Source organism: Castanea sativa, chromosome 9 (assembly GCF_040712315.1).
Source record: "Castanea sativa cultivar Marrone di Chiusa Pesio chromosome 9, ASM4071231v1".
Lineage (NCBI taxonomy): Eukaryota > Viridiplantae > Streptophyta > Magnoliopsida > Fagales > Fagaceae > Castanea > Castanea sativa.
In genome coordinates this window covers 17,449,118-17,521,206 of record NC_134021.1, presented here as the reverse complement: position 1 = coordinate 17,521,206, position 72,089 = coordinate 17,449,118, and the positions used below count along the sequence as shown (strand labels likewise).

Genomic DNA, 72,089 nt, shown 5'->3' with positions numbered 1-72,089 from the left:
CCAAACCTTTTGCTTGGAGACCTTCTTTTACGATGAGTTTGGGGGGCCCGGTTATGGATGATGCCAACTTAAGAGGCCACCAGAAGGGCAGGTCAGGCCTTGTGGCAGAGTGTCTGGAGAAAGCTCTTTGCCTGCCTAAGGACATACAAGAGCTCAAATCCTTCAGGAAATGTGAGGTCTTCTTATCTTTGAAGAGAGACCTTGCCAAGGTATATTATTACTTCCCTTTTTCCATAAACAAAAATAACACATATATGAACACTAACTTGTATCAACCTTACAGTTTGTACAAGCCTTCGTGGCCGAAGAATGGGTGGACCACGTTTTAGACCAGGCTCGTAAGATTGAAGGCAAGCTGGACGTAGTTGAAAAGGTCCATGCCGAGGCTGATCAAAAGCTCAAAGAGACCCTCGCCCAACTGACAGAGGTAGAGAAGTCTTGGAAAAAAGCTGAAGCTGCCTTGTCCAGTTTCAAAAAACAAGCTATAGAGTCTCCAGAGGCTTAAAAGAAGGCTGAAAACAAGTTGGCCTTAACCATGGTGGAGCTTAAACAATTGCAAAAGCAGCTGGTGGCCAAGGATGCTGAGATGACTAAGGCCAAGCAGGCGGCCTATGACGCGGGCATGACTAAGACTACCCAAAGTCTACCTGCCCAACTCAGGGACATAGCTCAGGCCTTTTGCCTCGAGGTATGGGGTCAGGCCCTCATCGCAGCTGGGGTTGATACTGAATCGGAGCTTAGGGCTCCTGACAGAGTATATTACCCCCTAACCTTGTGCTTGGCCCCCAGCCCCCCTCAACCTTCAATGGACTCTGGCTCTACCCCCACCTCTTCCTTGGCTCAGCTTGCCATTACTTCGTCTACTACACTAGATACTGAGAAAGGGCAAAAATAGCCAGACCCCGTGGATGTGGAGACAGAAGAGGCAGATGACACGGCTCAGCTGAAGAGGAAGTAGAAGGAGGAAAAGCCAGAAAAGAAAATAGAGAAGGAGAAAGAGACATCAACGTAACTTAGCTCTAGGCTTAGAGGCAACTACCCAACCATGTAAATGGGCTTAAGTTTAGTTGATGCCCCCTTTTCCTTCTAATGTAATCCAACTCTCAAAATTCAATGAAAACGATAAGACTTTACTTTTTAATCTTTCATTTATCTAAGCTTTACTGGTCTGATTGTATTAACATTTACAATATTTTAACTTTTGATTAACTAAATCAACTCCCTTTACTTTATTATCTACTCTAGCACGAAGTTTAAGAAAGTTACCTGATCGACTCTTAAGGCAACGTTTTGGCACTTAGTAAAAATCTCTAACAACACTTACCTTTATGTTAGACTTGGAATCCCAAAAGGCCCATTTGCATTATGCCTGTAACTTGAGAAGGCAAGCAAGTTCCATAACTTTACTCACTACTTAGACAACTTCACATACAGGTTAATATACCCAAGGTTTGTGACCCGAGGAGTCGAACAAGTCTGAGGTTCTGTTTAACACTTAGGAACATTTCATACAAAGGTTAATTTACCCAAGGTTTATGACTTGAGGAGTCAAACAAGACCGAAGTTCTGTTTAACAATTAGAAAAATTTAGTACAAAGGTTAATTTACCCAAGGTTTGTGACCCGAGGAGTTGAAAAGATCGAGGTTCTGTGATTATCCCACAAATTGTAACCATGGTAAAACACAAATGAGCTGGACAGGAATAAAAAGAAGTTCATATCATTAATAACAATAACGTCGCAAATTAGTTACATTCCAGGGTCGTGGGATTACATTTTCATCCAAGTTGTTAAGGACATTATTTTATGTAGTTGGCTAATTCTTTGACAAAACGCACTTTACTTGTATTTGGGTAGATCTAGGATGTGTTTAATACTCATAGAACATGTTGTTCAAGTTTAGTATTAAAGCCATGAAGATTGGACCAAGAAACAAGTGAAGAAAAGTTGTTTACTAAAGCTGGACACTTGGTGGACAGCTGCTCGACAGATAGCTATCTATCGAGGTTTAATGAGGCCCGACAGATGCTATCTATTGAGGCTATCTATCGAGGTTACGAAAATCAGAATTTTCAGATTTGATTTTTGGGCCAAGCTTTTGTATTTGTGTAGGGTTTCTTTTCTCACAACCCTAGACATATATAAGGCATATTTTAGAGGCCGTCACATAAGGGAATAAAAAGAGAACATATGAAAAAGGTGACCGAAGCCTTATTCTCTCAAAAAGAAGCTACTACGTCTTTGCGCCTTAGGGTTTTGTAACCAAGTGCTTCTTGATCTTCATTGTTGATGAAGTGAAGAACTTTGCAGCCAACATTCTTCTTCTCTAGTTGGTGATTGAAGTCGCATACTGGGATCCGCGCTATTGGTTAGTCACGTACTGGGGTTCGTGCATTAAAGGGTGGCGTTCATATATTGAAAAGTTCAGAGGTTCTGAAGCAGTAGAAGGTTTCTGCTGTGAGTTCATCTACATGGATTGTAGAGTCTAGGGACAAATGTTTTGTACTAGATCTGAAACTTCTCTTTACTATAGTGGATTTTTTTTCGGGAAGGTTTCCCCTCAGGTTTTTTATTGTGAAACTGGTTGGTTTCATTGGTTTTCCTAGGTCATCATATCTTGTCTTATTTATTTTCCCGCTGCATATTATTTGTGACATGATATTGATGTTTGTTTGCTGTAACAAGTTTATGCATAATAAATCTAATTAACAACTTGGATTTAAAATTTGTTATTTCTATCAATCGGGGTCTAAATTTTCCAACAAATGGTATCAGAGCGGGTACACTCTGATTGGATTAATTTTATGAGTGTGATCCTTGACCCCTGTTGTCATGGATCGTGGACAATCTTTTTTGATTTCTCCTTTATTTGATGGCACTAACTATGCGTACTGAAAAGTTCGTATGAAAGTGTTTTTGCAGGCTCTAGGTGAACAGGTATGGCAAGCTGTTGAAGTTGGCTGGATTAAGCCAAAGGAATCGCCGGTGGATTGGGATGATACAACAATCATAGCGGCCAATTTCAACAGTAGAGCCTTGAATGCTTTGTTTTGTGGGGTGACCAATGAGGAATTCAAGAAAATATCTTTCACAGAAGTTGCCAAGGAAGCATGAACCATTCTTGAGACCACCTATGAAGGTACCAAGGCAGTGAAGACTGTGAAGCTTCAAAGACTCACTAGTAGTTTTGAAGAAATAAGGACGGAGGAGGATGAGATCTTTGATGAGTTCTATGCTAAACTCATGTATTGTGAATTCTACCTTTAATCTTGGAGAATCTATTATGGAATCCAAAATTGTTAGGAAAATCTTTAGGTCCTTACCTAAAAGATTTCATGCCAAGATCACTGCCATTGAAGAAGCAAAGGACATTGATCAAATTCCTTTGACTGAGCTTGTAGGGAACCTTCAAACCTATGAGGTGGGATTAGGCTCAATGGGAAAATGTGGAAAGAGTATAAACTTGGCTCTTAAGGGTATAGAGGAAGAGATTGAGGACTCTGAAGATGAAGATGATGATGAGGATGAGGATGAGGATCTAACCTTCATAACTGATGAGATTATCAAGCTTTTTCAATTTAGGAAGAAGGATAAGGGCAAACCTCCTAGGAAATGTAAATCCTTTAGGAAGGGTAAGAATGAGAAGCCTCCCATCCAATGCCATGAGTGCAAGGGTTTTGGTCATATGAGGATAGAGTGCCCAAACTACCTTATGGGGGAAAAGGCCAATAAGTCAGAAGATAAAGGGTTGGTTGCTACTTGGAGTGACACCTAGAATAGCTCTTCTGATGAGTATGTGGATAAATGTAGGCATGTTATGGCCTTTGCTGCCTCAACTGATAAGGTGATTGTGGAGAGTGCTAGTGACAGTGATGATTCTTCTGATGATGAAGTATCCAAGAAGTTGACCATTTAGGAAGCCTATGATAAGCTATGCACTGAATTCATAAAATCTGAAAAGATTTCTCATCTTTGTAGAAAAGAGCTTAATGAGGTAAAAACTGAAAAGGCTGATATGTTAGTCAAACTGGATGAGACTACAAGGTTAATTGAGACTCTCATTGTGGAGAACACCTCATTAGAAGAGAAGGTCAAGAATCTTGAGGTTGAGCTTAGTCAAGCTAGAACTTAAATAGAGAGGATGTCTAGTGCAAAGCTTGAAGAGGTCTTGAGTGCTCAAAAGCCTAGTTCTGATAAGACTGGCTTACAATATGCTGTCTCCTTCGGCTCCTCCTCTTCCACGGCTTCTGGATCAAGGACTGTCATTGTGCCTCAATCCGAGAAAGGTAGTAAAGGTATGAAATCCAAAACTGTTTTGGCTAATTCTAAATCCTTTGTTAGACCTCATGTTTGTCACCACTGCGGTGTTTCTGGACACATTCGTCCTAATTGCTTCAAGTTGTATTCTCATAAGCAATTGTCCAAACGGTCACAGGTTTCCTCTCAAGGACCTACACCTTTGTTTGGAGAGTTATTAAAAGTCTTGAGCTTTTTAACTCAATTTCAAGAGAATTTTAATTCTTCTATGTCCTTTAATAATCATACTAGGATACGTGCCTTTTCATCTTCACGGCCAAAGACTCGTGCTGTGTGGGTGAGAAAGGAGCCTAAGACTTAATTGTCTTTTCTATTTATCCTCTGCTTTAATCCTTTCTATCTAAAGTAGGACTCTCTTTGCTTGATTTCTTATCTGCTTTTGGAATCCTGCTTTTGGAATCATGCTTTCATGCATCTGCATCTTTCTATCATGCCTTCATGCATTTGCATTTTTTTTCATGCTTTCATGATTGTTTATCTGTTTTTGTTTGATTGTTTAGTTTTTGTTTTGTTTTGTTTTCAAAATAAAAAAAAGGAGAAAAATCACAAAAATACAAAAACAGTGTGTGTTTGTGTACATCGATTTTTGTGAACCTTAAAATGACATTTGAAACAAAGTTCTCTAAACTTTGTATTTCTTGTAGCTTAGATGAGCATTCTTATGCACAACTAAACAAGTGAGCTTTGTGGCTCTTTGTTTATGATGAGTAAGGTTAAGTGATCTCTTATACTTAACACTCATATCACTCTTTTTGACAGGTAGGACTAGAAAATCCTAAAAGAAAAACATAAATAATCATCTCACCACTGTTACCCGCCAATCATGATATGACATTTGTATGCTTTGGCATAGTAAAAACTTAATGTCAAAAGCTTAACATAATTGGGTATGTCTTTTCTCTCTTTTATATACCCATGCATGGTTTGCTTAATAAAAAGAAAATATGCAAAGAAAATAAAAGCAAAAAGATAAAAAATGCTTTAAACATGATTGCAAGCGTGTTTTCTAGGAGATGTGGGAGTTATAGGATGTACCTTAAAGGTGATAGTCCCCATCAAACAGTTATGATTGTGTGTGAGTTAAAGTGATTTTCTCATATCTCAAATCGTCATAACTTTGAGACACATATGCAATCTTGCGATGTTTTCACACACAACACGCAATATTCTTTACTACTTTTGATACATGTGTAGGTACAATGCGATTTGGCCATCACAAGGTTTACATGTGTTGATGTATGCTCACTAAACTGTCTTAACTTGTTTTTGAAATATAAAATTGGTTAGACTTGTTTAGTGTGTGTGTGTTTATGGGAGCTAATTGCTTAACTCTTTATTGATTGAGAGATGTTTTGAGAGGTTAAAATGTTGGTTGGGTCATTGGTTGAGTTGCATGTTTAATTGCATTCATATATGTGTTTTTCCCTTCTTGAAAAACTGTTTTTAAGCCATCTCGACACCTCCTCGACACCTCTCGATATTTGGCTTATCTGTCGAGTTCTTTTGTTGCATCTTATCACAATCTTGACACCTCTCGATAGCTAGGTGGATTGATCGAGAAAGTTTCTGTCCCCTCAATAGCTTCTCGATAGCTGTTCGATCCATCGAGGTTTGCTTGATAGCTCCTCGATACCTCTCGATCTATCGAGATTTTCTTGCATGCATTATATTTCACATGTTTTGCATGTTTCTTTTATCTTGTCATCCATAGCATCTTGTTTCATTACATTCATGCATTTTTATGGATTCTTTGTGCCCCCTTGATCATCCTTGATTATCTTTACGTTTCTCGGGTAAAGTTTTATAGTTTCCTGTACCTTTTGTCAATCGTGACAAAAAAGGGGAGAAATTGTGATTTCTTTTTAAAGATTCTACAAGTTAGGGGGAGAAATACATGCCTTTGTAAGGGGGAGTTGTGTTTCATCTTGTTAGGGGGAGTGTTTACCTCCTTGTTGTTGCAGGAGCTACTTTTAGCTTCTTCTTCTTGTACCTTAGGTCTTGTGACCATGTTTACATACATTATGCGTATCTTTGATATATATGTGATGATGTATGTTTTCTTCACCTATCTCTACATCTGTTGTTTCTTTTCTATCTTTATACACATGTTTCTTTATTTGTATGCAATCTATTATTTCTGTTTCACACTAAGATGCCTTGATGAGTTTTGTTTAAAGTGTTTTAGAAATACAGGTTGTCAAAGTTTACTTGTCATAAACTCTCTTCTTGCAAAATTTTTCAAGAGTTTGTGTTAGGATAGATTTTATTGTATTCAACAAGTGAGTATGAGTTGAGTGATTTATGACTTCTCTCATATGTTCATTTTTTTGTTGTGGTTTTGTTACGGATTGCCAAAGCGGGAGATTGTTAAGGACATTATTTTATGTAGTTGGCTAAGCCTTTGACAAAACACATTTTACTTGTATTTGGGTAGATCTAGGATGTGTTTAATACTCAAAGAAAATGTTGTTTAAGTTTAGTATTAAAGCCATGAAGATTGGATCAAGAAACAAGTGAAGAAAATGTGTTTACTAAAGCTGGACACTTACTGGACACCTAGTGGACAGCTGCTCGACAGATAGCTATCTATCGAGGTTTAATGAGGCTCGATAGATGCTATCTATCGAGGTTACGGAAATTAGAATTTTCAGATCTGATTTTTGGGCCAGGCTTTTGTATTTGTGTAGTGTTTCTTTTCTCACAACCCTAGACATATATAAGGCATATTTTAGATGCCGTCACATAAGAGAATGAAAAAAGAACATATGAAAAAGGTGACCGAAGCCTTATTCTATAAAAAAGAAGTTACTGCGTCTTTGCACCCTTGGTTTTGTAACCAAAAGCTTCTTGATCTTCATTGTTGATGAAGTGAAGAACTTTGCAGCCAACATTATTCTTCTCTAGTTGGTGATTGAAGTCGCGTACTGGGATTCGCGCTATTGGTCAGTCACGTACTGAGATTCGTGCATTAAAGGGTGGCATTCATATATTGAAGAGTTCAGAGGTTCTAAAGCGGTAGAAGGTTTCTGCTGTGAGTTCATCTACGAGGATTGTAGAGTCTAGGGACAAAGGTTTTGTACTAGATTTAAAACTTCTCTTTACTATGGTGGATTACTTTTCGAGAAGGTTTCCCTCCCAAGTTTTTTACAGTGAAACTAGTTGGTTTCATTGGTTTTCCAAGGTCATCATATCTTGTCTTATTTACTTTTCCGCTGCATATTATTTGTGACATGATATTGATATTTGTTTGCTTTAACAAGTTTATGCATAATAAATCTAATTAACAACTTGGATTTAAAACTTGTTAATTCTATCAACCGGGGTCTAAATTTCCCAACACAAGTCTTCCAGGTTATAGGCTCTAATGTCGGCCACTGACGTTATTCTATACGGGTTTTCCTAGTTGGGTCCTAACTTTCCCCAGGCATGGTTCTTTGTGGCCCCCACCACCTTTCTCAAAACTAAATCTCCTGAAGCCAGTGACCTCAACTTCACTCCCTTATCATATCCTTGCTTAAGCTTCTGCTAGTAATGTGCCATCTTTACTGCAACCACCTCTCTTCTTTCCTCAGCCACATCCAAGCTGTCTGAGAGCAAACAATTATTTTCATCAATGCTGAACTGATCAGTTCCTAGGGTCGGGAACCTTGACTCTTGAGGGATTACTGCTTTTGCCCCATAGGTCATTGAAAAGGAGTCTCTCCAGTTGATCTTCGGAGCGTGGTATGATAAATCCACAACACATAGGGCAGCTCAACCACCTACTTTCCCTTTGCATCATCCAACCTTATCTTCAATCTAGACAGTATGACCTTAATAGTAGCCTCAGCTTGACCATTTCCTTGAGGATAATCAGGAGTTGAGTACCTGTTTCAGATCCCCAATTCCCCACAATATCTTCGAGAAGCTTTGCCATTAAACTGAAGTCCATTGTCCTAAATCAATGTGTGGGACTCCCAGTCTAGTGAGGATGTTCCTTCATATAAACCTCTTAGCATCTACATCCTTGATGTTAGCTAATGGCTCAGCTTCTACCCACTTGATAAAATAGTCTGTCCCAACAAGGAGCCACATTCAGTTTCCTATAGCTCAGGGAAAAGGCCCACTATGTCCAAGCCCTATTGAGCAAATGACCAAGGGTTGGAAAGTGGATTCAGGACTCCCCTAGGTTGATGAATATTTGGGGCATATCTTTGACACTGGTCACACTTCCTCACATAATCCTGAGAAGCTCTCTACATGCTTGGTCACCAATATCCTTGGGTGGCGGCCCTATGGGCTAAAGACCTCCCTCCTGTATGACTCTCACATATCCCCTCATGCAATTCTTCCAACAAGGGCTCTACTGCCTTAGGATGCACACACACAATAAATAAGGTCCTGTATAAGAACGTTTGTACAACTTTCGTTCTTCGGATAACTAATAACGGGGAGCCTTCCTTCGTACCTTCTCTGCCTCACCCTTGTCCTCGGGTAACAAACCTCTCTTCAAAAAAGTCACTAAGGGGTCCATCCAGCTCGGCCTAACTTGGATGCTATGTATCTCGACTAAGGGCTTATTTGTAAGACTGGAACTAGCCATATCTTCAACCATAGCAACCCTAGGTAAATTTGGTCCTAGAGAAGTTGCCAGCATAGCCAAAGAATTTGCATGAGAGTTCTGTCCTCTCAGGATCTACTTCAGAATAAAGCTCTTGAAATGGACCTGAGCTAATCTAACTTTAGAAAGATACCCTTGCATTCGCTCATCCTGAGTTTCAAACTCCCCATTGACATGGCCCACCACCAACCGAGAATTTGAGTACAGCTCTACAACTTTGCCTCTCAATTGTGTAACCATTGCCATCCCGGCTAGCAAAGCCTCATATTTAGCCTCATTGTTAGTAGCCGAAAAACCCAACCGCTGCGACTTCTCCATTAGTAGCTTCTTAAAGGTTATCAGCATAATCCCTACTCTTGCTCATTTTCGGTTAGCCTCCCCATCAGTGTACACTTCCCAGGGGGAATGTTAGAGGCCGAAGTGGTCATAACACCAAACGCTCCTTCCCCCTCACCCTCTACCCCATCAGTGAACTCTGCTACAAAATTTGCTAATACTTGCCCCTTTACAGCAGTGCGAGGCATATACTTGATATCATCAGCACTTAGCATGGTTCCCTACTTAGCAATTTTGCCCGTGTAGTCTGATTTTCATAAGAGGGCTTGCAAGGGATGCTGAGTGAGCACCACCACAATGTGTGCCTGGAAATAATGAGGAAGTTTCCTGGTGGCATGCACAATGGCCAATACTGCCTTCTCTAGGGGTATGTAATATGTCTCAACTTTCTACAAGGACTTGCTAACATGGTATATAGGTCGTTGTACCCTACTGTCGTTCCTAACCAGAACTAGACTAACGACATAATCCGTGACTGCCAAGTACGCATATAGCACCTCCTCTTTCTCGGGTCTAGAAAGGACTGGGGGGCACGAAAAATATTGTTTGAGCTCCTCAAAGGCCAATACATACTCCTCGGTCCATTGAAAGTCCTTCCATTTGTGAAGAAGCTAAAAAAATGGACGACATCTATTTGCTGATCGAGAGATAAACCTAGTGAGAGCTGCTGCCATTCCTGTTAACTTTTGTACCACCTTAGGGTTCTGAGGAGGATGCAAGCTATTAATGACCTTAATTTGATCGGGATTGACTTCAATTCCTCGATGGGATATCATGTAACCTAGAAACTTTCCCGAACTGACCCCAAAAGAACACGTAGATGCATTTAAGTGCAAGCCATGCTGGCCACTGACGTTATTCTGTACGGGCCTTCCCCGTTGGGTCCTAGATTTCCCACAGATGGTGCCAATTGTAAGAGCACGAAATTTAGCAGTCCAAGCCACCGAAAATAGTGAGATTGGAATTCCTTAACCCGACCCAAATCAACAGATATTTGTATGTGGGATGAACAAGTTTGGGCTTTACCCGAGGATACAGATAGGGAAAGAAAGACAAGAGGCCTAAGGTTTAAATATATGAATGGATCTTTACAAGCTTGCCCGATGACAATGTTCTTGATTGTTACAAATACTGTTCACACTCTCTCAGCTATTATTCTATCTGTGATCTCCCTTTCTCAATTCTCGTTGGATCCCTTTATTTGACAGTCTCTTTCCTTTATATACTCCATGACATCTTGCATCCTAGCCCTCCATCTTTAATTTTCCTAAATCTCCTTAGGACACTTGTCCCATTAGACTTCTGGTGAAGGTGGTGGAAGGAGTTGCTGAGCTGTGGATCTATTGTTTAGGTCACTTCCTCATTAATTCAATTTATAAAGCTATTGCTAACCATTTAATGCAAATGAACATGTGAGACTTTTACAAGAAAATTCCCACAAAGATCCCATTCAACCCCTGAGGCACCCACCTGCACCCATTATATCCCCCAAGGACGCTCCGTCACTTCCCATTCTATTCTCAGACCAACTCACTCCTCGGGCCGTGGATGCTCCTTCTAAAGGAACAATTGAAGGATACAACGATGCTTCCCATCTTTGGTCCTTGGGTCCCCACAATATATATATATATATATATATATATATATATATATATATATATATATATATATATATATATATATATATATATTTATATAGATGAGCTTAACTTTAGTTAGGAGCTGGCGTAAAAGTCATGCTTTATGCCACCAATGAATAAAAGCCATGCCATAATTTTAATCGAAAATCAATACACTCTAGCACACACAATCATAACTCAATTAAACCTATAATCCTTAAACACGAATACATGATATTCTCTCAGACCTAAAGAACTAAATGCTTAAACCCCAAATCCATTTCCTCTCCTCACCAGAGCTCGACCCTGCTACATACGCTGCCGCACACTCCATTTCTGGAGCTAGCGCTGCCGCACCCAACCTCAAGGTTTGTTTTATGATTTGTTATTTCCCCAAATTTTGGATTTCGAAATTTTGATGGGTTTGGGTTATTTTTTAGATATCAATTTGTTCATATTTGTATGGGTTTTGTTGATTTGTTATGGATTTTGCTATTTTTTGGTATTTTCTTGGGTTTCGATTGGATTCTTAAGTGGTAGGTTCAAACCCTAAAAGAAAAAACTGATTGTGGTTTTTTTTTTTCATTAGCCTGGGTTCTTATGAATTTTTTTTGGCTTTGAGTCATGATTCTTGTGTGCTTCCTTTTTAGTTATGAATTTTTTTTGAGGTTTTCTATGTATTTGGATCCCTTGTATTGCTTTGCCCATTGTTAGATGAATCATGCACAGTTTTAGTGGAAAGTGGTAATCATTTAAGGCTTAGAAATTGGAGAAAATTCTTCATGAAGTGATTAGCTGGAAAAAAAAGAAAAGAAAACCTTCACATTCTTTAGTCATGGTTTACCCCTTTAATTAGTCGATTGTGGAAAATCATTTGTTTACTTAAAGATATAAAGAACATACGCATTCTAATAAAGTTCTAAGCTAACCCTGAAATTTTTTCCTCCTTACTTAGTCAATAGGTAAAACCTAAATTCATCCCATGAATACAAATCAACTTGGTAAATGGAACGTGGGTTATTTCCCCAATGTTTTCTCATCATTGTTCTTAAATGGTCCTACCTAAAACTCAAGTAGTTGAAAGTAATGTAATTGAAACTGTGTTAAAATATGGACTATTCTAAGGTTGGACTTGGCTCATAGGAGCTGATTGTTTTTCAAAGAGTGTGTAGAGAAGAAATTTGTAGCTATCCCAAGTTCACTGGACACTGTAGAATTCTTATATGAAATGATATGGATAGTTTAATTGGGTTTGCAAATTTTAGCTGGTCCTAGAACTGCAGATCCAAAATTGTCCCCATAAATGCCAACCAAAAACAAAGAGACAAAGAAACGTCCAGGAGCTCAAAGGGGTCTAAGGACTGCATATCACATCTTCAGGAAGGAGGAATTTTTTGTTAATTTATATGACTTATGAGTGTTAGTATTGTGTCTATGTATGTCCCCTACTCTCACTATCTTTTCCATATTCTTGCAGCCATATAATGAGGAAAGAAAGAAAGGGAAAGAGTGAAAGAAATGGATGCCTTCAAAGAAAGGGAAAAAAAGAGAAAGAAATGGCTACCTTCAAAGAAAGGCAAAAAAATGAAAGAAATGGCTACCTTCAAGGATTCCCAGAACCTGCAAAATACAAATACTCATGAAACTTGGTTGGATGGTGACTACCATGTGACTTTGGAAGCAGAGTTAGAGGACTTCCTTGAGCCTGATGAATCAATTGTCAACTTGGCCATTACAATGATGAATGACCCTATTGATAGGCCAAGAATGTATTGACCCATTGTGATGAATTAATTGATTAATTAGCTAAGTTTATTAATTAATCAAATTAACATGTAAACGCATGGTAGCACAAACAAATCACCAATTAACTAAAGTATGCAGCGGAAAATAAATTGACATGGTGATTTGTTTACGAATGGGGAAAACTTACACGGCAAAAACCCCACCGGGTGATTTTAAGGTCACCATTTCCAAGAATTCACTATTATCACAACAAGTGGTTACGAGTAAAGGAATCCTGGTACCTTATACCAACCTACAGTTGAACTCTTACCCCAATACTCAATTGGACTTGTTCTGTATTGACAATCTCTCCTTTCAATGCACGGCTCCCAGTACGTGACTAACCAATTGTGCGGATCCCAGTACGCGACTTCAATCACCAACTAGAGAAGATTGTTGGTTGCAAAGTTCTTCAGTTCATCACACGATGAAGATCGAGAAGCTCCTTGGTCACAAAACCCTACAGTGCACAAATACAGCAGCTTCTTCATAAGAAATATGAACTAGGGCAAATTCTGTCTTCGGTCACAATTTGCATGAACAAACTTTGCTCGCTCAACACTTGTACAACTTGTGTCACCTTTGACAGCCCTTAAAATAATCCTTTTATATGTCTAGGGTTGTGAGAAAAGAAAGCCTAAGTATATAATCACGGATTGGATGAAAAACAGACTAGAAATTATGAGTTGTATAAACCTTGACAGATACCTTAGCTGTCGAGCCACGGGCTAAAACAGCTCTTCAAGTCTCGATAGATGCTAGCTGTTGAGATAGCTGTCGAGTTTTAATGAACAACGCTTTTCACACTTGAATCTTGGACAGACTTGCATGGTTTTAACACTTGAACTTAAAACAAGGTTTCTTGAAGCATTAAACACATCATAGATCTACCAAATTACAAGTAAAGTGTTTTTTGTCAAAGGATTAGCCAATTACATAAAATAGTGACATATGTTCCTAACAATGAATCACATATGTCCTAACACCTATGCTTCAAATTGACTGCTTTGGGTCTCTCGACATACCGGCTAAAGGATCCAAGTTGCTCTAGAGCTTCAGTTAGTGGAGTTGCTTTTGTGACGGGGGAAGGTGCCTATATAATCAGAAGATGGATACTTGTACTGTTGTACATGCATCCTTCTTTGGTCAGTCTTTTGCATAGAGTAGTGTTTTCTTTTGGAGCTTTTGTATATGTGTACATGTTTCCCATTGGCCATATAAGCTAGCATTATCTTTTTTAGTTTTGGCAGCAACTAATAGAGTAGAAGTACATTACAAACCCTTCAATTGTATAAATTTTGTATCAGCAAAAGGTGCTTTTGTTGTACCTAAATTCATGTTCACTTTCTTAAGCTGAAATCATGCTGGCAAAGACGCAGTGGTAGTATTGGAAAAATTATGGACTTAATTGAGCCCTCCAGGCTTGTTTATCCTCTTTACAGCTTTTGGGGAGCTATGGCCAATCTCTATTTCAACGCTTTTGACATCTTTCTTCTCTACCTTCCCAAACTTGATAAAATTGTGCTTTTCTATCTAGCAAAATTGTCATAAAGTATCTAAAAGTAGTGTTTTGTTGATTATTTTTTCTCCAATTTTAATTGGTGTAAGGTGATTAAACAACAATCTTTTCTTAAACATTTTTTGCCTTTGAATTGTCTGAACATAAACTCTGTGACAGAAAACTATCACAAACATAATGTGAAAATAGTATGTTTATCCCAAATTTTGATTGACATAGATGAGAAGGAAACTTCACTCAACACTTTAGTGAGAAGCTTCCAATTACATTTGGACTACTTAGCACATCGGAAACAACCATCCATGTTGTGATTAATTGAGGATGTGTGAGGAATGCCATTCAATCATAAAGCTCATTTCTAAAGTTTACAACCGAGAGAGGATTGTGAGGGACTGTGTGTACTATCATCCTTTCAAAAATGGAAGATGTTCATACAAGGATTTTTGGTAAGGTCTCCTTAAGAAAGTTGGGGGTGCCAATTTGGTGAGGAAGCAGAAACAACAGAGGTTAGTAATGGAAAATTTGATCCAAACCACCAATGAACAGAACAGAACCAATGATTTCAAATGGACTATGATATACTTTAAGATTGAAAAAAGAAGATTTTGTTGAAATCTAAATTCCTGCCCAACTTGATGACATGCTGATAGAGAAGAAACCAACTAAAAAATGACTTTATAGTTTTAAGTTCCTGCCATACTTGGTGGCATGTTAATAATGATTGAGAAGACACCAACTTCTAAAACATGAAAACTATACTAGCGATGATTTTATTTCATTACAGTGATTTACACACAGGTACTGGGCCAGGAGGCTATAAAACCATGACAAACTATTGATAGAGGTTAAAAAATTGCATATGGCATGCCTTACTTATATGCTAAACAGCACAGAAGAAAACATCAAAGATGTGATACAAACCTATTGTGACATATTTTGCCACACTATCTCTATTTTATACCAGTATACATATTAATTCACACCTTCTTCTCACAATCTGGTCTTGTAGGCGGGCATGTGGTTATATAAAGATGGTGTCTCTCAGTTGATGATCTTGAAGGATTACCATTACTTTTATAACACTCATTCTTATCATCCTTACTGTGGTTATCTTCGTCAGAAGTGTTGCTTTCATTGTTCTTATTATTGGCATAAACTGTTGGCACTGAACCTAATATTGGATTTCCCGTTGAGCTTGACTTCTCAAGTTGATTATTTGGCTTTATATCAGTTTCACCATTGGTCACCTCTTCTAAGAGAAACCTTTTGGCATCACCTTGGATACAAATCAAGACTAATCCAAAGCTACTAGAACCACAAGTACTGTCTACATGATTAACCTGCACTTAAAAACCAATAAGTGAATTTTATGAGCAGTTTAAGCAACCAAACCAAGATTAACATATGATTTAACTATGCAATTACAACTCAAATGAACCAGACAATGTTGAACATCTTGGAGCAATATATCTTCTTTCTTTGTTTCTATTAGATGCATATGATGAATATCGAACTCAAGGACAAGAATTTATAGAAGAAATGTCTTTGCTTAATCATGATTAGTAGGAAATTAAAATTTTGAATGCAGGCACTAAGTGTTGAAAACTTTAGTGGAGCAAACACAATTATCGCCCTTATTGGGAAGACCCGTGCATGTGTGCTCAAAAGTTGGCAGCCGAAGTACTAACTATGAAAATGTGTATATAATCAATGGAGATTTTCAGTAATGGTCTGAGAATTACATGGTGTTATTACTGTAAATAATCTAACAGAACTCTAACAATAATAGATTCACATTCTGTGTCTCTTACATGTTGTACAGTTTTCTCAATAAAGTTACTATTACCTATTAAAATAAAAAAAACAACGGGCAGGGCAATAAAAAGGAAGCACAAGAATCATGATTTGGAGCAGAAAAAAAAATTCATAAGAACCCAAGCTAATGTAAAAAAAAAAAAAACCACAATCAGATTTTTTTTTAGGGTTTGAACCTACCGCTTAAGAATCCAATCAAAACCCATGAAAATACCAAAAGACAACAAAATCCACAACAAATCAACAAAAACCATACCAATATGAACAGATTGAAATCCAAAAAATAACCCAAACCCATCAAAATTTCAAAATCCAAAATTTGAGGAAATAACAAATCATAAAACAAACCTTTAGGTTGGGTGCGGCGGCACTAGCTCCAGAAACGGAGTGTGCGGCGGCGTATGTGGCGGGGTGTAGCTCCGATGAGAAGAGGAGGAGATGGATTTGGGGTTTAGGCGTATGTTTCTAAGGCACCTTTCCAATGCGGTAGAGGGTAAGAACCTATCATATAGCAATAAATGCAAATAACAGTAGGTGAGCCACAATAAATGTGGACATGATGGCTAATAATCTTTTGTGAACACTCCTGTTTAGGTAGAGATGGCAGGTCGTCGACCTTTACATAGGCTCTTTCAATCCTAACTCGAAATAGGTTGACTTAAGCCTATAATTCGATCGTTCTAGGGATGTTATTCGGCCATGCTTGGGAGCTTTTCGATATGCTAATCTTTAGCTTGACACAACGTCTTTTGGTCGTTCAAGGTCCACAATTTAGGACCAAGTTCAATTAGGTTGAGCTTACTTGAATTGGGCCTTCTAGACCTACTCAGGAGTTTGTTTATCTTGGCTATTGAAGATTTATGTTTATGCAAATATATAATGAAAAAACTAAAAGAAAAAAAAAAATCAACACAGATTTACGTAATTTAATAACGTGCCTATATACAAGAGCAAGCGAAGAACATTCCACTATCTAAAAAAATTGAGAATTCAGAACATATTTGTATTGTCTTAACAAAAATCCTAACTTAGTACATTGAATTTCTCAATATTACCATACCATGGGATCAAATTCCCTCAACCCCCCACACCCACCCCACCCCCTTGCGCTTTCACCGCTCATCCTATTATTTGCTCCCACATGAGCTCCATTCCATCCATGGTATTCTAAACAAAAAAGATGTGGTTTTTTTTTAATTTTTTTTTATTTTTTATATTCAAAATATGAGTCACTATCTCTAACACGAGTTACAAGATTTCCCTTCCACGTACACGGGATTATATGTGTTTTTTAACTTTTTGCAAGAGACTTGAAGCGCAGCTAGCACAGTATTCTCTACTTAACACGGAAGCCATCATACATGATCTCTGACCATTCAACTATTTGAGTCCCTCTCCATAGGTTTTGAATTTTAAACTTGTTTATTTTGGCATGGGCTAAGCTCAGCGCCAAATAAACATAGCGGCAACTGGTAGGGCTTGGTCTTTTCAGAGCCCAAATTCTCGTGAAGACCATTGCTCATAATAATCAAAATGTATGCGAAGTCCGAAATAAGAAGCATGCATGGAATAGTACCACTGCGCCTAGCTAAGCTAACTTCCAAAAATCCTTGTACTTTATTGGTTTTGACCAAGGCTGAAACTCTATAGAAAATTGTAGAGCTTTTTCATAGTGATGATGTTGTAACTCGGGCAAGGCAAGACAAAGATGCATCCCTATTTTCCACGGCAACTCCATTACTCTTACCTACCAGTGATAGCAGATCCATTTTGACTTTGTGGCTATGGCCTCACATACTGATTGAGCTTTATAACCGCACAATTTGCAATGACTAAGTAACAATTTCTAGAGAATAATGATAACAATGATACTAATAAAACAGAAACTTGAAGTCCCATACGGTTGTCTATTTGTGTTCAATTTTACAGTTTCTCCAATATATATGAGTTGTGACAAATCTGCTAGTGTGATGTCACAGGTTCTTCAAATTTGTCTGACATTCATTCAGATCAAAACAAGCACATATCCGAGCTCTGCCTTCTGTGATTTTTAATTTTAACGTACTCTTTTATCATCCAAGAAAAAGTATCCACTATAGAATCAAATTTTGAATAAATATGCATGAATCACTGGCTTTTTTGGATTCCTTTCTTGTCTTGCCACAGGGATATTTCTTCTACAATGCATATTCTGAAGCATTTTTCATGACTTTGCACTGTTAGTGATATCTCGGATTGTCTGGATTTGTATTGGATTTTGCATGTGTGTGTGCTAAATCGTACATCGAAAGTCTACTAGATCGATTTGGACTATATAAGTGATTACAAGAAGATTTAATTGTAACTTAATTAATCAATTCTCTTTTGATATAAGTTAGAAGTACTAATTGTTTCTTTGATTTCCCTACATCGAATGGTCATAAAATGAATTTGGGCTACATGGGGAAGATTGGGATTTTATCTTGACGAAGTTGATGATAACAATAGATATATATTTTTTTGTGTTCACAATATTTAATTATTGGTCATTACGTTAATAAAAAGACATAAAGTATATATATAAACTCTCTTAGAACGAATCTGAAACTGTGATAAGCCAATAATATATTGACCCCTTGTGATGAATTAACCAATTAATTAGCCAAGTTGATTAATTAATTAGATTAACATACAATATGCGTGGAAGCACAAACAAATCACCAACTAAATTAAAATGCAGCGGAAAATAAAGTTGACACGGTGATTTGTTTACGAATGGGGAAAACCTTCAAGGCAAAAACCCCACCGGGTGATTTTAAGGTCACCACTTTTGAGAATTCACTATTATCACAACAAACGATTACAAGTAAAGGAATCCCAGTACCTTATACCAACCTACAGTTGAACCTACCCCAATACAAAATTGGACTTGTTCTGTAGTGACAATCTCTCCTTTTAATGCACGACTCCCAGTACGTGACTAACCAATAGATGCGCGGATCCTCATACGCGACTTAATCACCAACTTGAGAAGGATGTTGGCTGCAAAGTTCTTCAGTTCATCAACACGATGGAGATCATGAAGTTGCTTGGTCACAAAACCCAACGGCGTACAAACACAGTAGCTTCTTCAAGAGAAAGATGAACTAGGGCATATGTCTCCGGTTCACTATATGCTTGTGAAGAACTTTTGCATTGATGTGCATCAGCTGTGACGACCCTTAAAACAATCCTTATATATGTTTAGGGTTGTGATAAAAGAAAGCCTAAACATCTATTTATAGATTGGATGAAAATCAGAACTGAAAATCTATTTTTCATAAATCTTGATAGATAGCTTATCTATTGAGCAGCTATCGAGCATTGGGCTAAAATAGCTTTTTAAACCTCGATAGATACTAACTGTCGAGATTTAAAAATCAGCACTTCATCACTTGTTTCTTAGACAAATTTGCATGTCTTTAACACTTGATCTTGAAACCTTGTTTCTTGAAGTATTAAACACATCCTAGATTTACCCAATTACAAGTAAAATGTGTTTTGTCAAAGAATTAGCCAATTTTAAATTGACATATGTTCCTAACATGAATTACATATGTCCTAACAATCTCCTCCTTTGGCAATCCGTGATAAAACCACAACAAACAAATGAACATATGAGAGAAGTCATAAATCACTCAACCCTAAATCACTCAACCCATATTCACTTGTTGAATACAATAAAATCTATCCTAACACAAACTCTTGAAAAGCTTTGCAATAAGAGAGTTCATGACAAGGAAGACTTTGACAACTTGTATTTCTGAAAAACATTAAACAAAACTCATCAAGGCATCTTAGTGTGAAGCTGAAATAAAAGATTGCATACAATATATAAGAAGTATGTGCATAAAGAGAGAAAAGAAATAACACATGTAGAGATAGGTGAAAGAACTGTAATAACAACCTCATCATATATATATATATATATATATATATATATATATATATATATATATCAATAATGAATACAAGGTTTGCTATCACAAAGTGGTCATAAGACCAAAGGTACATGAACAAAGTATCTAAAGCTAAAGAAAATAAAAGATACATAAGTCCTCACTACATCCCTCAAAGTATAAACACTCTCCCTAACAAATATCTCCTATACTAACTCTCCCCCTAAATACATGACTACTATCATATCCCAAAACTACTCCCCCTTTTTGTCACGAATGACAAAGGGCAAGTATCACAAGCAGCCATCTCATCCTTGCCGGAAGAGCTAGCACCATCATCCTCATCACCATCGCCATCAGAGCCACCATCGACGTCATCATCCTCAGAAGTCTCTGGAAAAGGAGTGGGAGACTCAATGAAGCCACCTAGGCGAGCCTGTCATCGTGCAATGTGACATACACGGGTGTTCACCTGACATAACTCATCACTGAGAGTGTCAACGCGAGCATCCATGCACTGAAGCTGCACCATAATCGCCTCGAGAGTCACACCATCCATGGAGGAAGAAGGAGTGGATGTGGATGGAGCTGAAGAAGCTGGAAGTGTCACCGTCTCAGTCCGTGCCGCTTCGGTTGAAGCTACGCCTCACTCCGTCTAACAGTTGCCTCATCAATGACACACATGACAGGAAAATGATCAGAAACGGGAAAGGACACAGGAAAATGGCGAAGGATCCTTATGATAGTTGAAGGAAAGATGAGCTTATCAGAATCGCCGTATCCTTATAGACATCTATAAGGGAGAGGATGAAATGAGAAGGGAAGTCAATAGAGAGGTTCTCTAGGAGGGATAACAAAAATCGAGCACGAGGCTTTGTGATAGAGTTACAGTGAGACAAAGGATGGAGAACAAAAGTCATCACCATGTTAAGAAACCTCGGACCTTTAACAAAGGTCAAGTAACGGGTGTTTTGACGATCACCTCAAGAAGAAGGAGTCTCACAGAGCAGAGACATGAGCTTGTCTTTGGATACAGTCCTAAGACGATCATAACTGGGGTAGTTAGGATGCACTACCTTTGGGACATGGAGCACCTCGGATACAATATTTGGAGTGACCACAAGGCGCGTACCTCGAATGCGAGTAGAAAAATGAGGTACTGAAGAATTAAATCTGTGCATATTAGAGTAAAACTCTTGTATGATCACGGAAGGACAAGTGACCGGGACGCCACACAGTGACTCCCAACCCCTACTGCAGATGACAGTAGGAAGGTCAGTATCGGAGAAATCCGATAAAATGATTTGGTATTTCGAATGAATGCCTTGTCGAGAAAAGTTCTCCGAGAAGTCCTTACGGGCTTTCTTATCATGGAGCCGAAGATGAGAAGAAGTAGAATCAGAGAAAGATGCCCCAAAACGAAGAGGGTTCTGAGATGGAGTGGATTTACGCTTAGGTGCCATGATGCAGACTGAAAGAAGGAAAGAGAGAGGGAGACAAGTAGAAAAGCACCAAAAAATTCAATATAAGAATATAAAGAAATGAAGGTACGTATGCATGAACATGTGACATGCAAACTTAAAAGCATCATGGGCTCAACCCAATCCAAATCTACAAGCACATAAGTTTGCAACAAAGTAAACATACATCTAAAATGCATAAAACATTGTTACAATGCAAATTTGATGCAATGCATGATCATATAGGACCAATTACACAAAACCCATCCCAAAATTTTGCAAAAACCTCATCAATTTTGAAAAAAACCAAATATCTTTTTAAAATCCAAAAACCTAGGTCTAATACATGAAATGCATGAAGAATGAAGGATTAAAGACCCTTACTAGAGAAGAAAAGCTTGATCTAGGCCAAAAATCTACTGGGAATGAAGTTTGGAGTGAGAGAGAGGTGTTTGGGAAGGTGAGAAGTCAAAAAGGATCGAGAGAGATCGAGAAAAATGAAGGAGAAATCGCGTTAACCCTTTATATAGAAATCCATAATTCTCGACAGATCGAGAGGTATCGATAGGTGTCGAGGTTTAAATTTCAACAGACATAGCTATCGAGAAGCTATCCAGAGGTGTCCATAGTATAAGGGGCTCGATGGATTGAGAAGCTATCAAGGAGCTATCGAGCTGCTATCGAGGAGACAAAAACTTTCTTGATGGATGGAGAAGCCGTCGATATTGCTTAAAATAGTTTTTCAAGGAAGAGAAAAACATAGATATGAATGCAATCAAGCATGCTACTTAATCAAAGATCCAAATAACATTTTAAGCTCTCAAAATCATCTCTCAATCAAGAAAAATGTCAAGCATTTAGATCCAAAACACACACACACACACACACACACACACACTAAACAAGTCTAACTAATTTTATATTTCAAAAACAAGTCAAGACAGTTTAGTGGGTATACATTAACACAAGTAAACCTTGTGATGGCCAAATCATATTGTACCTACACATAAATCAAAAGGAGCAAAAAATATTGCGTGTTGTGTGTGAAAAACATCACAAGATTGCATAAGTGTCTACATATTATGATGATTTGAGATATGAGCAAATCAATTGAACTCACACACGATTATAAATGCTTGATGGGGACTATCACTTTCGAGATATATCCTATAACTCCTACATTTCCTAGAAGACACACTTGCAATAATAAATAAAGCATTTTTATTCTTTTTGCTTTTAATTTTCTTTGCATATTTTCTTTTATTAAGCATATAAAGCATGGACATATGGGAGAGAGAAAATAAATACCCAATGATGTTAAGCTTTTGGCATTGCACTTTTGCTATGCCGAAGCATACAGATGTCATTTCATGATTGGCGGGTAACAGTGGTGAGATGATTTTTTTATGCCTTTCTCTTAAGATTTTCTAGTCCTTCCTGTCAAAAAGAGTGATACGGGTGTTAAGTACAAGAGATTACTTAATCTTACTCATCACAAACACAAGCCACAAAGCTCACTTACTTAGTTGTGCATAGAGATGCTCATCTAAGCTACAAGAGATACAAAATTTAGAAAACTTTGTTTCATTGGCCATTCAAGGTACACAAGTACCAATGTACACAAACACACACTATTTTTGTATTTTTTTGATTTTTCAAATTTTTTATTTAAAAAAAAACTGAAAACAAACAAACAAAAATGTGTTAAGCAAAACAATGCATAAAAACTAGGCTGACTTAAAACAATAAAGCAAAACACACAAGAATGCAAACACAAAAATAGAGGGAGAGAGAGAGAAAAGTGACTAAATCACTTAGAGCCTTTTTCCTTCCATACCTTGGAAGAACCTTTCCTTTTAGTGAACCCTTGAACTGGCGGTGAGGGGGACGAATTGCAACCGTTCAAGTTCAAAAGGAACATGAGGGCTTTGAGAAGATCTCCAAGAGGAGCAAGAGAGGATGGAAACTGATTCTGGTTTCTTAATGAGATCATACTGTTGCTCTGTTGAGTGGCTAGCCATTTATAGCAATTTGGTCGAGTTTGTCCAGTTGCTCCATAGTGATGGCAGAGATGCTGCTTCTTCTGTTTAGGCTTTTGAGTATTACCCTTCTTAGACCTAGGGTTTTTAGTTTCTTTCTTAGCAAGCTTAAGGGGTGCTCCTAAGATAGATTTACCCTTATCTATGTTCTCACTAGCTAACATTGCCTGGTGATGTAGGACTTAATTTTAGAATCTTCATCGTTTGAATAATCATCCGTGTCACTGCTCTTGGCCTTCAATGCTATGCTTTTACCCTTACTTGATTTCCCAATCCTTGTCAAAACCAACTCATAGGTTGCAGATTGCCAACTAGCTCTGTCAAAGGAATTTTGTCGATGTCCTTTGATTCCTCAATAGTAGTGATCTTGGCATGAAATCTTTCGGGTAGAGATCTTAGTACCTTTCTCACAATCTTGGGTTCGGGAATGGTTTCCTCAAGATTAAAAGCTGAGTTCACTATGTCCTAGAGCTTGGCATAGAACTCATCAAATGACTCATCCTCCTTAATCTTAATCTCTTCGAAGCTTGTAGTGAGCCTCTGAAGCTTCGAATCCTTGACAGCCTTGGTTCCTTTATAGGTTGTTTAGAGAATGGTCCATGCTTCCTTAGCAGTTTCTATAGAGGACATCTTCTTGAACTTCTCATTCGTGACCGCACTGAATAAGGCATTCAATGCTCTGCCGTTGAAGTTTTCCATCTTGATCTTAGCATCATCCTAATCGATCGACGCTTTCTTTAGCTTCATCCTCCTCAATCTTAATCTCTTCAAAGCTTGTAGTTAGCCTCTGAAACTTTGAATCCTTGACAGCTTTGGTTCCTTCATAGGTTGTTTAGAGAATGGTCCATGCTTCCTTAGCAGTTTCTATAGAGGACATCTTCTTGAACTTCTCATTCGTGACCGCACTGAATAAGGCATTCAATGCTCTGCTGTTGATCTTAGCATCATCCTAATCGATTGACGCTTTCTTTAGCTTGGTCCAACCTATCTCCATAGTTTGGCACACTTTCTCATCTAAAGACTGTAAGAAAGCTCTCATGCGTACTTTCCAGTATGCATAGTTAGTACCATCTTATAAAGGAGGTATAATGAGTGACTGTCCTCTATCCATGACAAACAGGGGTCAATGGATCACACATCAAATATTAAAACCTAATTAGAGTGTGCCTACTTTGATACTATTTGATAGGCCAAGAATGCATTGACCCTTTGTGACGAATTAACCAATTAATTAGCCAAGTTGATTAATTAACCAAATTAACATACAATATGTATGGTAGCATAAAAAAATCATCAACTAAAATAAAATGCAGTGAAAAATAAAGTTGACATGGTGATTTGTTTATGAATGGAGAAAACCTCTAAGGCAAAAACCCCACCGAGTGATTTTAAGGTCACCACTCCCGAGAATTCACTATTATCACAACAAGTGGTTATAAGTAAAGTAATCCCAATACCTTATACCAACCTACAGTTGAACCCTTACCCCAATACACAATTGAAATTGTTCTGTAGTGACAATCTTTCCTTTTAATGCATGGCTCCCAGTACGTGATTAACCAATAGATGCACGGATCCCAGTACGCGACTTAATCACTAACTTGAGAAGGATGTTAGCTGCAAAATTCTTCAGTTCATCAACACGATGAAGATCATGAAGCTGCTTGGTCATAAAACCCAATGGCGTACAAACGCAGTAGCTTCTTCAAGAGAAAGATGAACTAGGGCATATGTCTCCGGTTCACAATATGCTTGTGAAGAACTTTTGCATTGATGTGCATTAGCTGTGACGGCCCTTAAAAAAATCCTTATATATGTTTAGGGTTGTGAGAAAAGAAAGTCAAACATCTATTCACGGATTGGATGAAAATCAGAATTGAAAATCAGTTTTTCATAAATCTCGATAGATAGCTTATCTATCAAGCAGCTGTCGAGTATCGAGCTAAAACAGTTTTTAAAATCTCGATAGATACTAGCTGTCGAGATTTAAAAACCAGCACTTCATCACTTATTTCTTGGATAGATTTGCATGGCTTTAACACTTGATCTTGAAACCTTGTTCCTTGAAGTATTAAACACATCCCAGATCTACCCAATTACAAGTAAAATGCGTTTTGTCAATGGATTCTAAATTGACTTATGTTCCTAACATGAATGATATATGTCCTAACAAATTGTACAACTATTCTTGTGCCGAATATATGGTATGATTTGTTGGTTTTTCTTATATATAAAATTTTAAATTTTGATTCTACGACGGACAGGCCTTCGCAGTAATAACCTTTTAAGGTGACCAATCACCACGGTAATATAACTTTTTAGTAACTATTTCTATTTGTAACATCTATAGTAATAAAGTGTTATGTTGAGTCTTTCACCTTCATTTGGTTTTAAATAATCTTACTTATCCCATAAAAATAAAAATAAATAAATAATCTTATTTAACTTTTTGCTCCACTGTTTGTTTGTTTATTTTATTTTATTTTATGGTTTAGGTAAGGTTCAAATGTCATATCTCTTATTTGATGAAAAAGGATTTTACAAATTAAGTTAATTTGAACATGTTATGAATGACTGATTTGATAAATCATCTTGTAAATGAGAAATTCAATGTAATTTTTGTTTAAATAAATATTTTTAAAAGTGGAAACTTTGGTCCAAAAAATTGTTTACACTTCACACCGAAAGCTCAGAAGAATAGCACTCTTCATCAGCACCATCCTTTTTTCCAGGAATAAAGCAGGCCCAATTTCACAAATCCTGTCCTACATTCTATGCTTTGCCGTTTGCCAAGTACTAAAATTTAATGCCCACAGCTTGTGGGTCGAATGGTAACCCCTGTGGCCCTGCCCCTCTCCATAGGAAAGGAGAGTCCACGTTTTGAGTTCCATGACTCCATGAGGAACTATTTTGGGAACCCAATCTATGCACTGGTTAGGCGCAACTTGTAATGTAATAAAAACAAATTGTTGGGAAATATAGACTCCCGGTTGATAGAATTAACAAGTTTTAAACTCAAGTTGTTAATTAGATTTTTTATGCATAAAACTTGTTAAAACAAACAAACATCAATATCATATCAAAATTATATGCAGCGGAAAAGTAAATAAGACAAGATATGATGACCCAGAAAACCAATGAAACCAACCAGTTTCATAGTAAAAAACCTGGGGGGAAACCTTCCTGAAAAGCAATTCACTATAGTAAAGAGAAGTTTCAGATCTAGTACAAAACCTTTGTCCCTAGACTCTACAATCCCCGTAGATGAACTCACAGCAGAAACCTTCTATCGCTTCAGAACCTCTGAACTCTTCAATATATGAACGCCACCATTTGATGCGCGAATCCCAGTATGTGACTCACTCCTTTGCATGAATCCCAATATGTGACTCACTCACCAACTTGAGGAAGAAGAATGTTGGCTGCAAAGTTCTTCACTTCATCAACAATGAAGATCAAGAAGCACTTGGTTACAAAACCCTAAGGTGCAAAGACGTAGTAGCTTTTTTCAGAGAGAATAAGGCTTCGGTCATCTTTTGCATATGTTCTCCTTGTATTCTCTTATATGATGGCCTCTAAAATAAGCCTTATATATGTCTAAGGTTGTAAGAAAAGAAACTCTATACAAATACATAAGCATGGGCCGAAAATCAGATCTAAAAATTCTGATTTCCATAACCTCAATAGATACCTCGATAGATAGCAGGTGTCGAGCCTCATTAAACCTCGATAGATAGCTATTTGTCGAGCAAGTGTCGAGCTATCTGTCCACAGGTGTCCGCAGGTGTCGAGCTATCTGTCCAGCTTTAGTGAACACATTTTCTTCACTTGTTTCTTGGTCCAATATTCATGGCGTTAATACTAGACTTGAACAACATGTTTTTTGAAGTATTAAACACATCCTAGATCTACCCAAATACAAGTAAAGTGCGTTTTGTTAAAGGATTAGCCAACTACATAAAATATGTCCTTAACAAAAATCAGGGTTGTAATTAAGTTATTAAATTAACGGGTAAATTTTTTTGTTATCGAAAATAATATATTTAGGTTCAAACTCCGTTTACACCAAAAACTAATTGGTGTTTTAGTTTGATGATAAGGAGCAATCATTATGAAGTGGACACCATAAGTTGAAATTCTATCATATTTATTCACAAAAAAAAAAAAAAAAATTCACTACAACATATCAGCACATTAATTATTCATACTCTATGTTTTGAAAGCACACACTTAGCATTTCCATTTCATACTTTAAATTTAAATTACAAATTCAAAGGTGTATCTAGTGTCACATCTTAAATAAAAACTAATTTATTATCATCTACACTATTAGATTACGATACAAGAAATATTGATCAATACTCTCTGTCACAACAAGTTGATGCATTCTTTGTTTGTTCACCTTGTTTAAGACACTTTGTCCTATGCTAACTCTTTACCGATTATCTCTTTCTCTCATATTTTTTGGCAAGATAATGCTATAACTCATGTCTTAGCCAAGAGAGTTAGAATTTCTTTTACTGTATTTGTTTGGATGGAGTCTATTTCACCGAACCTCCATAATTATTATGTTATAGATCTACTAGCTATGAAATAAAAAGTGGATGTGTCTTTCCTCTAAAAAAAAAAAGATACAAGAAATAAGAATTAGGACATGACGCTTGATTACAGTAATATGTTCTGCTTGATTCTTGCACTAGTTACCCATATGCTCTTGCCTTGTCTTAAGCTATCACTGTTGAACTAGAAAGGAGATTTCATATCCAATGAATTCAATTGAGAGTTATTGAGATATACCTAATGCTTATATGACTCTTTAACGAAATATGACTCTTCCATTTTATGCTTATATCAATGTTACTTTTTTTCCTTAGGTGAAAAAGAAGGCAAAAAAGAAAAGGAAAACAACAACTAGCTACCTAAAAAACCCTCGACCCTTTCCCATTAGGACTCAAGGAACAACTTAGACACATAATGACAGGTTAAGTCTCATTTGGACTTAAGGAACAATCTAGACACATAATTATAGATGAGAGTTAGAGCCCAACAAATTGATAACATTTCCCCCCCTCAACATTTTGGCGACTTCACTGGGGAGCCAATCAATAAGTGAAAGTCTATCATGCCTCCAAGAAGCAAGTCAAGATAATGTTCATGCAGCGGCACAAAGCCACCTGGGTCCAGTTGCACAAGATTACCAATCCGAGCAGTCTGAAGTTAACCAGGAGAATTCTGATCATTAATTCGCTTTTCTCCTTGAAATGCTATAAGGAATGCAGCAAGCTCAGTTTGAACTAGTCAAATCTATTAGAGTTCTAAGGGAGGCTCAAGGTCAAGGTGTCCAACCACCACATGAAGAGCCAGACCCTCGCATGCAATAAGAAAGGGGATCAGCAACTGAAAATCATTAGTTTGGTGAATAGGACACTCCTGCACAGCAGTTTGTCACTTTATTTGATCTCACTTCTCTGCTGGAGAGAGAAAGAGGCAGGTAGCGAAAGGAGCCTAGGCATTATATTCGCAAACCCCCATATCCAGCAGAGCTACTTAGCAAACCATATTTGGAGAAGTATGAAACACCTACCTTTGCTCTTTATGATGGGAGGAAAGGGTATGTGATGGAGCGTGTTAGCAAATTTATGGATTCCATGGGTCCATTTACAGGAGACGGGGAGCTTTGTCTAAGGGAGTTCTCAAAATCCCTCACTGATCGTGCTTACACATGGTACTCTACTCTTCAACCTAATTCCATTCCCACGTGGGAAGATATGTTGGAAAGTTTCTGTACAAAGTATTTCCATGGTGAGGAGAAGGTCACCATCATCACTCTTCACAATACAAAACAAAAGCCTTCCGAAGGGCTTCTTGATTTTATCCAGCAATTTAGAGATACTGCCCTTGATTGTTATAGACAGTACAAAGAACAAGAGCTAGTGGAGATTTGTATTGACAACATGTTCCTAGAATATCGAGCACACTTAGAGAACCTTGACATTCATCAATTTGCCCAACTACTCCAAAAAGCTCGCAAGACAGCCCTATCAGTCAAGTCATCTGTCGTTGACAAGCCTAGAGCAAAAAAAAGAAGCCCTCCTCAAGCTCTTGCCATCTCCAGCGATGAACCGGTAGCAGGGGTAAAACGCAAGAGGGATGATGGTACAGAACAACAAGAGCTGCCTCCCATTCCATGTACTTACGAGGAAATCAAGGTGATAGTTGAGAAGTGGGTAGCTGATAGAGTCCTTAGAGTCATCAAGCCAAGTTGAGAGCCTGCTAAGGAAGATAAGCAAAGTCCTTATTATTGTCACTATCATCAATATGTGCATCATAAGACTAGAGATTGCAGGGCTCTTTGAAGGATGTTTCATAAAAAATCGCAGATGGAACCCTTGATTCAACCTAAGAACAGGAGGTTCAGCGGAACTCGCTGCCACAACAAAACAAAGGGAAGGCTATAGCAGCAGTGGTGATTCATGTAGTGAATAACGAGGATGATGTGAGCGATAGCGGGGAATTACCACTTGCAGCCATCTTAGCACTTCAGAGGAGCCTAACCTTTCGTGCTTTGTTCAACCAGCTCGGATTCAATGAAGAAGCAAGAAAGGCAACAACCGAAGCACTAGTGTCCATTGCCTCTAACTTTGGTACATACTGCCTTACCGCTGAAGCCCATGCCAGTAGAGCTTTTTTAGAAACTACTAATGCCATCACCTTCACTGATGAAGACATGGAAGTGCAGCACCCTGACCATAGTAGACCTTTATATATAGCTGCTCAAATCAACGATGCCCACATACAAAGGGCACTAGTTCATACCAGTGCATCCTTGAATCTCATCCCAACTAGTACACTCAAAGCAACTAAAATTTCTCTTAGTCAAGTCACCAGCACGCCCATAGAAGTTTCTGGTTTCTCTGGAATGAATGAGCATACCATTGGGAGCATACAACTTGTCCTAAGAGTGGGACCTATTGTGGCACTTACAAGGTTTCATGTGTTCGATTAAGCCATATCATACCATGCCTTGCTTAGGTGGCCTTGGCTCCATATATACAAATTGGTCCCATCCACATATCACCAATGTGTTAAAGGAATGTTTCCTATAAAAATAAATGTGTTAAAGGAATGTTCAACAGCAAGCCCATACGCATCCCAGCCAACCATACTCCATTTGACTTGTTTGAAGCCCACCATTTTGAAGTAGATTTTTATGGTGAGTTTACTCCGTGTAGGGAAGATGCCACATCAAAGCCTTTAGGGACACCGTTACTTGATTGGGAGGTTATTGAGGAAGAACCTGAGGTAAATCTGAAGGGGATTCTTGATCAAAAGAAAGAGGAAAGAGAGCGTAAGAAAGCCTCTAGCAGCAGGTCATAACTAAGGTGTGTGCAAGTCCAACTACCGGATGGGCATCTTGGTTATCGATTATGACGGTACACAGGGCCTAGCTGTCTCAAACAGAAAAGTCCTGGACTGAATGAAGCCAATACAACACCAACTTGCTGCTGCATTCAAGAAACAGCAGCTCCAGCGGAGCATTCTTTTGACAACATTGCTGAACCGTGTGAAGAGTTATTACCGACACCCGATCTATCCTTGCCAGTTGATATGGAGCTAGAAATTGTCGATCTTAGTGATGACCCTAATGTTCCATGAACAACCTCGATTAATGCAAATCTGTCACAACTGGAGAAAACCCAACTCATTGCACTTTTGAAGGAAAAATTTGATGTCTTCGCTTGGGAATACAATGAAATGCCTGGTTTGGATCCCAATTTAGTGGCACATGCTCTTAATGTTGAACCGGGTGTGAAGCCGGTGATACAACCCATGCAAACCTTCCATCCAGATATTGAAGCTCAAATCATCAAGGAAGCGGAAAAACTCCTTGCAGCTTGTTTCATTAGGCCCATTGAGCACCCAAAGTGGCTGTCAAACATAGTGCCTGTCAAGAAAAAGTATGGGCAAATAAGGTGCTGCGTTGATTTTCGAAATCTCAATAAAGCATGCCCAAAAGATGAATTTCCACTTCCAAACATGGACATGCTAATTGACTCGGCTGCCGGGCATGCTATGTTCTCATTTATGGATGGTTTTAGTGGCTACAGCCAAATTAGGATGTCACCTAAGGATGCAGCCAAGATTGCCTTCTGAACCCCCATTGGGAATTTCCACTATACCGTTATGCCCTTTGGCCTTAAGAACGCCGGTGCCACTTACCAAAGGGCCATGATCACAATCTTTCATGATATGATGCACAGAGAAATTGAAGACTATGTGGATGACATTGTGGTGAAGTCAAAAGCAAGAGAAAACCATTTTGATGTCCTAAGGAAAGTCTTTGAAAGATGCCGCCTTTACAAGCTTCGTATGAACCCCCTTAAGTGTGCTTTTGGTGTTTTCGCTGGAAAGTTTTTGAGTTTTCTTGTTCACCAACGGGGGATAGATGTTGATCCTAGCAAGGCACAAGCTATAGCCACCATGAAGCCGCCTGCCACATTTAAGGAACTTAAAAGCTTCCTTGGTTAGCTTTCATACATCCAAAGGTTCATTCTTGATCTAGCCACTCTTACCGTTGCCTTCACACCCCTACTAAGGAAGAGAAGGCCTTACTGCCGAAATCAAAGATGCCAGCAAGCTTTCTCTCAATTGCAGCAACTCATGACCAAGCTGCCAACCGTATGTGCACCCATATCAGGAAAGCCCCTTTAGCTTTATTTGGCCACCAACAGTGAGGTAGTAGGAGCATTAATAGGCCAAAAAGATCAAAAGGGGTCTGATCAGCCAATTTACTATGTCAGCCGGATGTTGAAGGACGCTGAAACCTGCTATTCAAGAGCTGAAAAGGCTTGCCTCTCTCTCATATATGTTGCACAACGATTATGGCATTATTTTTTGGCTCATACAATTTACCTCATGACGAAATCTCACTCCATACGCTCACTTTTGCGGCATCCTGTCCTTTTAGGAAGGCTAGCACAATGGCTCTTGCAATTGTTTGAATTTGAAATTATCCCTATCGCCCCTATAGTTGTAAAAGGGCAAGCTATAGCTGACTTACTAGCATGGTTCACAGGAGAAGAAATTTGGGACATTACTGATGAAGTCCCTGGAGATTTACCAGAGGTTTTAACTATTGAGGCGGCTGGAGCTAGGTGGATTCTCAGATTTGATGGGTCCTCCACTGCTACTGAAGGAGGAGCTGGAATTTTTCTAATCAAAGAAAAAGGGGAAGCACTAGCCATGTCTTTCAAGCTTAATTTTTCTTGTACCAACAATACGATTGCGTATAAAGCATACCACACAGGTTTGGCAGTAGCACATGAAATGGGAATTAAACGCCTTAGGGTGGTTGGAGATTCGAACCTAGTTGTTTGTCAAACTAAGGGAGATTTTGCACTCAAAGAACCATCGTTGGCACCATATAGAGCTATGGCTCAAATGTTGGAAGATTCATTTGAAGACTTTGACATTCAATACTCTCAAAGGTTCGACAACCGTTTTGTTGATGCTTTAGCCATTTTGGGGGCTAGAATCAGTTTTGAAGGCATGGCTACTGAAGTTATAGTCATAAAGAAACCTGTTCCAGTCATACAAGTGCTGAAAGCGGAGTTTTTTGGTCAACCACTAGACCAAACAAATTGGCGGTCACCCATCAAAGAAGCACTATTATCTCTATCTAGCAAAGAGTAATTGAAATGCTTCAAAGATTACACTTAGGTGGTAGGGGAGTTATACAAAAAATTTCTAGGAGGAGTCTTGGCAAGGTGCTTAGGCCAAAGTGAGTCTAGCAAGTGACTAAGAGAAGTCCATGAGAAATCCTGCAGCTCCAGTAATACAGTATGCCTCTACAGGCGCCTCCAGCGATTAGGGTATTACTGGCCAGACATGGACAAGCAAGCTGCCAACATCCAAAGTCAGTGTGAAAAATGTCAACACATCCCCAGCCATGAAGAATCACATGCTATATTCACCTTCAACGATTAGCGAATCCCATTTCTTGAATATCTCATTGAAGGCATTTTGCCCGACAACTGGGATGAGGCATATCGGTTAAAAAGGATGGCGACTCGCTACTTTGTGGAGGGAGGTGTCCTTTTCCGAAGAGGATTTAATGAGGAGTCCTTAAGATGTTTAGGGACCCCTGAAGCCCAATCTGTCATGCAAGAAGTTCATGCGGGTGAATGTGGGGACCATCAAGGCAAGAAGCGACTTCTCTAGTAGCTACTCAACCTTGGATGTTTTGGGCCAACCATGAAGCAAGACACAACCAAGCACGTGAAGACTTGTGACACTTGCCAAGTCCATAGAAGCTTGATCCATGCTCACCCTACTAGTCTCCAAAACATGACAACACCATGGCCATTCGACACTTGGGGGCTAGACTTGATAGGGCCAATCAATCCACCATCCAATGGCTGTTAGTAGCTACAGAGTATTTTACGAAATGGGTTAAGGCAATCCTGTTGAAGAAAGCTATTGGTCCGGCGGTTGCAAATTTCTTCCGTGAGCATATAATTTGTAGATTTGGCATTCCCCATAAGATCATCAGTGATAATGGCACTCCCTTTGTCAAAAAAGATGTCCGTAAACTACTTGACCATTGCCACATTAAGCATAGAAAGTCTACTCCTTACTATCCCCAATGCAATGGCCAAGAGGAGGCAACTAATCGAGTATTATTAAGAATTCTCAGCAAGATAGTCCACGAATATGAGGGAGGATGGAGTGAACATTTGCTGGAAACTTTATGGGCCTACCGAAGTTCAGCAAAGACCGTTACTAGCTTTGCGCCATTTTCTCTTGTGTATGGCACCGAGGCTATATCACCGGTTAAGCTATTAGTTCCTACACCTAGGGTGATTCATAGTCAAGAAATTGAAATGAGCGCAGTCACCTGTGCAGAATGTAAGGCCTCCAACCTTGAAACCTTAAAGGAAGCAAGGAATTTGGCCTTTAGCCGTATCCAGCGATACCAACAAAAAATGACCAATGCCTATAACAAAGTCATGAAGGCTAGAACTTTTGTTAATGGGAAAATGGTTTTGAAGGTAGCAGACCATGTGAGAAGAAACCTTTCTGCCCCCTTTAAATTTGCCCCAAGTTGGGAGGGTCCGTACCTTGTAAGGGAAGCCAATGATAGTGGTTATTATCGTTTAGCTACAGCGTATGGCGAAGTTCTCGCGGAACCTATTAATAGCAAATGGCTTAAGTTGTATTATACTTAATCTACCATGCTTGTACTATGTGGTCATTTGCCACTCCTTTGTAAGATCACAACTACTACTAAATAAAGAAGTAAGCATTGCCTTTGCCATAGTCATGCATGTTTTTGAAAAGTACTAATTTTTTTTAATCATAGTTGTTCTCTTAAAATGTGGATATGTATATATATACATATATATATATGTATGTATATGTGTATATATATATATATATATATATATATATATATATATATATATGAGTAAACACTCTATTTTCTCTCTTCCAAAAAAAAAAGAAAAAAAAATACAAACATTTTTTTAAAATAAAAAATGGTTTTTTGCAAAAAGAAAAGAACACAGTAGCTAGGAGGTGTCCTCTGCCATGAGTAGTACAATATTTACACATGAATAGTCGAAAAAAAAAAGTATTAATGCATATACATATATTTAGATGGGACACTATTTTATTTCTTTCGAAATCACAAAATTTTTTTTCCTTTCTTTTGGCTCAAAAAATGATTTTTTAGAAAAAAAGGGGAACACAGTAGCTACGGCTAGAGGTGTCCTTTACCATGAAAAGTACGATAGTTACACATGAATAGCTAAAAAAATAATAATAATAATGCATGCTTGTGTGTGTGTGTATAGATGAATAGACACTATTTTATCACAAAACATTTTTTTTCCTTTCTTTTTGGCTCAAAATTGGGTTTTGCAGAAAAAAAAGGAACACAGTAGTTACGGCTGGAGGTGTCCTCTGCCATGAACAGTGTGATATCTTCATATGAATAGTTAGGAAAGACACATATATACATGAAATAATGAAAATGAACAACCCTTTTTATACAAAAAATTTCTTTTGAGCATGAATTTTTTTACAAACAATGTCCATAGTTAAGTAGTTTTTTTTTGGGTACCTACAATTGAATGACATTTTGCACAAAAAATGACAACAATCATAACTGAATAAGTTTCTTTTTACAAATAATAACAACACTTCCTGTCAAAAAAAAAAAAAACACTAATAACTGAACAAGCCACAACTAAGTAAGTTTTTCTATAGCTGAATAAGTTCACATACATAAATAGTAATAGTGCTTACCGCTGGAAGAGTTTTTTCTCCTATTACATGAACAAAAAAGGAAGTCTTTATAACTAGAGAGTCTCAAAACATGTAGTAACACATTAGATACATATTACATCCCAACAGAGTTACCCACAAAACACTAGTAATATAATCTAAAGCATAAGTAGCCTAATCCAACAAGCCTTCGCCAAAGGTTTCTGCGGAGGAGCCACTGCTGGTGGACAAGGACAACATAATGGAATTCTTTTGATTTGTCAAAGAAGATATTTCCGCTGACTTCGCTGCAATTTCTTTCTCTAAATCTGCAATTTTCACCACAAGCTTGGCCAACTTTATCTCGCCATCCGGAATAATGCATGATGCAGCAGTAGTTTGGAGCCAATCAAGAATGAACTCAAGGTCAAACTTCATGGATTGTAACTCACTAAGTACATTCTTCCACTCAAGTACTTTGTGCAAGTTAAGACTCTTAAGAGGTGTGGGCTCCATGTCAAGCAAAACTGCAACTAAGGATTGGAACATCACCTTCCTTGTAGCATTACCATATGTGCATCTAGACATAAAACACGGATGCTTTAACAATATTTTCTCCAGCAGGGGCAGACCCTTAACAGGAACATCAAACCGCTGGAATTTCACCGTGACTTCGGAAAGTGCATAGAAATCCTCAGCAAATTTGTCGTTCTCCCCTTCTTGATTAAACATCTCCATGAAATCTTGAACGTTAACTCTATGAAATGCAGCACTTGATGACTCTCCTTCCACAACTGTCAAACAAGATTGGTGGAATTAATTCATTTGACAAAGAAACAAAAAGGAAGCTTTTTATTTATGAGGCAAACTCAAGGTAAATCTTTACACATTATTGAAGCATGGGCAACAGAAGCCGTACCTATGGTTTTTCTGCTCTTGGAAGGATCAAGGTCAAATGTGGGCATGGTAGGTTCATTAATAATACCTTCTCCAGTTGCACCACCTCCAGCAACTTCCTCAAGGACTAGCGGAGGTACATTAGCCTCTCTTTTAGCTGCACTAGCATCAACAACCATGCTAGGCGCCATCAAAGGGTCAACAACATCCTTAATCTCACCAATTTCCATGGTTTCCTCGCGCACCATTGAGGAATCAGCAACTTTACCTGTGATAGAAATACTATCAGCAGCAGAAACATAGGATGATAAGGAGGCGAGGAGCAGAAGGTTATCGGAGTCCATGGCGATGTCCATAAAGTCACCCCCATGATCTTCTGATTGGGTCCTTTCACTGTCACTAGACTGATGGGGCAGCTAACATCATAAAAAAAATGTGTGTTAGTATAAGAATGAAGTTAAAATAAAAAGAGAAGAAAATGAGTTTAATGGTTGAGTATTTACCTCACCGGAGGAGCTCCCAACATCAGGTCCAACAGTTTTCGCCTAATGAGCAGTGGTTTTTCTCCTATATGTATTTGCCTCAAAATCTGGGCTCAAGAAAGGAACAATCTCAACAGTTGACACTAATGAAGGCCTAACAGCCTCTACCGCTGGAGTTATGAGAGCAAGACTTGTGTCCCTAACGGGAGAATCATGCGGCACAATCACCGAAGACTTGCATTTACCTCTCTTACTGCTTCCAACACCATACTCTTTCTTAGACCTTGTCCTCCTAGAAACACTTCCAGCCAGAGGAGTTTCATTTCAAGCCCTCTTACTTGGTGTCTTATGCTCCTCTATTTTGGGTTCAGGGGCTTCCATCATCATATTCTTTTTGCTCCATTCTTCTGGAATGTCTTCACCATAGATGACCTAACCATCAAGGTCAGCGTGCCATTCAGCAAAACTTATTTTCTGCTTGGTTGCCCATGAACAAATAGCCCGGGTATTTGGAATCAAGCACCGGTTAGGAGGGACATCATTCCTTGGAGGGCCAATTATTACCCTTTCACACTCTCGGCTAGCAACAAAGTCAACAAATGTGTTCATTACCTTCCGCCAGTAGGTACACATATTTTGGGTAACACGACCTTCCCTTCGCCTACATAGGATCAACACATCCTCCTCCCTCTCATGCCAATACTCCATGGCTGAACCATGAAGTAAAGGCCTCATTGCCACTTGAATGTCATACTCCATATCATTGACTACAGGCACATCTTGGTTAAGCCCAAGTTGGCATGACACTCTATGAGGATTGTATTTCACAAGGCTAAAACCTGAACTGTTGAGGCAAGGGATAAACGATGGAGAAGTAATGAGCAGGAAATTCAAAACCTTGTTGCCATCCCCTAAATTAAAAATTTAAGAATCAGGCCTAGCACACGGAAATGGGGATGGAGAAAAGAAACCATCGGCATGATAGGCATTGTGATAGACCTCCAAAATTGGGGTGCCTCTAAAAAAAAGAGAGATTTTTGGTGTGCTGCTTTTTAGGGCACCTCTCTTTTGGGTAAGTGGTGTGTATAAGAAAAACTAATATACAAATACATGACTGAATTGTTTCGTTTTATTGATTGATTAATAAAAAAAATACAAATTTGAAAATTTAAACTTTACATGGCTTTGGGTCCTAGTTACAATCTACCAAATATATATGGCTTTTTGTCCTAGTTACAGTCTACACAAAATAAAAATAAAGATAAAGCTAGATCTACTTAACCAAAAATCTAAATCCAGAGGCTAGGTTACAGAATGAGAAGGTGTTAGGCACCCATCCCGCCTAGACAGAGTTTGGTCTTTTAGACTCTTATGACCAATGTACCATTTTATGCATGTTATGAATAATATGTTGAGCATGTGAAAAAACATAATTACACAAAACCATTTATGAATGTATTCTCTTTTTTGTTTAAAAATTCAGATTTGTTTTAATGATTAAGAAAAAAAAATTGATTTTGAAAAATCAGATCTATTTTTGCATGTGTAAAAAAAAAAAAAAAGGTTTTTGAAGAGAAAATTTAGATCTGTTTTGTGATGATAAAAAAGTGGTTTTTTATAACAGAAAAATCAGATTTGTTTTTATTTTTGAAAAAAATATTTTTTATGGAGAGGATCTCACTCATAAAATAATTTCTTGCTACATGACTCAAACAAAACAAACAACAATACATGATCTCTTTCTTTATTTCAAAAATTTGCATGCATTAAAAAAATCAGATTTGTATCTAAAGAAGATACAAAATCCGTTTTTGTTTTAAGAAAAATTTAGATCTACATCTAAGGAAGATGCAGATCCATTTTTGTTTTGAAGAAAAATTCAGATCTACATCTAAGGAAGATGCAGATCTATTTTATTTTGAAGAAAAATTCAGATCTACATCTAATGAAGATGTAGATCCGTTTTAATTTAAAGAAAAAGTCAGATCCACATCTAATGAAGATGTAGATCCGTTTTATTTTAAGAAAAAGAGTTGTTCTCATTCAGATTATTGACATTCAAGAAAGAGATTACAACAATCAAATAGAAAACTATTCATGCTTCAAAAAAAAAACAACAGTGAATCAAACATTCATCAATAAAAGAAGCATAAAAAGGATAGGGTGTTAGAAACAACCTCTTGCATGAGCACTCTTTGTTCTTGAGAGGATGTTTTAGGGTTCAAAGAAACTTATTCAATTATCTTTGAAACCTAAAAACCCTAATTTAAGAAGCAAATCTCAGAGAGGATCAGCAATTTGCAAGTCTTAAAATGTATGCCTCTTTGAGCGTAAAAAAAAAAAGCTGCTGAATTATGAGACCTAGCCTTTATTTATGGGGACCAGAAATCTCTAACAGATAGGCACGGACGATTAAGATGTGAATTCGGACTCATCCTTTTGCAAAAAGGTCAAAAAGGGTGTGCCTTATCATCACCCAAAGGCCGTTGGGCCAAAGCCCAACAAGGTGCAATTTGACACTTTCAAAGTGCCGTTGGGCACTTCAAAAGTGCCGAATTTGCTCTTGGATGCCGAACGCACTTTCGAGTTCGAGTGCCATTTGGACTCTTCTACTAGGGTTTTTTGACCGATCCTTGTATCCAAACATGTTTTCATCCTCCGTCCATGATTTTTTTATTTATTTATCTCATTTCTAGATAATTTAGGCTTTTTAAGAAAAATTATCTTGAACAATTATCTTGTGGATAAATCCCTTAAAATAAATCTTGATAAAGTTCAGATTATCCACAACTTTATTGTTATTTAATCATCCTTTTTATTCCTATGCATGTATCCCTATTTTAAACACTAATCATCAAGCAATCACAAAATTATTTAATTAATTTTAATTGTTTGACCAATTAGAATTAACTTAAATTAATCGTGTGTGGTTGACTCTTCCTAGACACAATGCATATAGACCGTGCAAACTTGATCATGTGATATCTTTCGATTTGATGGTTCGATTTAGAAACTGGACACACCGTTGCAACCGTTAGAATCTCAAGATCATCATGAATGAATTGATGCATGTGATGCAAGAACAAAATGATGTATGTGATGCAAGAATGATTTTTTTGGGTACATGGATGGTCACTCCAGTCATCTTCCTTGATTAAATCATGGGTGCAAAATCGAGTGTCTACAAAATGCCCCTCGTTGCCAGAGCTTGGAAAGCGAATGTCAATGTAAAACAAAGAGACTGATTTTAGTGACCATGATTTAATTGGGGTTGAATTTTCAAAGATTACTTAGCCCTCGGACCTAAAACTTTGGAACATAGAACTAGTGTCTTATCTTTTTGACAAAACAATGAAATACTTGACTTAGCTGGTAGTTGATGAACTTTGAAATGATTATTGACAATTGATATGATTGAGAGACTTTTTTTCATGCTGATCTTAATGATGGAGTTTTCTACGACCTAGGGAGCTTGATCTTGACGAAGGTAATGTCTATAACCAACAGGCTTTATCTTGACAAAAGGGGTGCCTGCGACCAACTGGCTTGGTCTTGACTAAAGGAGTGTCTGCGATCAACTGGCTTGATCTTAACAAAAATGGGTGTCTGCGATTAACTAGCTTGATATTGACGAAAGGATTATCTGCGACCAACTGGCTTAGTCTTGACTAAAGGAGTGTCTGCGATCAACTGGCTTGATTTTGACTAAAGGAGCGTCTACAATCAACTGGTTGATCTTGACGAAAGGAGTGTCTGCGACCAACTGGCTTGTTCTTGACTAAAGGAGCATCTGCGATCAACTGGCTTGATCTTGACTAAAGGAGCATTTACGATCAACTGGCTTGATCTTGACTAAGGAGCATCTGCGATCAACTGGCTTGATCTTGACAAAAAGGGATGTCTGCAATCAATTGGCTTGATCTTGATGAAAGGAGTGTTTGCAACCAACTGGCTTGGTCTTGACTAAAGGAGTGTCTGCGACCAACTAGCTTGATCTTGACTAAAGGAGTGTCTGCGACCAACTGGCTTGATCTTAAAAAAAGGGGTATCTGCTACCAACTGGCTTGGTCTTGACTAAAGGTACGTCTATGACCAACTGGCTTGATCTTGACAAAAGGAGTGTCTGCGAGCAACTAGATTGATGTTGACGAAAGGAGTGTCTGCGATAAACTAGATTGATGTTGACGAAAGGAGTGTCTGCGATCAACTGGTTTGATCTTGACGAAGGGAGTGTCTGCGACCAATTGGCTTGCTCTTAACTAAAGGAGTGTCTGCGATCAACTGGCTTGATCTTGACGAAAGGAGTGTCTGCGACCAACTGGCTCAGTCTTGACTAAAAGAGCGTCTGCGATTAACTGGCTTGATCTTGACTGAAGTGATCAAGGGCTTCTCCTCCTTGAAACCAAGTTGTTGCTTGCAAAAATCAAAATTTGGAATCAGTCTCTAACTGATAAGTGCTTTATGGTCCCACTGTTTCTGAGATGTGTGATTTTCATTTACCTCTTCTTGATTTGAACTTTATCAAGAAAATTTGAATTGAAAAAAGATTCTATTTTTGAGAAACATTTTATTTTTGAAACTTGGAAGTTTTGAAACTGACATTTAAAATTTTGAGACTTTGAAACTTTGAAATTTTGATTTGAAATTAGGAAATTGAAATCTGAAATTTTGAGATTTAGAATTTTGGAAAATTAAGACTTGAAATTTTGATCATGGAACATGGGATTTGAATTTTTTCTTTGAAAACTGGAGGTTTGGATTTAGAAAAAGATTTAGTATTGATAAATGTGATTTTTTTTTTTAATGATTTGGAGATGAACATTTTAAGACTTTGGAGTTTCAAAAGATATTAAAAAACTTTGAAATTTTTTTTTTTGGGTTGACTCAGCTTTGGCTAAGTTTAAAGTGTGGGGGCCGAATTTTTGGCCCCCCACTTTCCTTTGTCTCTCTCTCTCTTTTTTTTTTTCTTTTTTTTTTGTTTCATCCTTTTTCACCTCTCTTCCTTCATTGTCACTATTCACCCTCTTCTTCCTCTTGATTTTTCTTCTTCATCTCGCCATTTCTTCTCATAAAAACACTTTTCTAAGTTTTTCAAGCTTCCCACGTCCATCCTTATCAATATTTCTTTAGATCCTTGTGTTTTGAATTTTGAGAAACATTTGATTTTTGAAACTTGGAAGTTTTGAAATTGACATTTAAAATTTTGAGACTTTGAAACTTCGAAATTTTTTATTTGAAATTAGGAAATTGAAATCTGAAATTTTGAGATTTAGAATTTTGGAAAATTAAGACTTGAAATTTTGATCATGAAACCTGGGATTTGAATTTTTTCTTTGAAAACTGGAGGTTTGGATTTAGAAAAAGATATAGTATTGATAAATGTGAATTTTTCATTTTTTTTTTTAATGATTTGGAGATGAAAATTTTGAGACTTTGGAGTTTCAAAAGATATTAAAAAACTTTGAACTTTTATTTTTTTGGGTTTGACTCAGCTTTGGCTGAGTTTAAAGTGTGGGGGCCAAATTTTTGGCCCCCCTTTTCCTTTGTCTCTCTCATTTCTTTTTTTGTTTCATCCTTCTCCACCTCTCTTCCTCCATTGTCACCATTCACCCTCTTCTTCCTCTTGGTTTTTCTTCTTCATCTCACCATTTCTTCTCATGAAAACACTTTTCTAAGTTTCTCAATCTTCCTACATCCATCCTTATCAATATTTCTTTAGATCCTTGTGTTTTGAAAAATTTCACCACACACCCATTTTGGTGAAACCCATTTTTTCAAATCCATTTTTCTTTGCATTAAGATGGCTTCTTCTTCCCAGAGGCCTTCTTTTCTTACTTTTCATGGTAAGAAATATGATCCAACATTTGATTGGCATGAGAAGGATGGATTTCTTCAAGACCCTAAGACCCATGCTCTATATTGTCATGTAGACACCAATGTGAGTTTTTTCTTTGGTTTCCATGCTTGGAAAAGTGTTGTTGCATGTTGCATTGAAAGTTTCATGGTGAGATATTGTCATTTGGTTGTTTGAAATTTGGGGGATTGCTTGATTGGTTGTGTTGGAAAATGTTGACTTTGGAGCATTCTTGAAGTATTATTTTGATAATGGCACAATTTGGACAATGTAGGTCGCTTATGGAATTTTGACAATGCAAGTAGATATTGTGATGTTGTTGGATGAATTTTGTTTTTGCTTTTGGGAGTATTGGCATTGTGAAAAATTTATGGTAAGCTTATGTGAATGTGTTCATGATGGATATGGAAAAAAGTTTATTGGTACGTGTATGTGTAAACTTTGTTTTATGGACATGGCAAAATTTTGTGGGTATGAAAAATTTTTGGACATGTAGAAATTTTATTGGCATGAGATTTTGAAAATTTTGTTGAGCATGTGATGTTGGTTCTTGGAAAATTTTGTGATTATGATTTTGGCCATGTGGGAATTTATTTGTGCATGAGTATGAGTTTGTGGATTTTTTTTATTTATTTTGAAAATGTGGGAACTTTTTTATGGCTATGGAAAAATTTGGTAGTTGTGTATGGATTTGTGAAGAATTTTCATTGTGGTGAAATTTTGGTGGGGCATTGTTTTTTGTTTTTTTGATGTGGTCTTGGTCATGGAAAATGATGAGCTGGACTTTGTGTGTTGCAGAGCCTTAAGAGTTGAGGCAGTCTCCAAATATTAAAAAGTGCATAGGCAACGTTGTCTCCTAGCATCAAAAACATTATCAATGAAGCAAGCTTTGGCACATTCTTCGAAGCTTTGTTGAATCATGAGACACATGAATACAAAGTTCTTCAGTTAGTTCCTACCTTGGCAGAATGCTTCTGGGATACTACATGTACCTTCCACTTTCCTTGTATTGGGGAGGTAATAGTAATACCTTATGACTTCTCTGTTATCACCAGTCTGAGGTTGGGTGGTGAAAGAATTCTTGTCAATAATTCCTTTACTTTAGCTGAACTCAAGAAACTTCTAGGTGTAGTGCCTTCTAGGATGAGGAGCAACAATATCCCCTTATCTTGGATATGTAAAAATATTCCTCATTGTGAGACTGCGGCAAAAGGTGCTTGTATGTTCATGCTTCTTTTTGTTGGAACTTTCTTATGTTTGGATTTAGGCAGTACTATGAATCTGCTCTACCTAGAAAGCTTGAAAAGAGTTGGACAGATCTGAAATTATGACTAGGGCGGCATGACCTATGCTACTTTGATGCACCTCATGACCCAACTCTGTAGGTAGAGTCTTTCAAGCTTTGGTGGGGCTCCATTTGTATGGCAGGTGAGACTTGGAATTTTTTTTGGCTATGTGTAGGCTTTTCGAAAATTATTTTGGCTTTGTGGTAATGGTGTTATGGCAATTCTCAGGTTTGGATGTATGAGGAGTGGGTCATGAAACCTGGGAGGAAGTTGATAGCATTTTTCCCAGATTTCTTTGTTGGTTGCCTCAGTATCGTTCGTCAGCGACCTCCAAGCATTCTTTGGAAATTTGGCGCTTGGTGATTGACAATTTGACTGCTGATGACGTGAGTCCTTTTTTCTCATCTCTTCCTCTCTTTTTTTTATGGGATCCTTGGTGCTTGATTATGGTTTGACCATTTCCTCATTTTGGGTTTCTTTGTGGTTTTTCAAATGTCTTTAGATCCTTGGGTTGGATGTGAGGGGTATGCAAAGTGTGAAAGGGCTTTGGAGCTGAATGGTTGTCAAATATTGTTTGAATGTGGGCATGGAAGGTATTGGTATCTTGGTGATTGGGTATCGCCCCAAGTTCATCATGTATATCCTCATATAAAAATTCCAGTTCCTCTTTGTCCCTCCATTCGGTTAGCTGACTTTCTAACTGATGAAGAGATTGCCCAAGCCCATGTAGGCTTTGTTGTTCTAGGAACAACAGGATCTTATTATGAATTTATTAAAACTCTTCTGCAAGGTTGCTTGGCTGGCCAAACGGTACTTCTTTTCCTTTTAAAATTCAAATCTTCATTTTGCAAATTCTTCCAATATTTCTACTTGGTGACCAAATTTGCATGTTGGATTTCCAGCCTCCACCTTTTGAAGTAGAGGAAGAAGAGGAAGAAATTCCTTCTCCTTATCATCCTGGTAGTTCTTCTAGTTCCTTTGCAGAGACTTATCCTCATTTTCTGGCATGGCAATACGGTGTGATGAATCCTGATGGAACGTACAGTTCCATGCCCTTGAATAGGCCAGAGCACGTGCCAAAAGTTCCTCGGCCAGATTTGGTGTGTTTTTGAAATTTCAGTTCTTTGTCCTTATTTCTTCTTGGCTTATTGAATGGTTCATGATCTGGCAGATTTGTGCTTCAGGTTGATATGGATTTTGTGGAGGAAAGCATGCGCATGATTGGAGGCTTGCAATCGTTGGCTCGCACTCAATCCTTTCAATATGCGCTCAATGATTCGAGCTGGGTATGCCTTGTTACTCTCTGAGTATCTCTTGCTTGAATTGTGCCTGATGGTGGAACTAACACCTAATTGTGCTAACTTTTTAGGCATATAGAATGGAAACCATTGATGCTACCAGAAGAACTTTGGAGGAAAGGATCAGGAGCCTTGAACTTGAAAATCGTCAATACGATCCTCGCTTTTTCTCAAGTCAAGAAGGAAATACTGAAGGTAGCTCCTCTAGAGGTGGATCAAGGAGATCCTCACGCAGGCAGACTCAAAGTCCCAATGATGTATGACTTGTATCTTTATTTTTCCTGCAAAACAAAAGGAAGTGTTCCTTAGACAATCTTGTATTAATTTTCATGTTTAGCACTTTGTCCTTGTGCCATCTTAGATCATGAAGAAACTTTAATTAAGATAAGTTTAAAATTCACCTGATGAGGACTTGTAGTATCAATTTAAACTTATCTTGATAAGTTCTGTTGGAATCTGCACTTGCTTGAATGAGGCAGAGCCGAATGCCCATAGTTTAAAATAAATGCATGATTTTTGAAAATCTTAGTGATGAAAATTTTTTATTTAGAAAAATGATGTTGGCGCCTTTTTTTTTTTTTTGAAGATAAATGAGCCATGGATGAATGCCCCTAGTTTAAAAAAGAATGCATGAATTTTGGAAATCTCAATGATGATTTTTTCTTTTGAAAAAATGATGATGATTTTTTTTTTGAAAGATGCATGAGGTATGGGCGAATGCCCCTAGTTTGGAACATAAATTCATGAGTCTTTGAAAAAACTTGATTTGATAAATTTTTGAAATCAATGATGCAAGTGATAATTTTTGAAAACAAGTGAGTTCGACACGTCAGAGCGTCTCAATTTGACTAAAAAAAATCTTTTTGAGTGTCAAACGATCTATAAAAAAAAGGTCCAAGAACGTGAAATTGCATGGGATTGCATGGGCGTAGGAAGGAGAGGCTGCATGCCACTTGGCACGTGAAGAGTGCCATTTGGCACTTTCAGAGTGCCGAATGGCACTGGGCCACATTATGACGTTCACGCCATGGTGGGCCGACTCCTTACGATTTTCCAATGCATGTTTCACTTTTTTGCTTTTTTGAAAAATATTTACTTCGTTTGTGACCATGAAACACTCTTCTAGTCAGCAATAAACTCTCTGAAACCTATTTCAAACCTGATTAGGAATTGATGTAGCTCATATAAATGAACCCTCCCACGACAATTCTTTGCATAAAGGTTAGCAAAACACAATAACCACAAGCAAAAGTCATCCATGGCTAACAATCAAAAATTTTCTCATCCAACAATTCATAGTATCAACACATGGGTTCGTAGCTTTGATTTCAGCACCAAAACCAATTTTACAGCCTTCAAACTAGAAGGAATTAAGGCTTTGAGGAATGTCAAGATCAAGTGGGACTTTATTCGTGCTACTGTGAAATTCTGGGATCTGGAAGATCATGTGTTTCGGTTTAACACTGCTGAACTCTGTCCAACAATTGAAGAGTTTTTCGCTATTCTAGGGTATGATCCAAGCAGATGATCTGTTGCAGTTTCTTGTAGTCCCAGGCATAAGGAATCTTTGTCTAATGCTCTCGGTCTTCCTACTTCCATTACTGATAGTATGATTGAAGGCCACATGGTGAATCTTCGTGCAATTACCTCTCGGCTAATTGACAAACGCACCTATAGAGTGACCGACAATATGCAGAAAAACTTCGGTTTGGCCTTATGCTTTGTGGGAGAATTTTTACTTTGCTCTGGGAGACATGGTTTTATGGATGCTCGAGCCATAAGTGTTGTGAGCCAAATTAAGGATGGTGTTAATCCTTTTTCTTTGATCTTGGTAGAAACCCTTCTTGGACTGGATGTTGTATTTCATGGTGGAGAAACTTGAAACTTCTTAGGGAGTCCTTTGACTTTGTAGATATGGGTAATGGAGCGACTAGACATGATTGCCAAGCCTACAACCGGTAATTATGGGCCTAGCAGTTTTCTTAGCAGGTCTGTAATCAAAACTGGGTGCCAGAATGAGAGTGATTGGGTGAAGTTTTTGGACAAGAAATCTAGTACTTCAATTCAGTGAGACTGTTATTGGTGGAAGTGCCCATCCCCTTTGTTGCGGTCTTTAGGATCGGATCACATCTTTCTTGTTGGGTTGTTGAGGGCAACTTTCTACAAGGGAGATAGACTCTTGAGACAATTCAAATATGAACAAGGAATGCCTGGTGCCAAAAGAAGAAGACCTTTATCTCCCGTGGACACAAATCCTTCTTCTGTAAAGAGTCTGCTATTGGGTTTGGAGATGGCTGATTGGATGGACCAATCTTTTGTCAAGGTTCACTTTCTTAGTATAACAATAGAATATTCTAATTAGCTGATAGATAGGATTGTTGACAAGGAAGCTGAGAGAGTTGTTATGAGAGAATAATTTCTCAGAGACAACCGGAAAAGACTCGACGAATACAACTATGAATTCAAAAGAAGAGACAGGGATGATGAAGCACCTAACACAAAAGAAATTTTTGATCAGAAAAAGAAAAGACTGAAGACAAAGTGACCTTATTTTTTGGCTTTAAGCATATTTATTTAGAAGTTGATGTAAAAACTCTTATTTTTAGGAATTATTTAAGATTTGCAGGTTAGGAGTTCTGTTTATGGTGTAGGCTTTTGGGGTTTGTTTGTTTGTTTTTTATTTTTTTATTTTATTTTATGGTTTGACTTAGGTTTTAGGTTTTTGTGAAATGACATGGTTTAATGGAATGATTGAACTTTTGGAAAATTTCAGTTAATGGGCAAATGGTGGGTTTTTGGAAATTGTGACTGGACCAATGCATGGTTGCCTACGTACCCTCTGTGATAAAAGGATCAGGTCATCACGTAGTTCATTGATTTTTTTATTTGCCTTAACTTTTGCCTAGGCCACCATTTCGGGTTTTCAACCTAGCAAACTCTCTCTTTTTTTTACTCTCCTTTTGCATAGGTGTAGACACTCGATTTTGCACCCATGATTTAATCAAGGAGAATGACTCAAATGATCATTCATGTACAAAAAAAAATCATTCATGCATAATTCTGTTCTTGCATTTCATGCGTCATTCTGTTCTTACGTCACATACATCATTTTTTTTATTGCATTACATGCATCATGTCATTCATTACATATCATAAAAATGATCTTGAGATTCTAATGGTCACAATGGTGTTTCTGGTTTCCAAATCAAACCATCAGATAGAAAGATATCGCATCATCAAGTTTGCACGGTCCATATGCATTGTCTAGGAAGAGTCGACCACACATGATTAATTTAAATTAATTCTGATTGGTCAAGTTGTTGGTCAAAAACATGTTTGTATCTCATACAAAGCATACGCAACGGAAAATTAAGGGATTTACTTCATTCGCAATTGATAACATGTACAATGTAAATTTCAGAATTCAAGATCAAGAAAGCATAATTTTGTGCAGTGAAATTCAAAATAAAAGATCAGAAGTACTCAGGAACATTTTTAATCTTCACTCTAATTCCACTTTACTCCCAAGAAGTGTGGTCTCTCAATCAGTTTTCCAAGGTAGAATAAGAGAGTGTCTCACACTCACATACACATACACACCATTCACAATAGTGTCTCACTCACATATAAAATTTTGTATGTTTCTCCCTTTGTATCTAACTGATTATCTAATTGCGCTAACCTTTTGAGCCTTTCCAATTGGGCTTTAGTGTGTGGCTTGGAGTGGGACCAAAAAGGACCAATAAGACACTAGCTCCAATGGGCCTTGAGCTTTTCTATCAACTCTTGACAAGTCCAAAGTTACTATTAACTATATTTAACACCACTATAAAAATATAGTTGCACTCTAAACCTTATTTATAAATTATATTTCAAGACTTTATTGTACATGCAATTCCTTCATAAAATATTCGTAGTAATACAAAATTATGAATGTAGACTGTCACTTTGTAAATTATTACGTCTTAATCCTGGAGTACCTGGTTTAATCTTTTATGTTATTCATCATATATTTATGAAATCTAATTTCATAAATATATATTTTAATAACTCCTTACTAAAGTGGTTAGGCCTAACACTCTGAATAACCAAACCCATTAAACTTATCTCAAGGAAATATTTTGTATCTCCGTTAAGAGATTATGAATTCCATCTTGAGAATATATGTTCCATCAACACTAAATGTGTCTGCCCAACATACTAAGGTTTTGATCGTGACTTTAGATCTCACTCTTGATATATCAAAACAACCTACATTTCATGATCAAGTCCATTTTTCTCTTAGGATTAAGAGTTCATGTAAATAGAAGTCGTGAGATTTATTATTCATTTGACAGTCTTCAGGAGAATAATAAATCTCACAGCAGTCCAATTCAATATGTCGTAACTCTTAAAACATATCAGCACATCAACTAGAAGTCTCCACTTCCATGATGAAGGCAAATCATCTTAGTTGATATGTTAGTCTTCACAGATGAAATGCCCAATTTCATCACCGATTATGAACTACAATTCTGAGTTTACAAAGAACTTGTGATTTATATCTTCTGTGACTTTTCACATAAATCACATACTATGCATCTCATGGACTATATGATAATGTCCAAATATTCATGTTACCATTATTTTAGATAATAATAAAATAACTTTATTAATCACAACATTAAGTTATACATAACATCATAAAATAGGATTTAAGGACACATATCCTAACACAAGCAATTAAAATTAATTAAATAATTTTGTAATTGGTTGATAATTAGTGTTTAAAATAGAGATGCATGCATAGGAATAAAATGGATGATTGGATAACAATAAAATTGTGGATAATATGAACTTTATCAAGATATATTTTTAGGGATTTATCCACAAGATAATAGGTCAAGATAATTAATTCAAGATAATTGTTTTAAAAAAGCCTGAATTATCCAAAAAAGAGATAATAAATTATAGACGGATGATGAAAACACATCTAGGTACAAGGATCGGCCAAAAAATCGTAGAAAGAGAGTCCAATTGGCACCCGAACACGAAAGTGTGTTCGGCATCCAAGGGCCAATTTGGCAATTTTGGAGTGCCGAACGACACTTTGAAAGTATTGAATTGCCATCATATGGGATTTGGCCCAACGGCCTTCGGGTGATGATAAAGCACACCCTTTTCGACCTTTTCGCAAAAGGATGCGTCCGGATTCAAAACCTAATCGTTTGTACCTATTTTTTAGAGTATTCTGACCTCTATAAATAGAGTTTGGACCTCATAATTCAGCACCCTTTTTTTTTACGCTCTGAGAGGCACACGTTTTAGGCTCTCAAATCACCCATATTTTCTGATCTCTTCTCTGAGTGTGGCTGCCTAAATTAGAGCTTTTAGGTTTCAAAGAGAATTGAACAAATTTCTTTGAACCCTAAAACATCATTTCAAGAATAAAGAGTGCTCATGCAAGAGGTTGTTTCTTAACCCTTTTTCTTATTATGTGATGATACATGTTATATCTCTTTCTTTTTCAAATAGTCATAATATGAATTGTTGATTGTGGTTGTTTTTTTATGTGATTTTTATAATCTCTTTCTTGAATGTTAATGATTTGCACGTAAATATTTCTTTTTATTAACATAAAAACAGATCTGCATCTTTTCTAGATTTAGATCTGAATTTTTCTTAACATAAAAACAGATCTGCATCTTTTCTAGATATAGATTTGAATTTTTCTCAAATCAAAACTGATTTGTATCTTTCTTAAGATACAAATTTGATTTTTTTAATACATGCAAATTGTTGAAATAAAGAAAGAGATCATGTACTGCTATGTTTGTGTTTGTTTTTTATGATTGCATAAATTTAGATTACGAGTGAAACTCTCTTCTTAAAAAATCTTTCTCAATATTTCTTTTAACATACACAATCCAGATCTAATTTTTTTGTTATTAAAGAAACATTTTTTTTCATTATCTCAAAACAGATCTGATCTTTTATAAATCCAAAAACAATTTCTTTTATTAAGTAAAAATAGATCTGAAATTTTTAAACCAAAGGATGAGTCCAGATTCACATTCTAATCATTCGTGCCTGATTAAAACCACATCAAAAAAAAAAAAAAAAACTAATGCCCCACCAAAATTTCACCACAATCAAAATTCTTAACATGTTCATACACAACTACCAAATTTTTCCATAGCAAGAAAATAAGTTCCCACATTTCCAAAATAACAAAAAAAAAAAATTCCACAAACTCATGCCCATGCACAAAATAAATTCCCATGTGGCCAAAACCATAATCACAAAAATTTTCAAGAACCAACATCGCATGCCCAACAAAATTCTTTCAAAATTTCATGACCATAAAATTTTTCCATGTCCAAAAAAAAAAAAAAATTCCATACCCACAAATTTCTACCACGTTCATAAAACAAAGTTTACACATGCCAATAAACTTTTTCCATATCTATCATGAACACATTCACATAAACATACCACCAATTTATCACAATGCCAATACTCCCAAAATCCAAACCAAAATTCATCGAACAACATCAACATCTACCTACATTGTCAAAATTCCATAAGCCACCCACATTATCCAAATTGCACCATGATCACAAAAATAATACTTGAAGAATGCTTCAAAGCCAACAGTTTCCAACATAACCAATCACACAATGCCTCAAATTTCAAACAACCAAATGACAACATCTCACCATGAAACTTTCAATGAAACATGCAACAACATTTTTTTTCCAAGCATAGAAACCAAAGAAAAAACTCACCTTGGTGTCTACATGACAATATGGAGCATGGATCCTAGGGTCTTGAAGAAGTCCATCCTCCTCATGCCAATCAAATGTTGGATCATATTTCTTAACATGAAAAGTAAGAAAATAAAGTCCTTTGGAAGAAGAAGCCATCTTGATGCAAAGAAAATGGATTTGGAAAGTGGGTTTCACCAAAATGGGTGTGTGATGAAAAGGCTTAAAATACAAGGATCTAAAGAAATATTGATGAAGTTGGATGAGGGAAGCTTGAGAAGTTTAGAAAAGTGTTTTTTGTGAGAAGAAATGGTGAGATGAAGAAGAAAATCCAAGGGGAAGAAGAGAGTGAATAGTGACAATGGAGGAAGAGAGGTGGAGAAGGATGAAACAAAAAAGAAAAAGAGAGAGAAAAGTGTTTTTTTAAAATATCTTTTGAACTCCATATTTTCAAAATTTTTATCTCCAAATCATGAAAACAAAAAAAACAAAAAAAAAGAAGAAGAAAATGAAAAATTCACAATTTTCAATACCAAATCTTTTTTCTAAATCTAAACCTCCAGTTAAAAAAAAAAAAAAAAAAAAATTCAAGCCCCAGATATCTTGATGAAAATCTCAGGTCTTAATTTTCAAAATCTTAAATCTCAAAATTTCAGATTTGTAAATTTCAAATCAAAATCTCAAAGTTTCAAAGTCTCAAAATTTTAAATGTCAATTTCAAAACTTTCAAGTTTTAGAACTCAATTCTTTTCCAAAAATAAAATCTTTTTCAATTGAAGCTTTTCTTGATAAAGTTCAAATCAAGAAAGGGATCACATCTCAAAAAGCAGTGGGAACACAAAACCCTTATCAGTTAAAGACTAATTCCAAATTTTGATATTTGTAAGCAACAACTTGGTTTCAGGGATCAAAAGCCCTTGACCCCTTTTTGTCAAGATCAAGCTAGTTGATCACAGACATCCTTTTAGTCAAGATCAAGCCAGTTGATCGCAGATGCCCTTTTTTGTCAAAATTAAGCCAGTTGGTCGCAGACACCCTTTTTTGTCAAGATCAAGCCAGTTGATCGCAGACGCCCCTTTTGTCAAGATCAAGCTAGTTGGTCGCAGACAACTCCATTATTAAGATCAGAATAAAAAAGAAAAAAGTCTCTCAGTCATATCAATTGTCAAGAATCATTTCAAAGTTCATCAACTACCAGCTAAGTCAAGTATTTTTATTGTTTTGTCAAAAAGATAAGGCACTAGTTCTATGTTGCGAAGTTTTAGGTTTGAGAGCTAGGTAATCTTTGAAAACCTCAATTAAATCATGATCGCTAAAATCAGTGTCTTTGTTTTACATTGACATTCACTTTCCAAGCTCTATCAATGAAGGGCATCCTGTAGACACTCGATTTTGCACACATGATTTAATCAAGGAAGATGACTGGAGTGGCCATCCATGTACCAAAAAAAAGTCATTCTTGCATTACATGCATCATTTGTTTTTGCATCACATGCATCAATTTGTTCATGCATTGCATGCATCAATTCTTTCATTGCATATCATAAAAATGATCTTGAGATTCTAAAGATTGCAACGGTGTGTCTGGTTTCTAAATCGAACCATCGGATTGAAAGATATCGCATGATCAAGTTTACACGGTTCATATGCATTGTGTCTAGGAAGTGTCGACCACACACGATTAATTTAAATTAATTCTGTTTGGTTAAGCAATTAAAATTAATTAAATAATTTTGTGATTGGTTGATAATTAGTGTTTAAAATAGGGATGCGTGCATAAAAATAAAATGGATGATTGGATAATAATGAAATTGTGGATAATCTGAACTTTATCAAAATTTATTTTAAGGGATTTATCCACAAGATAATTGTTCATGATAATTGTTCTTAAAAAACCTGAATTATCTAGAAAAGAGATAAAAAAAATCATTGGCGGAGGATGAAAACACATCCAGATACAAGGACCGGTCAAAAAACCCTAAAAGGAGAGTCTGAATGGCACCCGAACACAGAAGTACATTCGGCATCCCAGAGCCAATTTGGCACTTTTGGAGTGCCGAACGGCATTGTGAAAGTGTTGAATTGCCATCATGTGGGCTTTGGCCCAACGGCCTTCGGGTGACGATAAGGCACACCTTTTTCAACCTTTTCGCAAAAGGATGAGTCTGGATTCACATCCTAATCATCCGTGCCTATTTTTTAGAGATTTTTGGCCTCTGTTAATAGAGTTTAGGTCTTATAATTCAGGACCCTTTTTTTATGCTCTGAGAGACATACGTTTTGAGACTTACAAATTGCTGATATCAGTTTATCCTCTCTGAGATTTGCTACAAGAATTAGGGTTTCTAGGTTTCAAAGATAAGTTTCTTTGAACCCTAAAACATCCTCTCAAGTAAAAGGGTGCTCATGCAAGAGGTTGCTTTCTAACCCTCTTGCTTTATGTTTCTCTTATCATGATGATGCATGCTTTCTTGTTTTAAATATTCATATTATGATTTGTTAATTTAGATTATCAAAATATGTTCTTGATTCTTTTATTGTTCCTATAATCTATTTCTTAGTTTTAGGGATCTGCATGTACTAAACTAATTTTTCATCAAAATAAAACAAATATAATCTTCTTAGATGTAGATCTGAATTTTTCTTCAAAATAAAATGGATATACATCTTCCTTAGATGTAGATCTGAATTTTTCTTAAGATAAAAATGAATTTTGTATTTTTTTAGATGCATATCCGATTTTTTAATGCATGCAGATTTTTAAAATAAAGAAAGAGATCATGAATTGTTGTTTATTTTGTTTGAGTCATGTAGCATGAAATTATTTTGTGAATGAAATACTCTACATAAAAAAACATATCTTTTTCAAATACAAAAATAGATCTCATCTTTTACAAAACCAAAAACCATTTTTTATCTCTTAAAAAAAAAAACAGATCTGAACTTTTTATCTCCAAAAAACCATTTTTTTACACATACAAAACATATCTGATTTTTTTATAAATCAAAATCATTTTTTTAATCACTAAAACAGATCTGAATTATTTTAACAAAAGAGGATAAAGTCATAAATGGTTTTTTGTTATTTAGTTTATTTTACATGTTCAACATATCATTCATGACATGCATAAAATGGTACATTGGTCACAAGAGTCTAGAAGAAAAGACTCTGTCTGGGCGGAATGGGTGCCTAACACCTTCCCATTCCGTAACCTAGCCTCCAAATTTAGATTTTTTGGTTAAGTAGATGTAGCTTTATCTTTGTTTCTATTTTTGGTAGATTGTAACTAGGAAAAAAGGTCATGTATTTTTGGTAGATTGTAACTAGTACCCAAAGCCATGTAAAGTTCAAATTTTCAAATTTTTATTTTTTTTATTCAATCAATGAAACGAAGTAATTTAGTCATGTATTTATATATATATATATATATATATATATATATATATATATATATATATATTAGTTTTTCTTATTTTTTGTACATAAAAAAATAAGTGGCGACTCCACATCATTTACCCAAAAAGAATGGTGCCCTAAAAAGCACATCACAAAAATCTCTCTCTTTTTTTGAGGGGCACTCTCAATAGAGGTCTCTCACAATGGCCATTGGATGTAGTCAAATGAATCTTCCCTATAATGTTTATTCCCCATGTAGAGAAGGGTCATGGTGATGTCATAGTATGTAATGGCATGGCCGGCATATGTTTCAGATCTCTATGGACTTGGCATTGATGACATTTTCCAACATGAGCTACATAGTTGGCTTCCATGGTGGTTTAGTAATAGCCTTGCCTCATTATCTTTCTCGATAGCATGTGCGTATTCATATGTGGCCCATAACTTGGTTCATGAACCACTTAAATTATTTGCTATGTCTCCTTAGTAGTTACAAAAAGGAGATGAATTTCATCACATGATCTTCTGTAAAGTCTTTCACCGTAAATAATGTAATTAATGCACAACCTTCGGATGGTCAATTGGTCATTCTTGTCTGCAGATGGTGGGTATGTCCCATCTTTGAGGTATTGTAGGATGTCTAAATACCACTCACCTTCCCCATTTTTTCCCTCATGTTCTTTTATTGTCATGCAATAGGCCGGTTCTTCTTTCTATTCCAACATTATTTGTTTGGCTTCATCTTCTTGGGTCCATCCCTCATGGATGCCATGGTTGCTAGAGCATCTACAATTTGATTTTGCATCCTTGGCATATACTGATATTGGATCTTGCTGAATTCTGATGCGCATTTCTGAAGACATTCATGATAAGGCATAAGCCTCTCTTCTTTAATCTTCCATTTATTCTAAATCTGAGAAATGATTAGAATTGAATCTCTGTCTACCTCCAACTCCTTCACTCCTAGGCTTAAGGCTACTTGTAGACCCATAATGCAAGCTTCATATTTTGTGGCATTGTTAGTGGCAGGCAAGTTAAGTCTACCGAAAAATGGAATGTGTGTCCCTTTTGGTGAAACTAAGAGAACTCCAATTCTATTTCCGTTTTGATTTTTTGCTCCATCAAAATACATTTCCATGATTCTACCTCAATCCCCATGATATCTTCATCCGAAAAATCTCCTTGGATCTTTTCAGCTTCTTCTAGTGAACAATGAGCTAAATGATTAACAATTGCTCTCCCTTTCATAGATTTCTGAGTCACATACTTAATATCAAATTCTGACAAAAGCAAGACCCATTTAGCAGTCTTCCCATTTTGCACGGGTTTTTCCATTAAGTACTTCAAATGATCCATCCTTGCAATTAATAGAACCTTGTAAGCAAGCATATAATGTCGAAGTTTGCGAGTTGCCTAAACAAGTGCTACACATATCTTCTCTAAAGGTGAATACTTCTCTTCATAAGGCAGCATCTTCTTGCTGATGTAGTAAATTACATTCTCCTTCCTTATCTCTTCAAGGTATTGAGCAAGTAAAGCCCCCATTGCTATATCTATAGAGGTGAGATACAACAACAATGGCTTTTTGGGTACTAGCGAGACAAGTATTGGCGGTTTCATTAGATAACTCTTGATCTTCTCAAAGGCCTCTTGACATTGTTCATTCCATAATGTAGGAACTTCCTTCTTGAGCAGTCTGAAGATTGGTTCACATGTCATGGTGAGTTGGGCTGTGAACCTACTGATGTATGGTATCCTCCCTAAAAATCATCGGATCTCCTTTTCAGTTCTTGGAGGCTTCATCTCTACAATTGCCTTGATTTTGTTAGGATCAACTTCTATTCCTCTTTGGCTTACCATAAACCCTATCAGTTTTCTGGATGTAACTCCGAAGGTGCACTTCTTGGGATTCAATCGTAACTTGTGGAACTAGATTTTTTCAAAGAACTTCCTCAAAGCTAGTATGTGCCCTTCACGGTCTTTGAACTTCACTATCATGTCATCAACATAAACTTATACTTCTTTGTAGATCAAATCATGTAACAGAGTGGTGGCTGCACGTTGGTAAGTAGTACTAGCATTTTTAAGGCCAAATGGCATGACCTTGTAGCAGTATGTCCCTCATGGAGTAATAAAGGAGGTTTTCTCCATATCTTTTTGAGCCATTTTGATCTGGTTGTATCTTGAAAATCCGTCCATAAACGATAACAGAGCATGACCTGCTGTGTTGTCAACCAAGACGTCAATGTGAGGCAAAGGGAAATCATCTTTCGGGTTGGCCTTGTTCAAATCTCGAAAATCTACACACATTCTAACCTTCCCATCTTTCTTTGGTACCGGAACCACATTAGCTAACCATTCTGGATGGTCGACCAATTTTAGGAATCCAGCATTGTATTATTTCTCCACTTCTTCCTTGATCTTGAGAGTCCATTTTGGCTTCATTCTTCTCAATTTCTACTTGACTGACTTCATGGTTGGATCTGTCGGAATGTAGTGTTGTACTATATCTGTATCAATCCCAAGCATGTCTTGATATGACCAAGCAAAGACCTCCTTGAACTCTGATAGTAGTACCACTAATGCATCTATCTTTGATGTGTTTAGGGTATTGCACACTTGGATTATTTTGGGCTCATCCTCAGTTCCCAGGTTAATGGGTTGGGTTTCTTCTTTTATAGGTTCTAGGTAGCCATGTTTTAATTCCTTATTATTAAGAGTTTCTTTACCAATTTCAGAAATAAAAACATTCAAAGCCAGCAAATATGCAAAATCAAAAATCATATTAAAATGAAAAGAGTTCTCAATTGACTTAACAGACTCAATAGACTTAACTAAAGCAGACTCAATGGGAAAACTATCACAAACAAACTTAACCAGAGCAAAAATACTAGCAGAAGTAGACTCAATAGGAATAGAAACAATGTTCTTAGCAAGGGTGACGAGCTCAGCGGTCTTGATCTTCTTGGCAAAGGTGACTGACTTAACGGTTTTGATCATCCTCACGGAGTCCTCCATGGGGTGGGTGACTCCCTCCCATGCCCAGTTCTTTAACTCGATTGTGGCTTCCACAATTGCAGGTGGCTCCCAGTAAGCTCCTCCTTCCCTCAACATCAATACTGTGGGATCTATATCCATATAATCTGTAGCTTCTTCTTCAATCTCCATATCTGTAGGATTGTCGGTAATAAAAGCATCCAAGCGCTTTATGCTATCCATCCATTCATCAAATAGGTCGTGCTTGCCTTTGTTGCCCAATTCAATGGGTTGAGGGAGATGCTCTGGCTTGCCTCCTTCTTCCCTCTCATTACTACGTTCAGCATTCTTAAATGTCATGATTCTGAGACTGTGGACCATCAGCTTTTGGTCTAGAGCAGCCAACCTGGCATCTATGTCATCCTTCTCTTCAGTAGTGGGTGAACTTGGTTTTGAATTATAATACGACCCCAATTCTGGAACTTCTCTTCCATGCTTGTCATACCTTGGGCCAGACCTTGAGCTAACATTAGTGATATCACTCCAATCTAAAAGGTGCCCATAGCAATATTCTTCATGGTACATTTGATTGGCTTGTGCATTCTCTTCTTTTGCATTCTCTAACATGTTCACCAGTCTATATTGATCACTATCAGTATCGCTCCACCTATTAGCTTCAGCGTCGTCTTCAATGTCTTCATCATAATAGTCCATATCACTATCATATTCCTCATAAAATAGGTTTGCATCTTCATCTTCTCTATCACTAGGGGGTTCACCCCAATCATCACCACTGTACGGGATATCATAACTTCTGCTACTGTTGTCTTCACTATCGGTGCTGCTCTCATCATCATGTCCACCATCATCGTTGTTGCTGTCACTACTACTATCACTCTTGTCATCATTTTCATCTTCCTCATCACTAGGGGCTGCTCCTTCTTCCTCATCTTCGTTATGGGTCTTAGTTCATATCGGCTCTTCAATGCATGTTGACTAGCCTCCCAATACTCTTCATCTTCTATGTTGCAAATAAAATCTCCAAGAAGCATAGTCAGGGCGTTAGGATCCATGTAAATAGCCCAGTCATTAGGAACTTACGTTGTGTCTTCTTTCTTCAATTTTGGAACCTTGTTGTGGCAATCAAGTAGTATCTCAAACCCAGGTACCATTGTCTTTGTCATAGGATCAAATCTCAGTTTAGAGAATCCCCAATAACATTGACTCTCTTCAACTTTTATAAACTTCCCATTCAACGTAGGAGTGTTGGGCTTTAGAGGTTCTGAAGGACAAGGGAGTCCTTTTGCTTTAGGTTTGGCTCTGGCTCGGGCCATCTTCCTTACTTCTATTTCTAGCAAATCATCATCAGTGGGCTTGTAGCCTAGCCAAAAAGGTGGTGTGGCAGTAGGGATCGTCGGGTCCTGAATAGTTGGCTTCTTCACAGTTCTCCCCAAATTCATCCCCGGATGGTAATTCATTCTTCTCATCATTGCTACCACATTATTGTTACCATAAGGAGTAAAAGTCCATTGGGATCTTCTCAACTTCTCCTTCTCTCTTTTCAGAAATAGGCCTTTCAATCACGAAGCCATCCAAGGTCAATGGCTCTTTCTCGGAATCAATACCATAAATAGGTTTAGGCACAGTCAAAGTATCCCCATAGATGGTCATAACAGCTCTTTCATGTGGAAATCGAACCTTTTGATATAGGGAAGAAGGTACGGCCTTTGTGTCATGAATCTAGGGTCGCCCAAGGAGCATATTGAAGCATGAGGCTATGTTAAGGACCTGAAAATCCACATTCTTGACCATTGGTCCTATGGTAAGTTCTAAGGTTATGGTCCCCAAGACCTCTCTTCTACTGTTGTCATATGCCCTCACATGTTGGTCAGTAGGCACAAAGTCTTCAATATTGAGGCCCAAGCAGCTTGCAGTCTTTAAAGGTCACACATTGAAAGCCCTTTCATCATCTATCAAAACCATCGATATCCTCTTCCCATGGAATCTACAGTGACATGCAAAAAGTCATTGTGGTGCTTCCCCTTCTTGGTGAGATCCTTGACGGTATTTATATGAGGCCATGAGTAAACCCCATAGAGATATGTTGGCTTGTGTCTTCTGTAGTTGCTTGAGGACTTCATCTTCTTTGGTAGGTGTTTGTTGGGTAGATCTATTCAAGGCTTCCCCAGGGTTGTCGGTCTCTAAATGTAGGGGTTTGAAGTGTCTCCTTCTTGTGATGTGGACAATTTTTGTTGGATCATTGAGGTCAATGTCTTTGGGTTTAACGTGTCTCCCCCCATTTGTGGGTGTTTGGTAATCCTCGGGTTCTGATCCTTCATTCCATATGTCAAATCCTGTGGTGGTGGTAGATGTTCTATCCATTAATTCTTCCCATGTCATCATGAAGCATTCAGGTTGGTCATAGATCAAGTCGGATGGATCTTCTTTATTTTCCTATTCGATCATTAAGCAATTAATCCTTGGTCCTTTCCCAAAATTGTGGTTGGGCATGAGATTATTAGTGATGCTAGGCCTTGTAAACAGCGCAATCACTTTGTTGTCTATTAGGTCTTGAATTGCATGACGAAGGGCAAAACAACGGTCAGTATCATAACCAGGGCCTTGGTGGTAAACACATCTTTTATTAACATCAAACTATAAAGGCAAGGGATTTGGAATTGTTCTTGGGTTTAAGGGTTTCAGCAACCCTTTGGCTTTCAGCTTGTCATACACTTGACTTATGGGCATATACAACTCATGAAATTCTCTCCTAGGTCTAGGCCCTTGTGGTACTTGCATAAGTGCAATAGGTGCAATCAATTGATAAGGATCGTTTGTATGGATGTTGGAAATTACTACAAACTTCGATCCTACATTCTTTTTAAACCTTGGTGGGTGATCAGTTTTTATGGTTCCATTGTTTAAAGCATCCTCAATTTGGGTTCCAACAACAATTAGAGCTTTAAAATTGGGAAAGTATTGAGCAAACAAATATTTATGATACACACGTAACAGATTCTTTACAACCATGGCTAAGCTTTAAAATTGGGAAAGTATTGAGCAAACAAATATTTATGATACACAGGTAACAAATTCTTTACAACCATGGCTAATTGTTCTTCCTCACTCGGCCTATTCATCATCTGTGCAACCTTAGCTCTCCACTTGGTGATGAAAGTGGAGAAGGATTCCTTCGGCTCTTGCTTGGTAGTTTCGAGATCTCTTCTTGTGATGTCCACTTTCGTATTGTACTTGTATTGCTTATGAAACTCTCAACATATGTCCTCCAAACTTCTTGCCCTCGCATCATCCAAGCTGAGGAACCACCTAAGTGTGCTTTGGAACATTTGAGTGAGTACTTCCTCGGTCGTGCCTAAGGCCTGCATAGCCCTCATATACATCTTCAAATGGGACTTTGGGCAGTCGGCCCCATCAAACTTATCCAGGGTGGGCATCTTGAACTTGGGTGGCAATCTTGCATTAGGGAACAATGAGAGAGAATCGTAGTCCATATGGTCGTCCATCTTATGGGCTCTTCTAATCGTCTCCTCCATTTTATTCATCCTCTCGTTGATCTTCTTCTCACTCTCTACGACTGGTGGATCATGATCAGTCTTGTCCTCCTTTTGATTACTCATCAAACTCTGGAACTGTTGTATCATAGGATTCACATCTTCTGTTAGCTGTATCTGGCTAGCTACCATAGTGTTGAGTAGCTCTTGGATGTTTATGGTTTCCTCTAAGTTTGGGTGTGCACCTTCCTCTACCACAATGTGGGAAGCTTCAAACTCCTAGTGGCTTGAACTACCTTGGAGGTCGAAGATGGGGTTCTGATGTTATAGCAGTGGAGTTCTTCTATGCTTGACGGCTTTAGTATGGCGATGGGAGTGACAGGCTTGGAACTGGAGCTACTGGCTTGAGTGTCGAACTTAGGTTCTTTTTGTAGCCTTCCTTCAGATCTTGACCAAATTCTTCCCTAATGACAGGCTTGGTCGGGTTAATCAAAGCTAAGACCTCATCCACATCTATCAATCAACCAAAACAAACACACGCAGCATGCAATGCAATTTTAACTGGGACCGACCTAGGGATAGGTTCCAAGTCATTACATTGTAGGATGAGTTTGTTGTTTCATTGTTTCCCATAGCTAGGACGTTACACCTCCCAAATTGTAATGTAATGAACATTGCGTTGGTCCGAACGACATGGTTTGTCCTTTACAATCAATAGGAAATGATCCAGTGACTTTAAGCTATGAGTTGGTGAGTTCACCACTAGATACCCGAATCTAATGAAGACTGGCGATCCATGGTTACTACCACCACAAAATTGTTGAAAAGGGGTGCATACATATTGTTTGGATGGCACACACAATGACAATTAGGGAAAGATTTTAACATACAACATCCCATCAAACATAAATAAACAAACAACAACTATATCATGCAAGACCATGCAAAATAATGGTGTATATTTGGTCACTTAAGTCTAATACGAAGCTTAGCTCTCGACATCCCCAATGGAGTCACCACAGTGAGAGACCTCCAAAATTGGGGTGCCTCTCCAAAAAGAGAGAGATTTTTGGTGTGCTGCATTTTAGGGCACCTCTCTTTTTGGGTAAGTGGTGTGAGGTCACCACTTATTTTTTATGTACAAAAAATAAGAAAAACTAATATACAAATACATGACTGAATTGTTTCATTTCATTGATTAAATAATAATAAAAATACAAATTTGAAAATTTGAACTTTACGTGACTTAAGGTACTAGTTACAATCTACCAAATATATATGTCTTTTTGTCCTAGTTACAATCTACCCAAAATAAAAACAAAGATAAAGCTAGATCTACTAAACCAAAAATCTAAATCCAGAGGCTAGGTTACGGAATGAAAAGGTGTTCGGCACCCATTCCGCCCAGACAGAGTCTGGTCTTCTAGACTCTTGTGACCAATGTACCATTTTATGCATGTTATGAATGATAAGTTGAACATGTGAAAAAACATAATTACATAAAACCATGCATGTTATGAATGATAAGTTGAACATGTGAAAAAACATAATTACATAAAACCATTTATGAATGTATCCTCTTTTTTTGTTTAAAAATTTAGATTTGTTTTAATGATTAAGAAAAAAAAAATTGATTTTGAAAAATCAAATCTGTTTTTGCATGTGTAAAAAAAAAAGGTTTTTGAAGAGAAAATTTAGATCTGTTTTGTGATGATAAAAAAGTGGTTTTTTATAACAGAAAAATCAGATTTGTTTATATTTATGAAAAAAATATTTTTATGGAGAGGATCTCACTCATAAATTAATTTCATGCTACATGACTTAAACAAAACAAACAACAATACATGATCTCTTTCTTTATTTCAAAAATCTGCATGCATTAAAAAACTCAAATCTGTATCTAAAGAAGATACAAAATCCGTTTTTGTTTTAAGAAAAAATTAGATTTACATCTAGGGAAGATGCAGATCCATTTTTGTTTTGAAGAAAAATTCAGATCTACATCTAAAGAGAGGATCTCACTCATAAAATAATTTCATGCTACATGACTCAAACAAACCAAACAACAATACATGATCTCTTTCTTTATTTCAAAAAATCTACATGCATTAAAAAAATCAGATCTGTATCTAAAGAAGATACAAAATCCGTTTTTGTTTTAAGAAAAATTTAGATCTACATCTAGGGAAGATGCAGATCCATTTTTGTTTTGAAGAAAAATTTAGATCTACATCTAATGAGAGGATCTCACTCATAAAATAATTTCATGTTACATGACTCAAACAAAAAAAACAACAATACATGATCTCTTTCTTTATTTCAAAAATCTGCATGTATTAAAAAAATCAGATCTGTATCTAAAGAAGATACAAAATCTGTTTTTGTTTTAAGAAAAATTTAGATCTACATCTAGGGAAGATGCATATCCATTTTTGTTTTGAAGAAAAATTCAGATCTACATCTAAGGAGAGCATCTCACTCATAAAATAATTTCATGCTACATGACTCAAACAAAACAAACAACAATACATGATCTCTTTCTTTATTTCAAAAATCTACATGCATTAAAAAAAAACATATCTGTATCTAAAGAAGATACAAAATCCGTTTTTGTTTAAGAAAAATTTAGATCTACATCTAAGGAAGATGCATATCTATTTTTGTTTTGACAAAAAATTCAGATCTACATCTAAGGAGAGGATCTCAGTCATAAAATAATTTCATGCTACATGACTCAAACAAAACAAACAACCATGCATGATCTCTTTCTTTATTTCAAAAATCTGCATGCATTAAAAAATCAGATTTGTATCTAAAGAAGATACAAAATCCGTTTTTGTTTTAAGAAAAATTTAGATCTACATCTAGGGAAGATGCATATCCATTTTTGTTTTGAAGAAAAATTTAGATCTACATCTAAGGAGAGGATCTCAGTCATAAAATAATTTCATGCTACATGACTCAAACAAAACAAACAACAATACATGATCTCTTTCTTTATTTCAAAAATTTGCATGCATTAAAAAAAAAATCAGATCTGTATCTAAAGAAGATACAAAATCCATTTTTGTTTTAAGAAAAATTTAGATGTACATCTAGGGAAGATGTAGATCCATTTTTGTTTTAAAGAAAAATTCAAATCTACATCTAAGGAGAGGATCTCACTCATAAAATAATTTCATGCTACATGACTCAAACAAAACAAACAACAATACATGATCTCTTTCTTTATTTAAAAAATCTGCATGCATTAAAAAAATCAGATCTGTATCTAAAGAAGATACAAAATCCGTTTTTGTTTTAAGAAAAAATTAGATCTACATCTAGGGAAGATGCATATCCATTTTTATTTTGAAGAAAAATTCATATCTACATTCAAGGAAGATGTAGATCTATTTTATTTTAAAGAAAAATTTAGATCTACATCTAAGGAAAATGTAAATCCATTTTATTTTGAAGAAAAATTTAGATCTACATCTAAAAAAGATGCAGATCCGTTTTGTTTTGAAGAAAAATTCAGATCTACATCTAATGAAGATGTAGATTCGTTTTAATTTAAAGAAAAAGTTAGATCTACATCTAATAAAGATGTAGATCCATTTTATTTTAAGAAAAAGAGTTGTTCACATGCAGATTATTGACATTCAAGAAAGAAATTACAACAATCAAATAGAAAACTAATCATGCTTCAAACAAAACAATGGTGAATCAAACGTTCATCAATAAAAGAAGCCTAAAAAGGATAGGGTGTTAGAAACAACCTCTTGAATGAGCACTCTTTGTTCTTGAGAGGATGTTTTAGGGTTCAAAGAAACTTATTTAGTTATCTTTGAAATCTAAAAACCCTATTTTAAGAAGCAAATCTCAGAGAGGATCAACAAGGATCAGCAATTTGTAAGTCTCAAAACGTATGCCTCTCTGAGCATAAAAAAAAAGGTGTTGAATTATGAGACCTAGCCTCTATTTATAGGGATCGAAAATCTCTAAAAAATAGGCATGGACGATTAGGATGTGAATCCAAACTCATCCTTTTGCAAAAAGGTTGAAAAAGGTGTGCCTTATCACCACCTGAAGGCTATTGGGCCAAAGCCCAACAAGGTGCAATTCGGCACTTTCAAAGTGCCATTTGGCACTCCAAAAGTGCCGAATTGGCTCTTGGATGCCAAACGCATTTTCGTGTTCAGGTGCCATTTGGACTCTCATTTTAGGGTTTTTTGACCGGTCCTTATATCTTGACGTGTTTTCATCATCCATCCTTGATTTTTTTTATTATCTCTTTTCTAGATAATTTAGGCTTTTAAAGAACAATTATCTCGTGGATAAATCCCTTAAATTAAATCTTGATAAAGTTCAGATTATCCACAACTTTATTGTTATCCAATCATCCCTTTTGTTCCTATGCATGTATCCCTATCTTAAACACTAATGATCAACCAATCACAAAATTATTTAATTAATTTTAATTGTTTGACCAATCAGAATTAACTTAAATTAATCGTGTGTGGTTGACTCTTCTTAGACACAATGCATATGGATCGTGCAAACTTGATCATGCGATATCTTTCAATCCGGTGGTTCGATTTAGAAACCAAACACACCGTTATGATCGTTAGAATCTCAAGATCATTGTTATGATATGCAATAAATGAATTGATGCATGTGATGCAAGAACAAAATGATGCATGTGATGCAAGAATGATTTTTTTTGGGTACATGGATGGTCACTCCAGTCATCTTCCTTGATTAAATCATGGGTGCAAAATCGAGTGTCTACAAGCATAAGGCCTCCAAATGAAATCAGAGGCAATATTTAGTGAACCAATCACTGGCAAACCCTATACCTTTAAAGCCATCCACTTCATCAACAAAGGAAGGCCATGCTAAAACCCATAAAAATTGTCTTTGCCATCAGGATTTCTAATCAAAATCACTTTTTCAGTTTCTTGGATGTCGCTTACACTTTTCTCTACATTAAGGTAACTTCTTGATTGCTCCCAAGCAAAAGCTTGCAATATCACTATGTTTACCCCAGAATCAAAAATATGGTATGGAGAACCAGCTGATTCATTATAATGAAGTTGGTTTAATTCTGAGTAAAGGCAGTCCAAAAATAAAGCACCTAGCGGTAGGGACATACCTTGGGAAAGCTTTATGGCAAGATGAAAAGTGAAGGGTTTGATGAACTGAACAGGGTCGCAGTTGAAAATGCACTTGCTCAACCACATTGCTAAGAATGCATCCCTCCCGACTGCATGGCTATCAGGCTTCTTAAATGCAACAATCCACGAAGAAAACTTAGCCTTTGACTGGTGGGTGATACCGTACGACCCCCAAATGCCTTATAGAGTCTCCCTTTGATTTTGGTCTCTTTTGTGTTCAAATCTAAATCCATTGGATCCAACCTCCCCATACTTGGCAGTAAAAATAATCTCTCTACATCTTCAAGGGTGACAGTGGTTTCGCCCTAAGAAAAAAAGAGTGTGTTTCAGGGCTCTAGTGGCGAATCAAGTAACGGACTGCAATGATGTCTCTGAATACATGCCACCCTCGAGACATCAGTACCGTTTCGAAAATGTTGGCATCGCAAAGAGACTAACAAAACCCATCATTTTCAATTTCCTTATCAAGCCAATCAAACCAACCATTGAACAATTCGCTGAGACACAAAAATTGCACCGATGAAGGCAAAAGCTCCTTTCGTTGGAGGCGTAAATCCATAACCCTAGATGCTGTCGGTACCCATGCAGTCTCAGGATTGGGGGCTCCACCTCTTATATTCCATTGAGGCGGAGCATCAAGTGCACCAATGTCAGTTGGAACCATATGAAATAAAAGGGAAGAGCAATACCATGGGTCTTGCAACGGTAAGAGCGACTTCCTCACAATTTTGACATCAATGGCAATGGGTGCTTCCTCTCCTTTAGCCATGAATGCAACTTGATGATGAAATCCTCTCAAACACTAAAAAAAAGGGGGAGAAAGAAAGCAACAAAGGAAGAACAAAATACTTCCTCCCTTTAAAGCCTAAGAATTTTTATGCTAATCCCATGATTCAAATTCATGGCAATACTATCTTATCAATGAGATTCAACCCCATAATCAAAGCCCATAATTCAAACCCATAGCAAATTATTTATTAAAAAGCCTAGTTCTTGCTGGCAACATCAAAAGCCCAATTTTCATTGGCAGTATCAAAAACCCAATTTTCATTGGTAAGATAAAAAAGTCTAGTTCTCACTGGCAATATCAAAAAGCTCAATTTTCATTGGCAACATCAAAAAGCCCAATTCTTACTGGCAATATCAAAAACCCAATTTACGTTGGCGATATTTTATCAAAAGCCCAAGATTATTAACGCTTGGCAAAAAATATTATGTTATAATTATTTCATTTAAAAACAATGAACAATGTTTCTTAAACATTATTATGGCAAAAACCATGGCAATCATTTTATAAAAGCTTATGGGAAGTTATGTTGAAGATTATGATATTCATCTCATATTATGAACCCATGAAACATGTGGTCATCATTTACATCACAACATCCATAATTTTTTTCTTCAAAGCTCATGGTAACTACTAAATCCCACAAGCTCACCATTTAAATTATGATGTGATTATTAGAAATCATGAACATTACTTATAATATGGAATTTATCATTTTTCAAAAATAGTAAATGTTATTTACAAAGGCATTTTGAAACTCATCCTATTATTTCAAATATTACAATTCATTGCCTAAAGACCCATTACAAATATCTATGAAAACTCAAAATATTCACTAATAATAAAAGTCCATGAGGGATGAAATCCCATGGCAACATGTGTTGTTGATGTCCATTTTGTAGGATGAACACAACCCAGCCCAAAGGGACCAGCTCACATGAGCAAGCCCGATCCAAAAAAAACTCCAGCAAGAGGCAGAGGACTGAAAGTAGACAATCAGCTCTTGTTCATCCTTGACTAAAGTACAGTTGGAGGCCTCTACAAGAGAACCAAGTCTTTAAGGATGAACTAGGGGCTGTCACATCAACTTTTTGTCACCCTCTACCTGACGTGAACAGTGTCCAAAGGTTGTGATATCAGCTAAAGTTTAATGGGTGATGGAACTCCATCATTTTCCTCAAGACTATATCTCCAGCGGAAGGGGAGCTAAAACCAAGTTATCCAAATTTCAACAAATCAATGCTATAAATGTAAAAAACATCCAAGACATGGTTCATGTGCTAAGCTCATGAATCCTAAAGGGGAAAAATTGGGAAGATGTGGTTTGGATGGCATAAAGGGATCTCCAGCAGAACCCCCTGAAGTGGACTTAAACTTTGACACTTGGCTTGGGGTGTTGAATCCTACTTCTTGCGGTCCAAATCTTAGTTGTAGCACTAGGTTTCCTCCTTGATACTTGCCTTAATCCTATTAGTTAAACTCAGCTTCAAAAATATTGACATTTAATGCAAAATACCCTAAAAAACCCACCATGTGTCATATTACCCAAAGGAGCAAGGCAACCCCAAAAGCAAATCTCCTACTTCTGGCCAAATCCTAGGATGATTAAGCTTGATTCTCTGCCCCTGATCAGTTCTACGTTTTTGGACTCTTGTTAATTAATGCTTCCTAAACTCCACTATAAAAGCATAAGCACCCCAGCCCATAAACACACAGCTACTCCCTCTGAAACTTCTGATTTACTTACCATTTTGCTTATGTTTTAGCTCTCCCCAAGCTCACAACTCATTCCTCTTAACCCACAATCACTTAGCCTCAGATATTCACTTTCCTCTTCTGCACATTCATAGCCCATAAATGCCTCATAATCAGTCACAAACAACCCTTACTCACCAAAGCCTTAACCCTAGCATCAACTCCATCACACCACCACAAGCCAAAATGCCCACTCACTCAATATAGCCACACTGCCCCATTCGTGCCACATATATATGTATCCCCCAAAATCCTAGTTCAACATTTGTTGCATTGAGCTGTAATCTCTCTCTCTCCCTTCACACCATGCCAATTAACCCCTTTCTTCTTCCCATGGAACCTTTAATTTTTACTTTTGTTTTACTATTGAAGGATATAATGTATATGTAACAAATGAATTCTTCCCTTATATTGATGTAATGATGGCTGAAAGTACAATAAATTCCCCTGACTGAGACACACAAGGACACCTAGGAGTGAACACTTTCCTAAATTTATTTAATCATCAACTACTGGACTTTAAATGTAATTTCACCCCTAATGTTGGAGAATTTATTTTTCTTGCACTATCAGAACATGACCACTAACGTATTCATTAAACATTGTGAGGTATTTTTATTGGGCTTTTGTTGCTGTTTTTGTCAAGTGCAACCTTATTTCTTACTTGGATAGCCTTATCACCACACCGAAAGCGTTTAGGCATCATCTTAAGAGCCCATAGTTGAGTTTCAGCTTGGTTTCCCAAAATTTTATTCAGAGGCATCAATTTCCCCCCTCAACAAGGAGTTAAGAGATTTTTAGGTTGATGACATTGTCTAATCTCTCCTTTATAAGGAGAAAAGTGATTCAAATCCCCTTTTCCACTTATCGTAGGAACTAAATTATAATAAAAAGAAAAAGAAAATAATGATGAGGATAATGCATGTTAATAAATTTTGGCACTTTTAATATGTAAGTAATACTAGTAATTACAATAGGAAAGATGGTAATATTGGTGAAATAAATTGTAAATGCAATTATTAAATATTAGCAAAAATCTGATATATTGACAAAAACAACAATATTTATAGTATTCACTTTGATCAATTTGGTCAAACATTTAATGTCATGTTAGTTTTGTTATAATAAGTATATGAAAAAAAAACTAATATAGTAATAGCCAACAACAACCGTTATACTTTCACTTATCATGCTCATTCTACCAAATTTTCAATTGTTATTATGGTTTATTACAGTTAGCTTAATTGTTATGCTTTTTTATTTTATCATAAAGGGTTTGAAATCGAATATAACCTACACCAAACAAAATTCATTAATGTATTAACTTAATATTTAAAAACAATTAATGAACTATACATCACTTTTTCAACATTTACACAGTATTTTTTCAAACATTAAAAAACAATTCTAAAAGATAATGAAGAAAAAACAAACAAAGAAATGAAACCAAGTGGTGATTAGCAGCTTATGTAATGGTCGGTCTTATAAAGTTCGCTACGCCTCTCTCCCCCTTCCCTTTTTAAATGAAGCGGAAAGTCTTCATCTAGTAGTTGGCTAACTATAAGCGACTTGTCAAGTCTACGAAACTTTGTCTTTTGTAATCGGCCCATAACACCTCCACTTACTTGCCTCCTTCCAGCTCGGAATGCAAAAAAGAAATGACAATTTTCATGCACTAGAGAGATTTTTTCTTGCTTGAACGTGAACAAAGCCAATTAGGTCATTGGTCCAACCGAGAAAGGCATAGGAGAATTTATTCCAAAGAGAATGAAATCCAGCTAGTGTCCCTCTTGCTAACACTCTCCTAAAATCAAACTCTTGTAAGTAAATAGTTTTTAACATAATTCATCAATCTACTTGTCCACCTATGTTGGTTTTGAGTGCAAGTACTTTTGTCGAAGGTCATTCGAGCTTTTCATGAAAGTACCCGACATGAGTGACTACTTCCTAATTAATTCAATTACATATAATTTAGAGACAACATGAAAAAAGAAAAGAAAAGAAAAGAAAAGAAATCCTATTAATTAAAATGTAAGAGAAAGAAGAAGTGATTTACCTAACAATACTGGTGACAAGCACAATATACACCAATAAAAACACGCAAGCGCTGCACACACATTCCTGGGGGTTTTGTTTGGTTTGGTTTGGTATGGTTTGGCTTTCTTTCATTTCATTTCTTCTATGTGTTGCGGCAGCCACAGTGTTTATATGCGCTTCCATCATCATCTTCATCTTCATCGTCTTCTTCTTCAGTCTCTCCTTTGTGT

General features: G+C 37.0%; 1 protein-coding gene and 1 long non-coding RNA gene across 2 annotated transcripts; one reads left to right on the top strand and one right to left on the bottom strand.

Annotated features, from left to right (window-relative positions):
- Positions 1 to 14,912: 14,912 nt before the first annotated feature.
- On the bottom strand, positions 14,913 to 16,799 carry LOC142609805 (uncharacterized). Its single transcript, XR_012839692.1, has 2 exons — positions 16,339 to 16,799; positions 14,913 to 15,515 (listed from the first exon to the last, which is right to left on the bottom strand). It is a non-coding gene; the product is annotated as an uncharacterized LOC142609805 (long non-coding RNA).
- Positions 16,800 to 31,590: 14,791 nt separating this feature from the next.
- LOC142608854 (uncharacterized) lies at positions 31,591 to 33,627 on the top strand. The gene is made up of 4 exons (XM_075780515.1): positions 31,591 to 31,930; positions 32,375 to 33,095; positions 33,261 to 33,322; positions 33,425 to 33,627. The coding sequence occupies exons 1-4, from the start codon at positions 31,591 to 31,593 to the stop codon at positions 33,625 to 33,627; spliced, it is 1,326 nt and encodes a 441-aa protein (XP_075636630.1).
- Positions 33,628 to 72,089: the final 38,462 nt, after the last annotated feature.

What these genes read in the sequence shown, in the direction of transcription:
- LOC142608854 (XM_075780515.1), top strand. Translation starts at nt 31,591, where the DNA reads ATGCCCTTTGGCCTTAAGAACGCCGGTGCCACTTACCAAAGGGCCATG. An exon ending in TTATCTCTATCTAGCAAAGA is followed by an intron (nt 33,096 to 33,260) that starts GTAATTGAAATG and finishes ATGCCTCTACAG; the next exon opens with GCGCCTCCAGCGATTAGGGT. An exon ending in GCAAGCTGCCAACATCCAAA is followed by an intron (nt 33,323 to 33,424) that starts GTCAGTGTGAAA and finishes ATCTCATTGAAG; the next exon opens with GCATTTTGCCCGACAACTGG.